At 37.6% G+C, this 72,089-nt stretch overlaps 1 long non-coding RNA gene across 1 annotated transcript; it reads right to left on the bottom strand.

Moving 5' to 3' along the window:
- Positions 1 to 18,046: 18,046 nt before the first annotated feature.
- LOC144315692 (uncharacterized) lies at positions 18,047 to 59,105 on the bottom strand. Its single transcript, XR_013381491.1, has 7 exons — positions 58,718 to 59,105; positions 46,498 to 46,844; positions 46,235 to 46,330; positions 33,270 to 33,556; positions 23,144 to 24,165; positions 22,114 to 22,351; positions 18,047 to 18,293 (listed from the first exon to the last, which is right to left on the bottom strand). It is a non-coding gene; the product is annotated as an uncharacterized LOC144315692 (long non-coding RNA).
- Between the last annotated feature and the right edge of the window lie 12,984 nt (positions 59,106 to 72,089).

Here is a 72,089-nt window from a genome sequence, read left to right as displayed (position 1 = left end):
CATCTTAATGCTCATTCAATCTGAGTTGCTTCCTCTTTTGTTGAACACTGTCCCAGAGAGCTCATCTTCAGAGAGTGTCCCTGTGGGTTAGCCTCTTCTCTTGAAACATTCTGAATCCTGGGGGACTTAATGCCTGTGTACTTTAGCTTTTTTTAAAAAAAAAAATTTAAATTTATTTATGATAGTCACAGAGAGAGAGAGAGAGAGGCAGAGACACAGGCAGAGGGAGAAGCAGGCTCCATGCACTGGGAGCCCACCGTGGGATTCGATCCCGGGTCTCCAGGATCGCGCCCTGGGCCAAAGGCAGGTGCTAAACCGCTGCGCCACCCAGGGATCCCACTTTTTAGCTTTTTAATGGAGGAAGTTATCTGACAAGAGATTGTCCATTTCACCTCTCACACTGTGTTCTACATAAAAAGTGTCTCTTCCTCCATTGTTTGCAGGCTTTCCTCTGAGGATGCTTTCCAAGTAGGTATGTGAAGACTAGTCATTTCTTTATGTTTTTACTGTCTAAGAGCACCTGCAGATATGAGTCATAAAAAGAGTAGACATCCAGATGTTGTTGGAGAAACAAGAGGAGAGATAATTTCTAAAACAACTGAACCATGGCTATGAGTGAATTCTAGAAAAGGCTTAGAATTACTTGCTGGAGGACAGGATACTTCAGCCCTCGATTCCTTCTGGAACACTGAAGACAAATAGAGCAGTTGTCCAAGTAAACCATCAATGGAGTCTACTGCTTGAAAGCACAAATAAAGAGACATTCTGAAATCCAGTGATCTTGGAAGTTCCCAAAATCAAAATGGAGAATTGAGTAGTCTAGGGGGTCCAGGCACTGAGGAATGCCCTGCACCCCCAAGAATACTGGAATGGTAAGATCTAGGGAAATCATGTATAAAAGACTATCTTGGTAGAGAGTCAAAGTTCGGAATTGGTCGGAAAATGTATTTTTCCATGCAGAGACAGGCTCATGGTGATGTTGTTGAAGAGTCTCTTGACTCAGAGAGTTTGTCTTTTGAGGACTTAGAGCTCAAGGCCCAGAGCATGTGCAGAGGAGATAGGACAGCGTCTCAGGGATACTACATCTACCTGGATGACAAAGGAAGCTATGGGGGTGGCAGGAGCATAGGACCTAGGGTTCAAGTCCCATTGAGGAGCCAGGACACAAACTTAGTTCCAAATATAAAAAGCAGGACCCTGAGATACTCCAATCCAGAAGAGGATGCAGGGTTGGGGACCTATCTTGTCAGAGAAAAGATGAAACACTTGTCCTATGATAGGGGACCAAGACATCCATGTTTCTGCCCCTAGAAGAGACTGGCTACCCAAATAAAAAAAAAAGAAAAGAAATTAAGACAAAGATAGGTTGTTTGTTATAGTGGATTTGTATCAAGGGAAAAAGGAAAAGTCAGCAAGTTCCCCTGGAAAAAAAAAATGGATCAGTGTCTGTCTCCTAGCAACTGTATCCAAGACATCCTCCTGCCTTGCCTCCCTGTGAACCTGTGTCTTCTATCAGGCCCACTAGTAGGTGCCAAGGGTTCCATGTCCCCCAAATCACCATCATCACTGTCTTCTGCTCTGTATCATGGAGTGTGTATCTTCCACTGAGCCAGAAAGTCTTCCTTTGTGCATGTAAAATGGTCTCTTTTACCCCCCAAATTATCTTTTAAAATGTATTTGTTTTGTAAAATAGGAGAGCTGTGTCTTCTGTCTGAGGGGCATTTGAGGCCAAGGTTTAGGGTATCTCAGTGGCTTGGACTTAAACAAAAGAGAGTGGTAGCTTCAGCTCCTATGAAGTACCTGCTTTGCCTCTAAAAGATCTTCTTTGGCAAGGGTAGTTTTTTAGGAAGCTTGATTGTCAATCAAGCTGTTACTTTTGTTTCTATTTTCATGCAAAGTGCCACAGTGGCAGAAGTCTAATTTTAAAATCCTTTGTTGGACATTCCATATGGAAAACAACTAATTTCTTTGAGTCTAGAAGACTGTTATGTCTAGGGCTCCTGAGACGGGTCAGAAGCAGTACCATTTTTAAACTATACTAGAAGCATCTCCAGATGTACCAGAGGAATATGCTAGCAGCTTCCTATTCGTATGCCCTCCCCTACATAGTTCTGGCCAATATCAAGTTATTAGCAGGGCTGCTTTCCTTCAAAAGGCTCTGGGGTGGAAATGGGACAGAATCCTTCCTTGCCTCTTCGAGCTTCTAGTGGCTCTGGGTGTTCTTTGGCTTACAGCTGTATCACTCTGATTTTTGCCCTCATCTTTGCATGGTCTTCTCCTCTGCTCTCTCCTCTAGTCTTTAAGCAGTGTATGTCTATATCTATTGGGATGGATCTATCTGGGAGTCTCAGCAGGCATCTGCAGTCATCCAGAACAGAGCAGCACCAGTGAGGACACCATCACAATGATAGAAGGTTTCGAAATTGTCTACTATAGCCCAGTGAGTGATCTCAAATCTTGAGTCATGAAATTCAGAGAATTTATTGCCTATTTGGAAAGAAGTCAGCTTAGGCTAAAAACATGGATAAAACTGATTTATTATTAGCTCGAGTCTTTACTTCTCATTCCAAGAATATACACATAGTCAAGATGTTTGTAGTAAAGCTGGCAAAGACACATCTGTAATAAGTCATCTTCCTCCAGGGTTGTAGTGTTGGTCTACACAAATGAATTTTGTTTCTCTCCTTATATGCTAGAATTGTAGTTCCTGCTTCTTTTTTCAGTCAATGCTTTGTCTTTTCTCTTTCTTCCTGGTAACTACAGTGATACAGTAGTTGGTCAGTAAATATTTGAAGATGGATGGAATGAATAAAGTACAAACCTAACTCTGGCACCTATTATGTGTCCTTCTCTAGTCTCTATTGCTTCCCAGAAGCACTCACCAAAAGGCCTCTGCTGTGTTCAGGGCGTGCAGCTCTGGGCCTGGCCCCTTGATGAGGGGAAGCAATCACCAGTACCTCAAAAGGCAGGTGGCTGCTGAGGTGATGTGCATCTCAGCAAGGCTAGCCTGGCTGTTCTGCTCTAACCATATTTCATGCACTGCAATCTCTGCTAAGCAGTCATGGACCAAAGGGCCCTTGACAACAAGAATAGCAGAAGAAGAACAGGAAGACAGTAGCATTTTGTCATCCTCCTTCTCAGCTAACCCTCATGAAGGTGACTCATTAATGTAAGAAACTACAAAGGAACCAGAACAAGCCAGGCCTGGGCTAGATGGTTGAGGGGCAACTAACTAATTACGTCACTCTCTGGTCCTCTTTCTCTCAACCTTCCTGCACTGACCTGCTGTTGCCTAATATTCTGCAATTGACGGATCAGCCAGTCCTTTATGTCCCTGCATAAGTAGTCCTTTAAGATAAAGCAATGGACCCTAGGAAGTTAGTAACTTATCATTCACATTTTACTATGGATTATATTGTCAGATTTCTTTGAGATGACAACTGGATAGCACAGAAGTAATCCTGGAGAATGAAAGTATGGATCCGTGCCCTTTCCAATCAGGATGAAAATGAATGGAGTAACCACATGGCTTCTGGAGGCACATGAAGGCAGTGGGGGAGGGACCATGGAAGTAACACACAAGGCAAGAGGCAAACCAGATATGTCTTAACAAACTAAATATGCATACTGGAAGGATGGGGGCAGGGTGGGAACTGAAGCAAAAGAAAAACAAGGGCATATGAGAGGACACAGGAAGAGAGGGAATGGGAAGAGCGGGAAAAGGAAGTCAATTACTACACAGAGTGCTGTCATGTGCATCTTATTTGATTTTCAAAGCAGCATTGCCAGGGCTATATTATCTTCCTACTATACAGATGAAGAAGCTAGACTGATAGGAGATTAGGGATTTGCCCAAGGGTGTAGGATAAGTAGGGCAGGGTGAAAGTTCAAATAGGGTTCTCCATACCAGGCACAAGAGATCCTGTTTGCAGGTTGTGCTGTATGTGTGTGTATGGGAGGATTGGAGCATAACATCCTTCTTAAAAAAATGGTTATCTGATTTCTAGATCAATATGTAAATATTTCTCTGGATTAAATGCAAATGTTAATAAATAGCAGGAACACTCTGCTCAGATCATTTGGTCAGACCAGCTTACTTTAGTATAAAGGCCTATATGAAACTAGAGCTGGAAATAAAAGAGAAAGTAAATTTTAATAGAGGAGTGGAGATGGAATGGTCTAGAACAAGATGTGTGGATGAAGACAGGCCTAGGAAGATGGCTTATAGGTATAGCACAGAACTGGGAAAGGAACCATGGCAAAGTGACTTGGTCTGCATAGTATCATCATTTAGATCCATGTTTTTCAAGGTGTGAGTTGTGATTTAAAATATACAAAAAGAAACCTCATAAAATAGAATATAAAATGGTAAATGACACAGGGTAAGGTAAGTATCATGTCATGACATTTCAGTTACAGGTAAGGATACAAGTGTGAATATGTATACTGCATCATGATGTTAGACACATTTTATGGCCAGATTTTAGTGTGTGTGAGATTTTTTGGGGGAACTCATTAAGAATTTATCAATGAGCCCCATTTGCTGACTCAGGAGTTGTCAATGAATTCTAGGGATCTGGATTTTTAATAAGCTTCTTAAGGGCCGCACTTTGAGAAGTGCTGGTTTTAGAGGGAGGAATCTGCTTGACAACTCACTATAACTCAGGCCTAACAGTGGAAATAACCAGAAATATGCGCATCTGGTATTTAGTTTTAAAGAATTTGCTTGTTAACTACTAATACATTGTATTTTGCTAAATACTCTCACAGACATGAGCTTGGCAAAGCTTTTTCAAAGGTACAATGAGGGGCAATTTGAGAGCAACCAGAAGACTCTTTCCAAACCAAAGTATTTCTCCCTATACTACATCTGCTGGCCAAAACACTGACTGTATTTCAGACCACTAGAGTCAAGGATCCAAGTTAGAAGCAAGAGGCCCAAAGTCTAATATAAGATCTGGACAAAATCAAGAGGTTGGGAGCTAAATAATTGCAGAAATTGAATGGGAAGTAAACAACAGAGGCAAAAAAGAATGGAAACACTCCACTATACTTTCTAAAGGAATCATCTATCCATCCTCCCAACTGACCTATGCTAACTCCATTTATCAAGTTTGAATGTTGTTAATAGTTAAGAATACAGACTCTGGACTCATCCATCCCGGGTTCCAATCCAGTCTGTTCCTCACAAGCTCTGAATTTAAATTCCTTAAACTGGGGATCCCTGGGTGGCGCAGCGGTTTGGCGCCTGCCTTTGGCCCAGGGCACGATCCTGGAGACCCGGGATCGAATCCCACGTCGGGCTCCCGGTGCATGGGGCCTGCTTCTCCCTCTGCCTGTGTCTCTGCCTCTCTCTCTCTCTGTGACTATCATAAATAAATAAATAAATAATTAAAAAAAATAAATAAATAAATTCCTTAAACTTTATTTATTGCAAAGAAATGCAAACAGATAGTATTAGCACCTTCTGTGAAGTGATGAGAAGACATGGGAAAATTGTATATACAAAGTGCTTGGAGAATTGCTAGGCACATGGCACGCATTCAGGAAGTGTTGCTATTATGATGAGGGGATATATCATTCATTGTTTTTTTGTGTGATGAGCCCTGGATTGGGGATCCAGTGGGTGGGTCAGCATAACATGCAAGTATTTGGTTTCAGGAGACATTCAGTGCCTCCCTCTTCCTTAGGGTAAGCATCCCAGCTCCTCAGACTGCTTTGCTACCCTTCAGAATCTAGTGATCTTCTTTTTGGGCATCATCTGCTCTATCCACATAGAAAGATTGCGTGTTCCAAAATATACAAGGCAATTTCTGGAGAAATAAACCTTACTCGTTGTGGCAGGTGAAATCCTATTCTGTCTTCAAGGGTTTGCTCAAATGACTTCTTTCACGAGATGTTTTTCCAATTTACCCTCCATTCTTCCCATGGATACCTGTTAATCACCCTCCCCAAAGCATGTCCTTTATTTTCATAGAGCTCTCCAAACTGTTATCTTTTGCTTACCTTTCAGGTTCCTTCTCTATTTTTCCTGTAAAAGATAGAAGCAGCTATCCCTCAGACCAGGACACACATGACACTTGTTTTGTTATCATGACTGCAGTTTTTCTTTTACTTCTGAAGCCTCAGTTTACTTGAATCTGGTAACTTATTCTGTTCCTTCTTATGACGTCCATTCCATTCAGGGATTCTGCAGTCTAAGGTGGTTTACTAATACCTTAGTAACTGCCTAATTTGTCATTTCAAACTTCTGTCTGTATCTGTCCTTCTTTTCTCTTTCTCTCCTCTCAGGCACACTTCTATCATCACAGGGCTTTTGTTTGGGTTTTGTTTGCTTGTTTGTTTTTGTTTTTATCTGAGCTTTTTTGGTACAATCTGATGTGGCTTTTGACAGTGGGGAAAAGAACGAATTATAGTGGTTGTGGTTTATAGAGACAATATTCAATTTTATTCCAGCTCCCCAACAATAATGGCACAGAGGTGATGGCTGAATTTCTTCTTTGTCCACACCAGCCTCATGATTCCTTTACTTCCTCTGCTTGGGATAGCCTCTGTGCTCCTTTCCTTGGGCTTCTAAGAACCAGGCTGGTCTTTTTCAAAAACTTCCAGAGATCTGCAGGGAATTGGTACATGGATAACCTACCCTGTCCTTGTGAGCAGCTGCACCTCAATTTCGTCATGCTGCTTCATCCTCCCATAGGGAAGTAGAGAGGAGGAAAAAGGGGTACTAGTTAATATTTTATTTATATGAAACTCTAAGCATCCCTAAGATAGACAGCATATTCATCTGAATGTAGCTCTAGTTTGACCAAAATACCTTGTAAACTGTTGGAATACAATAATTGTTTATGGAATGAAGGAATGCCCTGAACTTTTATAAGTGGCTCTCTAATACACTATGTTCAGACTCTAAGAGGATCTCAGTCAGCTCTGGGAATTTTGCCAGTAGTGGTTGAAGCCAAAGGTTCATGAAGAAGAGAAGATCCCAGAGTTGGTGGTTTTTTGGAATCATAATGTCAGACTAGAAGCTGGAAGTACTGTGGCCACTGATTAAGGAAAGTAGGGAAAAGATTTCCAGTTTTTCTTGTTTTTAGTTTCCTTTGAAATGAATGGTGACATGGGATAATTCTTAGTGTCTCTTCAACTTTGAATACATTATGAGTATATTGCTCCCTTTTTATTAGTTCTTTGGCTTTAAATGAATCACTAACGACCCACCACCTCAGGTACTCAAATAATGAAGGAGGTGAACTGTGTATTTACATATTCATTCTTCCCTCCATTTATTAAACAACAATATTTTGCATACCTAGTAGGACTTCTGTTTTAAAACCCTGAAAAAGAAAATGCTGGGTAGAGATGATGAATTTTAAGAACTGAAATTGCTAGTTTGGCATTAATACCCCACTTGGGTGGTGCAACTCTTGTCCTTGTGTTTCAAACTAGGCTTTCTGATGAAGGCCGTGTATGCTACTCCTTACTTGTTCCAGGGATTTAGAGACGAGAGGAACTGTTTCAGAGGCAGAGCTTTTACAAGATGAAAGACTGGGTCTAGACTCTAGATTCTGTGCCACAATCCAGTCAAAATTGCTCCACTTTCTGCTGGCAGACCTTTTGTGCTTGGAGTGATCCCAGAAACAACATAGTTGGCAAGTTAGAGAGGGACTGTCAGTAACAAAGATATTAGCTCAAGACCTTCTTGGTATAGCTCTCCTAGGTCAAGGAGTCAATTTCTCCTCCAACAGACACTGGGGTTCTGTGAGAGCTATCTTTCTGGGAACTCCTCCTTTGAGGTCATGAGAAAGTGTGTCCACTTCTTTCAGGCACTGGAAGGCAATCTCCTTCATACTACCTTCTCATAGGACTTTGTTATCGGCAATTTTGGAGTTGGGTACATTGTGATCTGTCTTGATTAAACACTTATTGGGCCCTATTATGTTCCAGGTACGGATTACCATGCTGACAGTTGTAGAAGTAAAGATTACAAAAGGTATCATTTTCAAGAAGTCCACAGCTGGAAATAGAGAAAAATGTAAACAACTATGTTCCAATAGGAGAGATGCTGTAATAAAAGCATCTTTTGAGGGTTATTATTATTTTTTTAGATTTTATTTATTTATGCGTGAGAGACCGAGAGAGAGAGAGGCAGAGACACAGGCAGAGGGTGAAGCAGGCCCCACGCAGGGAGCCAGATGTGGGAATCAATCCCAGGCCTCCAGGATCCCACCTGGGGCTGAAGGCAGAGCTAAACTGTTGAGCCACTGGCGCTGCCTTCTTTTGAGGGTTATAATGAGGCAAAGGGCACTCTTGACAGAAAAGGCGGCAACTGTGAGGATGCATTCTGGATTAAGTGTAAAGGCAGGAGCTAAGCACCTGGGCCAGGTAACCTCAGCATTTGATGTCCAATGTCAGGAACCTGAACCCAGGTCTACGGTTTGCTGTCTGTTAGTCTCATTAGTAATGCTGCCACATATATTTTTCACATTGATAATTCACTACATAAATTAGTTGTAGTTTTATATGCACCATTTTAATGGAATCCTGTGATAATTACTAATTGGGATAAATATCAATAGCTGTATTTTATTTCTACAGAATAAGAGTTGGAAAAATATAGCAGATTAAAATTTCAGGTAATAGTAAAATGCTACTATTATATTAACAGGCTTTAAACAATAATCTTCATTAACTCTTTGATTTTATAAATAAAAGCCTTAAATAGGTCAAGTAACTTTTAAGAAACAGGAATCATGTAAAATGCTCAGAGTTAAACTGTGAACCTAGTGTGTAGAATCCAGGTCACTTGATCCTAAGGTTTGAAAGATTTTCACTAAACAGCCTGCATCTCTAAGCACAGGACTAAACTGCTTCTATTCTAAGGCAGACACTCTTCAAGGACATATGACAGCAGGTGAACAAATTAAATGCTGCCAAGTATCATAGCATAGGTTCTGATTTGGAGGAAAGAAGAGGGTAGAGCCTAGGGAAGGGGGGAGAGCATAGAAACCAGCTCTGGCAATACCTCTGCAGAGCAATGCCTGTTGATATGCCAGCTTTCAAAATCAGCTTTTCTCATCTCCCACCCTGGCCAATAGAATAGCCAGACAGTAAACTACTTAATTTAAATTATGTTCTCATCTCACTGAGTATGGGACACAATTCTCTTGTATTTTCTGATAAGACTGATAATGAAGCGATCAGTCTATAGGATTCCCGAGTGGCAGTGAACCTGCATTTGCATAATGATATTATAGCGTCTGTCGAACCCGCTAGCGGTGATCCATCCATATGCGAGAAATATAGGTCAGCAAAGATGCAGCTGCAATGAGAGAGGCAGGGCTATTCACTTATTAGAGTAAGAAAGGTCTTCTCTATCCTTTAGCTCAGCACGACAGAAATAAATGTAATGGAATGGATCAGGGGATTCTATTGGCTTTTGAACAATCAAAGAAGATGCATCAATTCTGTCTCCTGGTTTAAATTCAGTTCAAAGTCTACTTAACCCTTTCATTACCATTGGCAGCATGTTCCTCCTACACTTCTCTATCTAATTCAGGAAAGGTAACGTGTTCTTTTTTTTTTTTTTTTTAGGTTTTATTTATTTATTCATGAGAGATACAGAGAGAGAAGCAGAGACACAGGCAGAGGGAGAAGCAGACTCCTCACTGAGCAGGGAGCCCGATGCAGGACTCCATCCCAGGACCCTGGGATCAAGACCTGAGCCAAAGACAGATTGTCACCACTGAGCCACCCAGGCATCCCTAATGATATTATAAGAGACCAGGAGTCCTAGTGACCCCATTTGGTTGTATGAGGGGGTGGTAAAGGGGGGCAAGGAAATTAGCCACTGTGGTTGTCCCTTGTGTTCCCTGATCTGTAAGATCTGTGAAATTGCCAGCCCACAACATGATTCAGTTTTGGGTGCTTTTTCCCTATTTATAGTCTTTGTTCCTGTTTGGCACTTCATTTATTTACCAAATTTTGCCTGTGCTCTTCTTTCCACTGTGTCTTCAGATCTTATATGCAAAGTAAAGCTTACTTTCCTTACAAGAACTGTACATTTGCCAGTGGCAAATACCTTACTTTGTTTTTCCCCTGGAAAGCATTTACCACAGCACCCAATAAGGCTGGACACACATGGAAGGCTTTCTAAGGTTTCATTGAATTGATTTGGAGTTCTAGTATCACCATAGAATTAATTTCAAGGAGGCAAAGGAACCTTTTTTTTTTTTTTTAAGATTTTATTTATTTATTCATGAGGGACACACAGATAGAGAGAGAGAGAGGTACAGACACAAGCAGAGGGAGAAGCAGGCTCCATGCAGGGAGCCTGACATGGGACTCGATCCTGGATCTCCAGGATCACACCCTGGACTGAAGGTAGCACTAAACTGCTGAGCCACCCGGGCTGCCCGAGGCAAAGGAACCTTAAGAAATCAGGTTATCTTAGAGCAAGACAATAGTACAGCTACATTTGGGCAAAATGGTAAGATACTTTATCCTTAAGTTTATAACATGATATGCACATTATTTCAACTAAACACAAACTCTTGTTAACAGTTATTTTAACTTGTCCTATCATAACATATTGTTTTTTATCAATTAAATATGTGCTTCATCACTATGCCAAGAAACTATGATTATTCTCTAATGGCCTCAATGGTTACTAACAAATAGAAATTGATTTTATATTTTGGTGTGTATATAGGTGAAGTGAGAGAAAAGATCCTTTATATAAGAAAAGATCTTGTTGTTGGCATGTTCCCTATGTGACTATTGTATTAAATTGAAATGTTAAATTACTCTGAAGGAAAATACACATGAATTGTACACATATAGAATGCACACACACTTGTATACCTACTCCTACATTTCTCACATCAATTAGCCTGGGGTTATCTTGATCGTGAGTACATTTTCGGATAATGGGAAGGGAAAACTTATTGCCTGAGAGTAACTTCAGTGTGATGACTTTATGGCCAGATGATTTTCAGAATGTTGATTAGCACAGGATTGATTTCCAAGGTAAAATGCTACTGGGAGTATTTTACTCCTACACACACACACAAAAAAATCCCCCAAACAACCCAGTTCTTGGCTCAAACTAGCAGGGCCGTTCAGCTTTAGTTAGCTCAACTTGTGGCAAGGGAAGGAACTTGAGGTTTGACCAGATCCCAGGAACTCTGGAAACTGGATTACCCCAAATGAAAGAGTTGGACTAGAATGGAATACAAAGTTTATTTTTCTTCTGGTTTAGGCCTCAGTCTTTGTTCTTGATCTCTGATCTCTGGGCTGCCTTCCATCATCTCCAGGCTCTGCAGCTCTTGCCAGTCTGAATTTTGTCCACAGACTGGAGTCAATAAAGAAAATGCCTAAACCTAAGGACATCCAAAGCCAAAATACAATAAATCACTGCCACCAAAGGAGAAAGAAATTTTATTTCCCTTTTGTTAACTATGACTGAAAATTTTATGTTGCCTGCCCATCATATTGAACAGAGATCATGCCTTGGAGTTAGGCATTTTGGCATGTCCTGCAGCCGTTGTTTCCATGGTGGTGGTCAAAGAATTCCTGCTGCCCTTAATTCACCTTGCTGACCTAGGCCTCAGGTCACTATCTGCTGATACAGAACACTTTATGAGGCATTTGGTCAATGCAATTGTAAATATGATGTTTTTGTTTGGAATGAGAAGCATGCCATCCCTTTCCCCAAACCCCCAAATCTTTAAGAGCAATGTATGTTAGATTATCATGCATACAACAACCATGCAAAACTGTAATAATCATACCCTTAGTCTGATTGCCTTGGTTTATATAACAAATGGGGAGAAAATGGGATTTGAATGCTAGGGAAACCATCTGTTTATCGATTGCCTAAAAGACTTAAGCACTTGCCCCAGAATCTTGGACAGAAATGAAACTTGGAACTTCCTTGTTGTTATCTATTGTGTGTGAGAATTTTTGTAGCAACCAAAATGTCACCATTTTTCCTTGGAACAGCGTTCTTCTGGCATCATTTGGTCTCTTTATTTTCACTGATGATTTTCATTTTGCATTTTGTATCCAACTACTCTTGACAATGTTTCTTAATCCATCAGATAAGAACTTTGTGGGAAATTATTTGGTTTATAGGACTTTCTTTTATATAATATGTTTAGTTTATTTAGCAGTAGTGGAATGTGGGAGAAAAGGATGGAAGCTTGGCTTGTTTTCACTAATCATTGTCTTGGTATTTTGCAAGATTGATGGCTTTCTTTCTTCAAAGACATTGCTGGCCCACTTTCCACAAAGGCAGTTGAAGTCTGACTCAAGGCTTAAAGAAATCTCAGTGACCTCATGACTCATTCCACCTCCTTCTTGATCTTTTTGCGATTATGTTGATGTGGGTCTTGCACACTAACATGGGGCAGGAATTTTGTGACTGTTGTAAATTTAACCCATGCTAACACCATAATTTATTCCCTTATGTTGCAACATTGCCCCTCTTTGGATAGTTTCATTCTCTATTTTCACTTTGATTTCGTATTAGAGTAAAAAGTTTAAAACACTTTTGAAAGTAAACTTCTGGAGCAGAAAATATATGTTATATTTGATACTAAAAAGTATTTGTTATTTATTTTTTGTTATTGATCTTTTTGAGGACTGAGTGGGGAGTGAGAGGAACCTGTTAGATTTAAGCTATCAAGGGTTTGAGCACAACTTACTATGATATTTATGAAAGCATTCAATTAGTTAGTTTATTTACAGTTAGCCAATTTCTAAACCAATTTGCATGTGTAGACACACTATGGTTTTTTGTGGTAGTTTTTATGAAAAAAACCCTGCAAATTAAAGAGTCAGAGATAAGTTCTTTTAAGAACCATTTTCCAAAATACAAACTATTCGTTTATAACACTTATAATAGTTGGATAAGTACAAACTAGAAAATATGGTCTAAAATGTAGGCATGGATAATATCTATAGCATGGGAGACAGGTCAGCCATCTTATCCTTTAGCTGTTGTAGGTCAAGAGGCAAAATCAAAGCTATCATATAGTTATTTATTTAACAAGAGAGAAAACAAATTTCCACACACTTTTGTGGAAATTCAAAATACGAATTTTGATGAAATTCAAAATAATTATAATAACTACTTAGTGCCAAATATATGTATGGTTGTATTTGCTAAAAATGATTTGCCCAAGTCCTAAACCCAGGTACTTATAAATATGCCCTTAGTTAGAAATTAGGTTTTTGCAGGTATAATTAAATTAAGGTCTCAAGATAATACTATCTGGATTTAGAGGTGGGTGAGTGCACCCTAGATTCAATACCTACTTTCCTTATAAGACAAAGGACGCAGAAATTCAGATCTAGAGAAGTTGGAGGCAGAGGGGAGTGATGTAGCCACAAACCAAGGAAGGCCAGGAGCTACCAGAAGCTGGAAGAGGCAAGGAAGGATTATTTTTTAGAAATTTTAGAAAGAGTGTGGCTCTGCAAACACCTTGCTTCTGGACCTCTGGCCTCCCTAACTGTAAGAATATAAATTTCTGTTATTCTCAGTCACCCAGTTTATAATTCTTTATTATAGCAGGCCCTAAAACTGATAATACTAATGAAAAGAATTCATTAGTTATTATTTTCATACGGCAGGGTAATATTTTACAGAGTTGAATTTCAAAGTTAGTGTTCCCTATCATCAGATTATTCACAAATGTTCATTTGTAAAAACTGTTCTTAACTAGCAGTCCTTGCAAAAATAGGCAGCAAGCCAGATTTAGCCCACAGGACTTAACTTACTTGTTATAAAAGATCACTTGCCTAATTTATGATTTGCTTATATTATTTGTCCACATCTAAATCTTTGTCCGTTTGTAAATGCTATTTTTCACCAAATTTTTTTCTCTTATGAGAGTAAAAAATATTTGTTAAAATGGTTGGAAAAGAAAAATCTGTGGCACTTTGGGAACAATTTAGGAATAGGTATTTGTTAGGAAGGAGGAGCATGGATGGCCATGGAGAAAATGAAATTCCTGGAGTCTAGAATATGACAGTGAATATAAAGAAAAACTATCAGCTGAAGTTAGGCCCACATCCCAGACAAATATGGCCCAGAAATTTGGTGTGCAGACCAACCTGCAACTTTACCTTCATATGGTTTTCCTTTCTCTTCCTCAACTTTGGAAGTCCTTGCTGGCTTTTGGGGGAATCTTTCTTATGAAGAAACACCTGAGCTGCAGAAAAGTCTGTCTTCCCAGTGTGTGCAGGGACCACCAGTCACTGACAGCAGCTCACCTTGTGCCATTACATTGTGACTGAGATTACCCTGTCCTGAAAACTGACATGCTTCCTTTTATTGCCAAATTACTTTAATAAATGACCTGTTAATTGCTTTCTGAATACCACAAAAATCTAGTTTTTAGATGGTTTGTAAAATCCACTATTTTCAATATTTTTTAACTGAACATTCCATAGTTCCCCCTCCCCTTTTTAGGTATCTGCTTGTTCCAGTTATTTATCAATTATCCCCAACAAGGTGAAGTGATTGGAGCTATTATAGAACCCAAAACAGGTCACAATGGCCATATATTTGGAACAGGAGAGACAGTTTCTGGGAAGCAGAAATGTAAAGAACACATGAGTTATTCTAGGAAGCCATTATTTAATCTTAGAGCTGGATGCCAGAGAACTCAGAAGTCTAGAAAAATAAAATATTGGGGGCAGAGTGTCAGGGAGATTAATTTTTCAGCTAAGAGCAAATGCAGAAGATTAGACAGACTTGCTAGAATATTGCTTTGATCATGGGATTGGGGCAACAGTTAAATTTGAATCCTTAGTTTAGGGCTCCTGGATTTTCTCTTTTAGGAACTTAAAAAGGGTAGGGAAAAATGTAACTTGTTAGAGAAGACCAGATGACAGGCCAATAACCAAGTATGCACTACTGGCTCTCCGTGCAGTGCAGGAAGGGGTCAATTAGCATCCTTCCATCAATGAAGGCTGAAAGTTCTTTTCCTCTTTGCTAAGGACCCTTATGAGACTCAAGTTTTTAGTTTATTTTCTTATTCATGGAATCTCTCTATATATATAAGTCCATTATCTACGTAGACTTGTACAGTCAATAAAAATACATGCAAAAATATCAAAGGTGAGAAGCTATTCCACATGAAAATTCAGAATAATAATTATAAGGAGAAAATGTGAACTTTTGGGAGAGACATGAACCTGGACCTCACCTACCTGTGTCTAAATCCTAATTCTGGCACCAGAATTATGTCTTTAGGTTCTCTGGACCAAATATGTGAACAAAGATATGGTGCATCCTTATTCACTGTTTGATCCCTTTATACCAGCCTTGCCTCTACTTTACCCCCTTTCTTCTCTAAGATCAGTGGTTAATTAACAAAGGAAAAAAATCTGCCCATTAGAGATGGGTCTAAGGAGAAATGCTTGAACAATGTCAAGGTCAAACCATGGTTGTATCTGGAGACATGGTCAGTTACAAGTTATGACCTCTAGTGTTTCTCTGTCATTTTTATTTATTTATTTTTCTCTGTCACTTTTAAAACACTTTCAAGCTATTTTTGGATTAGTATAAAAAGACATTTAATTTAGATACCTTGTTCATTTTTTTTTTAATTTAAGAGACAGAAATTCAGGATAAGGCAGACTAACCTTTCTTTTTCTTTTTCATTGAAAAAAAAGATTTATTTGTTTATTTATTAGAGAGAGATAAAGAGAGAACATGGAAGGAGAGTGAGAAGCAGACTCCCTTCTGAGCAAGGAGCCTGATGCAGGGCTTGATCTCAGGACCCCAGGATCATGGCCTGAACCAAAGGCAGACACCCAACTGACTGAGCCACTCAGCACTAGAAGCCCAGCAAATCATAAGCAACACTACACCTTGAGATCCTACATTAAAATATATTAAATTATTTTTTCAAAATATTATACGTTTACAGAGCAATTAAATATACTTGTGATTACATGTGAAATTAGTTCTAGACATCTACTTGCTAACTAATCAAATGTTTTTAAGTATGAATGTGCATATAGGGTCTAAAAATCTTTATTTTCCAGATGAAGCAACTGAGACCAAAAACTTTATTTTATTTTTTTAAAGATTTTATTTATTTATTAATGAGAGACACACAGAGAGAGGCAGAGACACAGGCAGAGGGAGAAGCAGGCTCCCCACGGGGAGCCAGATGTGGGAATCGATCCCAGGACCACAGGATCACAACTTGAGCCGAAAGCAGATGCTTAACCACTGAGCCCCCCCCCAGGAGGCCCGAGATGAAAAACTTTAAATGACTTTCCAGATGCAGTTTTGGCCAGTCCAAAAACAGAACTGGAGCTCAGGGATTCTTGACTTCCAGGCATGTGTTTTGTTCTGCAGCTAGTGGTGCCAGAATTAGGATTTAGACACAGGTAGGTGAGGTCCAGATCTCTTGCCTTTAATTACTACCTCTAGTGACCCTCTGAATCCAACCCACTTCTCTCCAGTACCAGGTTTCCTTTCATTTCACTGCAGACTACTTTCTTCTCAATGTGGAGTAGAGTTTCAGCTTGTCTTTATATTAAAAAAAATCATCAAATAAAGCACAAATGTGAATTCTCTACAGATACATAAATTGAATCTGCCATCAAAAATAGAGACAGCTACTTGGAAGGTTGAGGATATGGGACAAAAATCCCAGATTTGCAATGCTCTCTTATTTGAAATTAAATTTTTGGATGGTCTAATGAGCTCTTACACTAGTGCATGGAGGAGTTTCAAAAGTGCATGACACATGTCATTACAACAAATGACTCTGGCTCAGACACTGAACAAGTTCACTGGCTTCAATAAATCCTAATGTTTCTCATCTCTCACCTATATTGGCCACACATCACTGCAGTATTCATGGAAGATAGGTGATTGACATCTCAGAATAAGATGTATTTTTAAGTTGAATAGCTTTTTTTCCCTTTCCCAAAGAATACAGATTAATTTTTCATTAAGTACATATGGAGATATCTTGCAATGATACTTCAGAAAGCCCCATAGACATAGCATAATTTGCTTCCACTCCATCATCAAATGAAAATGAAATGCTAGTGTGGGGACCAAAGAAGATAGACTAAGACAGTTGAATTATTCACTTTTGAAGGCTTCCAGTTCAAATGTTTTGCAAGCTCATTTGCAGCTGGGTTGCAGCAGGCTCCATCCATGTCTGTCTAATGAAACTCATGCTGAAAATCTCAGTTGGAAGTTCAGAGAATCAGGGCCATTCATCAAACCTCGTCATAATTATTTAATAAGCAACATTAAATGTTCAGTCAAGTCTTTAACTCATCAGTTCAGTTATCACAGTTTAGTGCATGCAAACATCATTTACAAGGTTTCCCGCTGAACGATAGAGGATACAAATAAACCCCATAAATTAAACCAGCCCTCAAAATAACCTTCTCCTGCCTGTCTGCCCCCTGCCTCACCTTTTCTATGCTTGAAAGGGCTTTTCAAATGGGCTCCCTTACCAGAAATGTAGTAGGTGGGGAGTTTATTTAGTTGGTGTCAGTCTCTCTCTCTCTCTCTCTCTCTCTCTCTCACACACACACACACACACACACACACACACACACACACTGTTGGGCCAGGGAAGGTTCACATTTTTTCCAAGGCTGCAGATGGCTTGCTCCTCTCAGTATGTCTAGTTCGTACTTGCATGCCCATCTTGAAGAGAAAAGTAAGCATTTTTGTAAATACTTGGCTCTTCTTTCTCTTTCCTATGATAATTAGGACACATAGAATCATCTGCAGAGGCAGGACACGAGAGGGAAGAAAACAAGGAAATTGAGGGGTTGAAGGGTAAGGTTGAAGGGGTTGAAGGGAAGTGAGAAGAGGTATTTAAAGTAGAAATTCTCAACTGAGCTCTCAGGACATATTGATGTGCTGTTATATCCTGTGAGTGTGTCACAGGTAACTTATTTAAAATATGTTAGGTTCAAGATTATTCTTACTGTAACATTCACTCATATTAATTCTATCATGCTTTCTTAGGAAAGAGAATGCTTTTGATCAAACTAGTGGAGGAATTTCATAAAACTGTTTATCTAAGCTTCAAGCCTTGGTATGTTGGGTGTACAGGCACCTTACTCCTCCCGTACATGTTGGTGTGCTCACAGATAATTGTTGCATTAGGAGACTTAGTAAAAGGAAGTTAGATGCTCAAAACTTTGCTTTTGTTCCTTACTCCAGTGGTTCCAGGGGAGTGGCTGTAGCATTTCTTGACTGTCATTTAAATGATCTGGAGTCAGCAAGCTTCTATAGCTTTCTAGGGCGATGAAATAAACAGTGGTTGAGAAGTCATGATCTAGGTTTTCACTCCACTTTTGCTACTTACTAGCTGTGTACTTGTCTACAAGCCTTGTTTTCTTAATTACTATTGGAATGCCAAATTTCTGGTAAAATTCTATTAAATGAATTCTTAAATAAGAAATTGACTTAAAATACAAATGCCCCTCAAATCTTAGTTTTTAGGGTTTAAATTAATGTTTCCAGTATATATAGTAGTAAGAAGTAGAGCTATATATATAATACTAAATATATATACTACATATATACCAATTACATATATGCATGTGTATATATATATATATATATATATATATATATATATATATATAGTTGACTCTTAAACAACATAAGTTTGAGTTCTGTGGGTCCGCTTCCATGCAGATTTGTTTAGATAAATACAGTGCTATAAATGTATTTTTTCTTCCTTGTTTTTCTTGATGACTTTTTCTTTTCTCTAGCTTACTTTGTTTTAAAAATTCATCATATAATGCATGCACAAAATATATATTCACTGTTTATGTTATCAGTAAGTTTAAGGTCAACAATAGGCTATTAGTAGTTAAGTTCCCGGGGAGTCAAAAGTTATATTGCAGATTTTTGACTGTATAGGGGGTGGGCACCCTGAACCGCTACATTATTTACTGGGTCAGCTGTATGTATGTGTGTATATATAGATATGTATGTATGTATATATGCAGAGATAAAGAAAGTAGATATCTCTCTCCGTGGATAGATAGAAAGAATAGAATATATATATATACACACTGTGTGTGTGTGCATACCTTCATGCTAGAGGTAAAAATTAGAAACTTTAAGATTTATACATTGTAATAAATTCTAACAAGAAGGAATGATCAATACTTTAAAACTACACCTGCTATTATCATTGACTTTTGGAGAGCATTCCACCCAAACAATGCCACTGAATATTCATGATTTCTCTATGGACAGTCATAATGCATTGAAATAAATATTGATATCTTGCATGTAATGGGGAGATTGATGGATATGTTATGGTAAAATGTGCTTTCAGAATTGCTATTCAAATCACTTTGAGGCCTTATCAAGCATGCCATATTTTCCTTTGATTTCTGTGCCCCAGTCTCACCAGGTCCCACTGGGTTTCTTTTAACTGTTCCTCAAAATAAGGTCTTTCCACTCATAAGGTCTTGTAAATATATCATTTCCTTCACCTATTGTTTTCTTTCCTGTACCCTCTTTTCGATCCCTTCCAACACATGCCCGTCTGATTACCTTGGAGTTATGTTTCAGGTCTCACATGCACTGACCTCCCTGGACAACTCAAAACCACTCCTTCCTCTAGTTTTCTGCTGTTACAACACTGTATTTTTTTCTCTCGCACACTTACCACGCTTTTAGACATGGATCAGTTTTGCTGTGGCCATTGGTTGGCTACTCAATATGTCTATTATAACTACCATAAGATTACAGAGTAAGTTTTCTTTCACTCAGTGCCATATTCCCAGGGCCTCACCTGGTGCTTTGTCTATTAGAGGAGATCATTGAGTGTTTGGGGAAAAGACGACTTGCTCTTGCTCCCTCGCTGGCTCAACTAGGTTATCCGAAGTTTCAAAATAGTGTAATGCTCAAGGAGACATTTATCATCCAGCTAATTTAGTGCCCATGCATCTATTATGTCCCTGTTCTAGGCCAGCCTATGCGATGTAGTCATTCAGTGAGAGGTGGATCTCTGTGTTAGACATGGAGACCAGTGAGATTTAAATCAGCAGAGAGAATAATCAGGAGGCTTTCAAGGTGGAAGAGAAAGAATACCTCAGAGAGGCAGAAGATTAGAAATCTATCACTATCAAAGTGATAATAATCACTTTGGCATAAATCAAGGGAACTGATGTAAGATGTATGTAGGAACATTTGTAGGAAATGCGTGTAAAAATCATACTGTGGATAATATTCTACACAATCTAAGGTATCTGTAAGCAGCTGATACTGTTGAAATTTTGGTCTACGCCTACTCTAGTTACTTGGAGTTCTTTAGAACAATATTTGTGAAATCTTTCTATCCACAGTCTCACATACTTGAAATGTGACATCTAATTTAACCCCCACACTGGCCCTTTGGTTCTTAAAGATGAGAAATCTGAAACTTAAAGAAGTGAACTAGTTTCACCAAGTTCCCTGTAGTAAAGGGTAGAGCTAGAAGTTAAACTCACACAGTCGGCCTCAGAACCCACACCCTTAGGTGGAACATGGAGCTAGTAGAAATCATTTCCACAGGAGGACCTGATGTCTTATCATTTCACCTTACACTGCAGAGTAGATTATGGCCCCTATATACTACCTGGTACCTAGTCAGAGACTCATGAAAGAGTTCTGGTCATTTCCAGAGGAACTGAAAATTCATTTTAAAAAACTTACATCTAAAAAGAACATAGTGAACGTAGATTTGTGAATTTTTTGTTGTTGTTTCACCAGCAAGGAGAAAATGGGCAGCAGACAACACTGGCTTAGGAGTTACTAACATTTGTCTTAGCCCTGTTGCTATTGTTAATGACGTATGAGATGTTGGGCAAATCACTGCTCTTTGGCCTGCAGTTTCCTCTCCCATAAAAAGGTCAAGTTCAGCTAGAATATCTCTAAGATCCTGTATCACACTCCTTTTGTGCTCCACTACAAATCCTCTTGGTCCTAATTCAAACACCAGCCTCTGCTTCAGGGGCATGTCGGGTTTGCTCAGCTTAAAGTAGGTATAATTCCTTGGGACTCTGCTGAGTACCCCTTCCTTCTTGCCCTGGGACTTCTCTTACATTAGAACATGCTTGCATGACCCTGACTGGCACTCAGGGTACGCAACCTGAAAGTTCCTTTTGCCTTCTGGAAGATGATTCTGAAAGTAATTTTTGAGGCTCCTTCAAAGCTCCTGTAGGTTTGTGACTGAGGGAGTGTCCTTGTGATGGCCAACTCAATGCATCCTTTATTGCCTTTCTCCTCATTGATATTCATTATTATCTGCTTTATTCCCTACATACTATCCTCATGCAAGCCTTCGTCTTAGGCTCTGGTTTGGGGATCACACTAAGAGGCTAAGAGAGGCCCCATCTACAATCAGGCTTACTGACTCCGTGAGCATCTCTTTGGTGAGACTGACATGGCTAGATGAATTCCTAAGAGCCTTGCCAGGTTTTCCAGTCAAACTTTTTGAAAGTTGATAAAATAATTATTGGGTACTTTTTAAGTAGGATTTATATTTTTTAGGAAAATCAGGAAGGATCTGAAATAGTTAAAAAAATTATTATAATAACCACTAGCAACTACATTGTCACTTTGTAAAATGAGTTGGAGACAGGTTCTGAACTGAATTACCCTAATTCCAAGAGTTTGCAATCTTTAGCATACTTTTTAAAAATGTCTAAGTAATTATACATTCATACTATTTTTCTTAAGGATTATTTCCCAGTAAGTGTACATTAGTATAGATTTCAGAAGGAGATCTCCAAAATCTGGTGACAGGTTTGGTAAGGTGGTGATGAAGTTAATGTGCAGAACATTGGAGGGAGATGGGATGGGGGTGGCTAAGGAGAAGGTGGGAAGAAGATAGAAGAGATGTGCTGCTATTCAGGGTTCTGAAATCCCTCAAAAGACAAAAAAAAAATTTTTTTTGGAGGCTTCATTGACTTCATTAAATTACTATTATCTCCAAATACCAGATAAAACGATCTTCATGAATGAGTCCTCAAATACATTTCACAGCAAAGCACAGGAGTGGAAAGAACATTTGCCTTTCATGACATTAAGTTCATGAACTTGTGTTTACTCACCCATAAAATGAAAGTGTTGGATGGCTAAGAGTTCTTCTGACTCTCCAATGAAAGAACCAGATACTAGAAAATAAAATCTGTGAGATCAGATGCCACTATTCTTTTGCTGCTGGTGTTTTCAGATAACACAGATCTTGGTACTTGCACAGCTTTTGGTTACAAGATCAAACCTGATGATCCATTCTTGCAGTTTGTGAGGTTGTCATGAACATCACATGAAACACATATAGAATAATGCCTGACACGTGGAAAACATTTGTAAATTTTAGCTTTACATATCCATTGTTAGAAAAACATAAAGGATTACTATCTAGGGTATTCTTTTATAATGAAGATGGGCAGTAAAGTAGAATTATCCAGTTATCAAAATTATTGGCTTAATAAACAAAGATGCTGCTCCAAGTTGTTTGAAAAATACAACATGTTTTAGTTGACAATAAACTAAACAAGACTTTAGACTATGACATAGAGGGCAAAATAATGACTTCATTACAAATATTTCCCTTCCTGGCACAATATTGACATAGTATTAACTAAAATTCATCAGGGATCTATAGTATAGCCAGGCCTTGTTATAGATATGTTATATGCAATTCCCACAACAACCTTACAGGGTCACTGTTACTGTTATGCTTTAGAGACAGTGACTTGAGACACAGAGAGGCTAAGTAATCTGCCCAAAGCAACACAACTACCAAATGTGGGAGCTTGGATTGAAACCTTGGCAGTCTGATTGCAGGATATGTATACTCAACCAATATCCTATACTAACTCTAAAGTTGGCCAAATGGGATTTATAAGCACCCTCTAGGAAGAAGAACACATTACTACTCAATAACTGATTAAACTTCAAGCCTCTTTTCCAGACCTGGCTTCTCTTATTTTCCAGCCTCACTCAGTGCTCTAAGAAACAAAACTTCCTTTGCCAATCTTGCATGTACCATTCTCAATCTATGTCTTTCCGAGACATCGCCTCAAGTTACCCTTTGTATCTGCTCTGCCTAATCAGATTTCACCTATCTTCCAATACCTGTCACAAGGTTCAAGTCTTTCAAAAGGTTTCCTTTGTTGTTGCCAAAACAGATCTGTCTCCCCACTGAACTACATTTTCAGTTTTCAGTGATCATCTTTTTTTTTTTCTTTTAAAGCATTCTATAGGTTTTGATTTCTAGTAAGGTAAATATCAATCACTGTAACCCATATGAACAAAAAGCTCTTTGCCCCCTCCTCTTCTTCTTTTTTTAAAAGTTCTTAGATCAGAAAGTGAAAAAAACCACTGAGCATTAGCTCTCAGCACATAATGGGCTCATTTCTTGCTATGATCTCACAAATCATTGTTATAGAATTCCAAGCACCTATATCAGTCCCTGGGTAGGCCTGGATTTTGGTCCTTCTAACTATGAAGCTGGTTTTTGGTGACCTGAGAGATTTTGACCAAAGTCAGCTTGTTTTCTCCTTTGCTTTTTGTCTGTTTTGGGGGTCATTTTTTTCTCTATCCCCCCCATAAGTACATTCAGATATTTTAAGTCCTATTATAATATTGGTATTTGTGCCTCCACAAATACCAATATTATAATAGGTGCATGGAGGATGATGCGACCTGTCTGGTAGTTAACGTTCACAGGCATCGTTTGAAGATGTAAAGAACATCACTGAGTCAGTGTATTTACATACTGAGGTCCACAATTACAAAACATACTGAGATAAACATTTGAAAGAATAGTATAGTTTAAAGAGTGTTCTGGTTTCTACTGCTGCACAGCAAAATATTCCCAAAACTCAGTAGCTTAAAACAATAGCTGTCATGATTTTATGGGTTGACTGGGCTCAGCTATGAGACTGTTGTTTAGGATCTTTCATGCAGTTATCATCAAATGATGGTTAGGCCTGAAGTTATCTGAAGGATTGATTAGCTGAGCATCCACGATGGCTTATTCATAGGGCTGTTGGCTGATGTTAGCTGTCAGCTTGGGCTGTCAACTGGACTGTCAACTGGATAGTGTACATGTGGTCTCTTTTGGCAACTTGACCTTCAGTATAATGGCTAGGTTTCTAAAAAGAGAGTCAAAAGTGAGTGTTCCAAGATAATCAGATAGAAGCCACAACACTTCTTATAATCTACCATTGGAATTCTCAGAGTGTCACTTTTTCTGCATTCTATTGGTCAAGGCAAGTTACTAAGGACAGTATAGGTTTAAATGGATAAAGATTAGGCTTCTTTTGATAGAAATAGGAATATGCATTTATGTAGAAGAAAGGGATTGGTGGTGGCCATCTTAGACCATCACAGAAAGTTTTAAAAAACATCCATTACTGAAAAGCTTGTTATTTATTAAGAGGTATTTCTTGATCACTTATTATGTTCCAGGAGTTGTAATAGCAGAATTGCAGCAAACAAAATAAGGTTTGACTTCAATACACTCTATGGTTAATTTTATGTGTCAACTTGATTGGCCACAGGGTGCTCAGATTAAACATTATTTCTAGCTGTGTCTGTTTCTAGATGACATTAGCATTTGAATCAGTAGATTCAGTGAAACAGATTGCCCTTCTCAATGTGAGTGGGTATCATCCAATCTATTGCAGACATGGGTAGAACAAAAGGCAAAGGGAAAAAGGAACTTATTTATTTTTTTCTTGCCTGATTACTGAAACTAGGATATTAACCTTATCCTGCCTTTGGAGCTCCTGGTTCTCACAGTTTCAAATCAGGACTGGAATCTATTTATAACATCAGCTTCCCTGGTTCTCAGTTCTTCAGACGAACTGAATTACACCATAGGCTTTCATGGATTTCCAGCTTCCTTACAGCAGATCAGGGTACCTTTCAGCCTCTATAATTGTATGAGCCAGTTCCTTACAATATTAATCTCTCTTTCCATCGTATTGGTTTTGCTTCTCTAAACCCAAATATTATCTATCTCCATCTCTATCTCTAGTGTGTGTGTGCGTGTGTGTGTGTGTGTGTGTGTATGTGTATGAGAGAGTGAGAGAGTAATGAGTGCTATGAAAACAAAATAGGAAAAAGTTAGAGTAATAGGAGTACTCATTTAGAGAGAATCATCAAGAAGACCTCTCCTGAGAGTTAAAATTAAATGGAGCCTTGATTGAAGTGAGGGAGTGAGCTGTGGTATTATCTGGAAAAGTATACTTTAGGTAGAGAGGTGGAGATGTGCTTCATGGAATATCAGGGAAGCCAGCATGTCAAGAGTGGAAAGAGGGAGGGAGAAAGAGGTTGGAAATAAGTTTAGAGAGTTCGGCAGGAGTCAGATAATTTAGTACCTTGTAATCCATGGGGGCAGACATATTTAATTTTTATTTAATTATATTTTTTATTTAAATTCAATTAGCTAACATATAGCACATCATTAGTTTCAGATGTAGTTTTCAATAATTTATCGGTTGCATATAATACCCAGTGCTCATCACATCATGTGCCCTCCTTAATGCTCATCACTCAGTTACCCTATTCCCCCCACCCATCTCCCCTTCAGCAACCCTCAGTTCGTCTCCCCAAGTTAAGAGTCTCATGGTGTGTCATACTCCTTGACTTCTTCCCATTCAGTTTTCCCTCCATTCAGTTATAATCCTCTGCACTGTTTCTTATATTCTGCATATGAATAAAACCATATGATAACAGTCTCTCTCTGATTGATTTACTTTACTCAGCATAATACACTCTAGTTGCATCCATATCGATATAAATGGTAGATATTCATCCTTTCTGATGGCTAAGTAGTAGTCTATTGTGTATATATAGACCACATTTTATTTATCCATTCATCTGTCAAAGGACATCTTAGTTCCTTCCAGAGTTTGGGTATTGTGGACATTGTTGTTGCTATGAACATTGGGGTGTAGGTGCTCCTTTGTTTCACTACACCTGTATCTTTGGGGTAAATACCCAGTAGTGCATTGTGGGGTCATAGATTAACTCTATTTTTAACTTCTTGAGGAACCTCCACACTGTTTTCCAGAGTGGCTGTATCAGCTTGCATTCTCACCAACAGTGCAGGAGGGTTCCCCTTTCTCCACATCCTCGCCAACACTTGTTATTTCCTGAATTGAAATTGAATTGAATTGAATTGAATTGAATGTTAGTCATTCTAACTTGTGTAAAGTGGTATCTCATTGTAGTTTTGATTTGTATTACCCTGATGACAAGTGATGTGGAGCATTTTTTCATGTGGCTGTTGGCCATTTGTAGGTCTTCTTTGGAGAAATGTCTGTTCATATTTTCTGCCCATTTCTTGACTGGATTATTTTGGGGTTTTTTTTGGTGTTGAGTTTTTATTTCATTCTATTTTTAAAAAATATATTATTTATTTATTCATGAGAGAGAGAGGAGAGAGAGAGAGAGAGAGAGAGGCAGAGACACAGGCGGAGGGAGAAGCAGGCTCCATGCAGGGAGCCCAATGTGGGACTCTATCCTGGGTCTCCATGATCATGTCCTGGGCCAAAGGGGGCTCCAAACCACTGGGCTAACAGGGCTGCCCTTATTTCATTCTAATTATGATGAGAAACCACTGGAAAATAGAAGATCCATTATTAGATTTATGCTTTATATGGTTCAATATAGGTATTAAAAAACTAGAGACTAGGTAATGAGGCTGGGGGAGAAATCAAGAACAAGAATGGGAGCAAATAGACCAGTTAGAGGACCTATAGTGGTCCATGGATGAGTTGATGGTGGCTTGGACAAGGATACTAGTAATACAAAACTTAAGTTCAATAATATTTTGAAGTTAGAGCCAACAGGATTTGTTGATAGAACGTAAACCAAAGATGAACCCAAGATTTGACTCTGAGTGAAAGAGTGAATGATGAAGTTTTATAAGACTAAGAATTACTGGGATGCCTGGGTGGCTCAGTGGTTGAGCATCTGCCTTGGGCTCAGGGCTTGAACTTGGAGTCCCAGGATCGAGTCCCACATTGGGCTCCCTGCAAGAAGTCTGATTCTCCCTCTACCTATGTCTCTGCCTCTTTCTCTGTGTCTCTAATGAATAAATAAATAAAATATTTTTTTAAAAAAATACTGAGAATTACTAAGAGAAAAACAGATGTGAAAGGTTGTAAATCAATTGATTTTGTAAATTTACAATGAAATGCAGTAATCTTAAGTGTATGTTTACTGGGATTTGGTAATTGTATGCATCTATATAATCTAAACTCTTATCAAAACATTGACCATTGCTTTAGAAAATTTCCTATCCTTCTTCCCAGTATACAAATCACACCTCCAGAAACAACCACACTATTTTTTTACCCACTGTAAACTCCTTTTGCCTATTTTAGAACTTCATATTGGAATTATATGATTAAACTGAGGAGAAGGTGAATGGTTTTTGAAATGACATGTTTATTATCTTTATTAAATATCCATGTAAAGATGCCATATAGTCAGGATCAACTAAAGATGGCCAGTAAGGTACTTTGTTGACAAGGTAGTAAATAAAGTATATGGGATAAATGCAGATGAGGAGTCCTACTGGAAGTAAGTTTTGATCATAGTTTTCAGAAAGGTGGCATTTTTTAATTAGATTTTTTGGGAACTGACAGTAGGGTGGTAAGACAGTTTAATTTGTCAGGAATCCATTTTAGGGGTAGCAAAAAATTGGGTAGTCTGGGGGAAAATTGGCAGGGCTGTGGGGGGAAAGGCTGAGGAGACTGAATTAAAACTATTAGACAATGTCAGTAGAACCACAGAATACTGTTTGGGGAACTTATTCTTGCAAGCTTCTATTCTAGCATTGATTTGATGATTTCAGGATAATGGTGGAGAACCAAGTTGAATACACGAAACTTTATTCTTCAACACAGCTTTGTAAAACCATGGTGAGAGGCTGAAGTTTGACACCTCCTTTGTAAAGTGTAAGAAATCACAATTTTTAATCACTTATTTTAGATGAGACAGTGAATAACTGCCTCAGAAGAAGAGATGATTGTTACTTGTTGAGAATGTGAGTGGTCTATTTGACCCACTCAAATTGACTGGAGCTCTAACATTAAGACAGAGGAAGGGTTTCCCACCCCCACCCCCATCCTACCATTCAGAGGAAATTGGAGATGGATCCTAATCCCGAAACTGACATTACAGTTGTCTCTATCTTTTTCTCTTAAAATATAAAACATGAAAGAAGTCCATTTAAGAATACATAACTTATTAGACAGATGTCTATAGGGAGTAATGGTTTGATAGGGACTAGAAAACTCGTAGGCCCAAAATATCTCCTCCTCCTTGAAATCTGTTGTGTTTTACTTTGGACTAGGAAGGCTCTGAGGTTTCTGAGAGTGTCTGCTATCCCTGTAAATATCCTTCAGAGGGAGAAGGTGTTAAGCTTTCATCTGCTGGGGGATAAATTTCATATCTGAGGGCAAAGTTTTGTGGGAAGAGGACAAAGAAGGGAGGTGGGATGTTCAGATGGGGGAAGAACCTTGAATTAAAGGCTATTTGTAAGGGGTAGCCCGGCAAAATACTGGAGAAAACCCCCACTTTCCAAAAATTTGTATTATGCCACTCTACTTTTATGAAAGACCTCCATTAGTACCTGTTTCTGCTAACTGAAAGGAATAAGAAGAAAATTTCGGCTTTTATGAAAAAAAGAGGAACAGCAAAAATAGCGTTCGGTGTTTATTCTGCAGCAAGCCAGTACAGAGGGCAGTACACACTCCGAGCAGCAAGGTTGGCTCTGCCAAGCTTCTTCCATGGGAAGAACATTCAGCATCTCAGCATTAGCTGCCAGAGCTTTGAACTGTGAGTATCCGCGTTTATCTCAATTTATTTTGTGCACCCATTAGCAAGAGGTGTCCCAAGGTATCGGAAAAGCCCAAGAGGTTACTTTTTGGTCCTGAGAATGCTCAAAAGTTTTTTCCATGTAAATTGATGGCAAGTGCCTGTTCACTTTACACCATTTCAGCCTAAGAGAGGTTTCATAAGAACAGTCTACTTTTGGATAGTGCTGAAAGCCTGTACTGACTTCAGCATTCACCAATGTTTGCATCTATCTGTCCATATCATAGACCTGGGGTCCCCTTCCAAAGCCATTCACTGTTTTCCTCTCCTCCTCCCCTTTAATGTGCTGTAGGCTGTACCTCGTAGCCATTATCTGAAGCACTTATGCATACTCATCCATCAGGAAGCATCCCTTTCTCTCTTTTGCCCTCTCTCTGTCCTTTTGGCTCGCCTTCTTTCTGCTCCATTTAGAAATGTTGACAAGGCATTGTTCGCTGCTGACTAGTTTGGTTTTTAAGTTTAGTTATTAAGCGGCTCTTTTGTTGTTATTGTTGTTTTCCGCAGCACTGGATCTTAATAGCTGCTGAACTGCAAATAATGAAAAAAGCAAACAACTGGAAAAAGAAAATGTTGAGAAGTAATATTTCCCAAATAATGACACCTGAGCTGGCAGAGCAGGAGGCATTTCAGTAGCTTGGATTGAAGAGGAGAGAACTGTTAAAATCTTTGAGGCTGGAATTCCATTAGTGGCAATGGGGAATTAGGGAGTTTATGTGTCTGCTATTTTTAGTGGAGAAAACTAAGGGATTCTAATAGCACCGGCTTGCTGCATGTTTGAGGCATTCATTGGGCTTAGTAGAGAGAAGTGTTTAAGTGAAGAATGGGATTGGAAAAAAGAGGGGCAAGGTGTGTGGTGTGGAGTGTGAGGGTGTTTGGGATCACTGGAGAAGTGACCATGAGCATACTTATTGAGGTAGGAATATCTCACCTCTTACACATTTCTCCACTTGATATGGTTAAAGACAAATATGGAGAATTAAATTTTCCTTAATTAAATTAAGAACCACATTTCCAGTTTTCTCACTCAAAACTTTGTTTTCATGATCAATAGCTTTGGTATTTTATAAGGCCTATCTCGTATCAAGGAGGAAGGCCCAGGGATCCCTGGGTGGCTCAGTGGTTGAGCACCTGCCTTCGGCCCAGGGCGTGATCCAGGGGTCCCGGGATCAAGTCCCACATCGGGCTCCCTGCATGGAGCCTGCTTCTCCCTCTGCTTGTGTCTCTGCCTCTCTCTCTCTCTCTCTCATGAATAAATTATATATATATATAGATAGATAGATAGATATATAGATATATTTTTTTTTAAAAGGAGGAAGGCCCATAATTCAAACTTTTGGCCAGGGTAGAGTAACTAAGGCTAGCAAGAGGAAGCAGTATACAAACGTGATTACTACGCTAATTGTTCCTCTTCAGCTGTGGAACATGACCAGCATTCTTTCTCCTGGCATGGAATGGGTGATAGGTCGTCTAACTATACCAAGTAGTCCTTTTAGGTATAGCATGGCTCCAAATTTGGGGGAAAAAAGAATTATTCCAAATCGAATTGGGTAAGCTTAGCCATGCTGTCCAAGCTACGGACAATTAGGAGGTATTCTTTTAGAATTAGAGTTGTTGTAAGACAAGTCCATGGTCACCCTGGTAGCATCAGCTATAAATAGATCTGATTCCCCTAATTTAACTTTGGAAAAAGAAAAAAAAAAAAAGAAAACATTTGAAGGCTCTGGAATTGAGTGGCTTTGCCTTAATGCTGCTTCCAGGTGTCCACAGGAACCAGAGTCAGAGACCTACAAAACTACACTAATCCTTACCTCTGTGAGACTCAGGGCTGCTGTAGGATTTATTTGCACAGGAACCTATCCCAGCCTGACTAATTAAACCCAGTATTACCTAAGAACATCTGGCTGAAATGAAGAACCTTGGGACAGCAGGAGATGCAGATTCTGGGAGATAGATTTTGATGGGGTGTAACAGTGGAAAGCAGAAATATGAGCCAGTTATTGAGCACTTTTATGTGCCAGACACCATGCTAGGTGCTTTATGTACATTTTCTCATTAAATTCTTATAATCATTATATGATATAGGCATTATGACTCTCATTTTCATGTTAAGTAAAGTGGCATTTGGAGATGCTGAACAACTTGTCTACTTAGAACACAGTTGCTAAATAGCATACCAGGACTCAAACCCATGTCTGTCTGAACTGAAAGGCCATATTATCAACCACAGAATTTAATTTTCCATCAAACACAAGAATAACCTCAAATTTTGTTTTAGTTATTCACCCCAGATCAACAATTTGGGAAATATTTTGCGCTATAAAATTGCATGCTGCCTTGCATGACTTAATGCTGAACATTTATGCAATTTTAGCCCGTTATATTCCAATTCATCTATTGTAATCTTTCCTGGAGGAAAGAGAGGGGGTGGCTGGTGAGGGGGGGAATCCCTCATTTACCATTAATTTGTGTAAAAAAATTCCATTTGAAATGTCTAACAAATTGAATTAAATTGAGAAAGGTCATAAGAGTTTATCAGTTGAAGTCATCAAGACAGCAGTAAAGAAAGTAGTTAGAAGGCTGATTTTATATTAGCTGGCAAGCCAGCCAGGTCACTCTATTAAAATTCCAAGAAAGCCTGCATTGCAGTGCTGCTCAACGTGACAATTAAATGTAAGATGTAATTTCTTCCACTACCCATTACATTGATGGCTAAGGTAGCCACTCAAAATGAAAGCTATAGGAATGATTAACGCAGTATAGTGTGGGATGTGTGTGGTAAGGCCATGTGGTTTGTTTCATTACAACATATTAGTCCCTGCTATTTTCTTCCCTTTGGTGGCCAGTTTTAACTTTGAGCTGCAGTCTCAGTCCTAATACATTTATTCAACTTTGTTTATCATTGATGCATAAATAGCAGTTATGCAGGGTTCCCCTATTTCCTAACATGATATGTCATCCAGTCATTCACATATCAAGAGCATAGTGCATAGGGTTATTTTACTTGGCAGTTTAAAGTTATGTATGTATTTGTTTTTATCTTAAGCAAGCGCATAAGCAATCTCATTGAAAGCTCTTCATGGGAATGGTTCACTGGCTTGACTTGGAGTCAAGGAGCCTTGCATCCATTTTCAACTATGTGGCCCACTGGCTGTAGCACCTAGAGGCAGTCACATTCCCCCACAGTCCACCTGGGACTGAGTTTGCTGTCTTTAAGAAAGGTTGTTTCTCTGACTAATCCCAAAAGGCTCTTACAAATGAGCAACCAATGGTCCTTGAGTCCAAAAGGTGAAAATATAATCAAAGAAAGCCATTCAATCCCAGGTAATAGGATTGGTATAGAAGTAAAACTGGCACTTTTCTGAATGATGAAACAATTAAATTCAAATTTATAAAATTGGACACAATAATGGGAGAAATTGTATTGTTTTAAAGAAAACAAAAATATATTTATGAACTTATCTTTCTGCTAATAATAAGCAGGAGGGAATTATTTCCTACACATTTTATGGGTGAAAGGTTATTATCTCAGCTACACCAAGAGCTATTAAAATCAATGCTAAAAGCATTATCATCTCAACTGAAGAAGACACATAAATATAGGTATTGGGTGAAAAAAATCAATAATATATTTCTTAATAAATTTTCAGAATTTAGAATTTTAAAATATATCATACTTTTTTAAAGAGTACATCTGATTATTGTTCAGTAGCTCCATCCATCTTAAAGAAGAAACCAGTACATTCAAAATCCTCAGATTATACTTTTAAATCCCCTCTTTTCTTTGCCAGAAATATCGACTATTTTCAATTTTACATGAATTATTTTCTTGAATCTGTTACTTTTGCTACATATATATACACATGGCTTAATATATAGATTTGCCTGTGCTTAAATTTCATGTTAATAGAAACATAATGTATGTGTATTTCAGTCACTTCCTTCTTTTACCCAAAGAATTCTTTTGTTGGATGTAAATATTTAGTTATTTTTATTTCTATATACTATTCCAGAATTAAAAACGTGTCTCATTTTATTTATTCATTCTACTGCTAATAGGTGTATTTAGTTTGATTTCAGGTTTTGCTATCACAAATAATGCTCCTAGAAGCGTTCTCATAGAATTATCCTGGAGCACATGAACAAGAATTTTTCTTGTTCTACTATATCTACTTCTATATTTACTTACCTGGGTTAAAATAGGATGATCACTTAGTGTATTGTTCAACCTGAAACACTTTGGAAAAGGGGATAACATAAAAGATTAAGAAAACAAGGGTAAGCTGGACACATACACATGTATGGCTACCCACATCATAGTATATGAATACATTCAATTATGGTGGCTAATTTCAAATTGTTTTACCTCCTTTTAAAAATTGTTTTCCTGCTCGATATAAAAATAATTGAAAGAGGAATATTTTGGATTATTTTCTGTTTGTTTGTTTGGTTAGTTTTTGACTTGCTTTGCTTTGTTTTTGTGGGCAAGCATTTCATTTTCTTAATTCTTCAGTGAATGTATCATCCTTCAGGAATTTTAGCTTTATGCAGAGATTTATTATTCAAACTTCCTTGAGATGCAGGCTTTTTCTCTTATTCCAAACTCAGGCAGATTCTGCTCCAATTTGCTCACACCAGTAATCACTCTCTGATCTGTTTGAAATACAGAGACTTCTGTACTCAATAATTCAGAATACATTTGAAATCTGTCTTAAAATATGACAATATAAATAGGCCATAAGGCAAATCTCAACAAAAGTTAATGGGTTAAAATCACAAAGAATATGTTATTCCACTGATGACAGTGGAATTAAGCTAGTGGAAAAATGCTTTATAAAAATAATGATTTCAGTTAGAAAATATTTGCAAACTGAATGATAAAATACAACAGATCCTATGGGTTATCACTAAAGCTGTGACTCGAGGGAAATTCATAGCCTTACACGTATATATTAAGAAAAAAGAATACACGAAAATCAATGAGCTAAACATTCATATGAAGAACAATTGAATCTAAACAAAGAATAAGAGGGGCACCTGGATGGCTCAGTGGTTGAGCATCTGCCTTTGGCTCAAGTCATGACCCCAGGGTCCTGGGATGGAGTCTCATATCCAACTCCTTGCAGGGAGCCTGCTTCTCCCTCTGCCTATGTCTCTGCCTCTCTCTTGGTGTCTCTCATGAATAAATAAATAAATAATCTTTAAAAAATAGAAATAATAAAAATTAACAAAGAAATTAATATAGAAAATATATTGGAGATATTTTTAAAGACTCAAAAATTGGTTTATATAAAAGGTTAAATTATAAATTTCTGGGAGAGACAAAAAAGATAAAGTGCAAAAATCAATATTATGGAAATGGTAACATTATTTAGTTCTACAGCTTTAGGATGAAGATATAAAAACATTACAAACAAATTTATGACAATAAATCAAAAAATGTAAATGAGATAAGAATATTTCTAAGGAGAAAAAAAGTATACATATTACATAAGAGGAAAATCGAAATCTAAACAGAATTTTATTTATTTATTTATTTTTAAAACAGAATTTTAAAGAAACATTATCCATAAAGAAATCTCTAATATCAGATCAGATTACCAGTGAATTATTCCAAATATTTAAGAAATTAATAATTCCAATGTTACATAAAAATTTTCATATAAAATGAGGAAATCTCTCCCTCACTCTCCCTCCTTCTCCCTTTTTTCCCTTCCTTTCCCTCCCTTTTTTTTTTCTGTTTCTCCCCTCTTCCCTCTCTCCTTCTCTTATTCTTTTCATGAGACCAGGATAACCTGCAAAGTTCTATCAAAAGAAATTTAAAAGAACAGTATCCTCATGAACATAGATTTAAAATCCTAAATAAAACATCAGTGATAAAATCTAATTTATATACAAAAATGCACCACAAACAAGCTGTGTTTAATTTTGGAAATTCAAATTGGGTTAATATAAGAAAAATATATCAGCATATTACACCTTTATAGATTAAAGGCGGGGATGGGGGTGGTTATGGGACACATGGTCATCTCAATGGGTGCAACAAAGATATTTGAAAAAAAGAAAAGATTATCATGCCAGATATGGCAGGAATATTGGATCACCAGACTGGGAATTTAAAACAACTATGGTTAATATGCTAAGGGCTCTAACAGACAGTATGCAAGAACAGATGAATAATATAACCAGAGAGATGGAAATTCTAAGACAGGATTAAAAATGCAAGAGATAAAAACCACTGTAGTATACATAAGAATGCTTTTGATGAGCTCATTAATGGACTGGACATGGTTGAGGAAATAATCTCTGAACTTGAGAATATGTCAGTAGAAACTTCCTAAACAGAAAAAAGAGGAATAAATACTGTAAAAGAAAAAGTAGGAAGAAGAAAGAGGGTAAGGAAGGAGTAGGAGAGGAAGGAAGAGGAGGAAGAAGAAGAGGATATCCAAGAACTATGGGACAACTACAAAATATCTAACATACAGATGTGTAATGGGAAACCAGAAAAAGAAAGAATGAGAGGAACAGAAAAGATATCAGAAGCAATAATGTATAAGAATTTCCCCATATTAATGTCAGACACCAAACACAGATGCAGGAAGCTCGGAGAACACCAAGCAGAATAAATTAGAAAACAAACAATAACAAAAACAAAGAAATTACACTTGTGAAGATAAATTTCAACGTACAGAAAATCAAAGATAATATAGAAGTAGAGAGAATACTTCTTAAATCATTCCATGGGGCCAGTATCATCTTAGTAACAAAACCAGACAATGACATTACAAGGAAATTACAGACCAATATCTCTCATGAACATAGATACAAAAATGCTCAAGAAAATATTAGCAAATCAATCTAACAATGTATAAAGAGAATTATACACCTGACCAAGTAGGATTTATTCCAAGTATAAGAGGCAGGTTCAATCTAATCCATCACATCAACAGGTTAAAGAAAAATCACATAATCATATCAATGGATGCATACAAAACATTTCACAATATCAACATCCATTCATGATAGAAACTCTCAACAAACTAGGAATAGAGGAGCCTTCCTGAACTTGATGAAGAACATCTACAAAAAGTTGTAGTTAATGTCATACTTAAGGGTGAGAAACTATATTTTTTCCTACCAAAATCAGGAATAAGACAAAGGTGTTTCCTCTCACTACTGTTTTTCAATGAGATACTGAAAGTCCTACCTAATGTAATAAGACAGAAAATGGAAATAAAAGTTATACTGATTTGGAAGGAAGAAATAAAAACTGTCTTTGTTTGTAAATGACATGATTGTCTATTTGGAAAACCTGAAAGAATCAACCCAAAATTCCTGTAAATAATTAGTAATTACAGCAGATTTTCAGGATATAAGTTTAATACAGGAAAGTCACTTTCCTATATACCAGAACTAAACAAGTAGAATTTGAAATTAAAACACAGTACCATTTACATTAGCACTCAAAAAGTAATATTGTTAGATATAAATCTAACAAATGTGCACAAGATATATGTGAGGAAAACTATAAAACTGTGGTGAAAGAAATCAAAGAACTAAATAAATGGAGAAATATTCCATGTCCATGGATAGAAAGATTCAATAGTGATAAGATGTTAGTTGGTCCCAACCTGATCTATAGATTCAGTGAAATTCCAATAAAATTCCAGTGAGTTATTTTGTGGATATCAATAAATTGATTCTAAGGTTCACAGAGGCAGACCCAGAATAGCTAACACAATGATGAAGGAGAATAAAGTCATAGGACTGATGCTTTATGACTTATTATAAATTACAATAAGTATGAGAGTATGATATTGATAAAAAAAATAGAAAACAGATTAATGGAACAGAATAGGAGGTCCAGAAATAGGTTACATAAATATAATTAACTGATTATTGAAAAAAGAGAAAAAAACAGAGATAGTCCTCTCAGCAAATGGTGCTAGAGCAATTTAATATCTACATGCAAAAAAAGTGAATCTAGACACATAGAAACAGACCTTGTCTCCTTCACTCACACACACACCTTGGAATGGACTGTAGATCGAACTGTAAGCCATGAAAAGATGGAGGAACTTTAAATACATATTACTAAGTGAAAGACGCCAATCTCTAAGGCTAAACACTGTAATTCCAAATATATGACACTCTAGAAAAGACAAAACTGTTAACTATAGTAAAAAGATCAGTGGTTTCCAGAAGTCTGGGAGACGAGAGTGGGTGGTTAGAACAGAAAGGATTTTTAGGACAGTGAAACTACTCTGTATAATAGTATAATAGTGGATACATGTCATTATATATCTGTCACAATATCAAGATTGAACTCTAATATAAACTATAAATCTTAGGTAGCAGTGATGTGCCAATGTAGGTGCATTGAACATGGTAACTTGGACCACTCTCCAATGGACCACTCTCATGTGGAATTATTATTTTTTTTTTATTGGTGTTCAATTTACTAACATACAGAATAACACCCAGTGCCCGTCACCCATTCACTCCCACCCCCCGCCCTCCTCCCCTTCTACCACCCCTAGTTCGTTTCCCAGAGTTAGCAGTCTTTACGTTCTGTCTCCCTTTCTGATATTTCCCACACATTTCTTCTCCCTTCCCTTATTTTCCCTTTCACTATTATTTATATTCCCCAAATGAATGAGAACATATAATGTTTGTCCTTCTCCGACTGACTTACTTCACTCAGCATAATACCCTCCAGTTCCATCCATGTTGAAGCAAATGGTGGGTATTTGTCATTTCTAATAGCTGAGTAATATTCCATTGTATACATAAACCACATCTTCTTTATCCATTCATCTTTCGTTGGACACCGAGGCTCCTTCCACAGTTTGGCTATCGTGGCCATTGCTGCTAGAAACATCGGGGTGCAGGTGTCCCGGCGTTTCATTGCATCTGTATCTTTGGGGTAAATCCCCAACAGTGCAATTGCTGGGTCGTAGGGCAGGTCTATTTTTAACTGTTTGAGGAACCTCCACACAGTTTTCCAGAGTGGCTGCACCAGTTCACAGTCCGACCAACAGTGTAAGAGGGTTCCCTTTTCTCCGCATCCTCTCCAACATTTGTTGTTTCCTGCCTTGTTAATTTTCTCCATTCTCATTGGTGTGAGGTGGTATCTCATTGTAGTTTTCATTTGTATTTCCCTGATGGCAAGTGATGCAGAGCATTTTCTCATATGCATGTTGGCCATGTCTATGTCTTCCTCTGTGAGATTTCTCTTCATGTCTTTTGCCCATTTCATGATTGGATTGTTTGTTTCTTTGGTGTTGAGTTTAATAAGTTCTTTATAGATCTTGGAAACTAGCCCTTTATCTGATATGTCATTTGCAAATATCTTCTCCCATTCTGTAGGTTGTCTTTGAGTTTTGTTGACTGTATCCTTTGCTGTGCAAAAGCTTCTTATCTTGATGAAGTCCCAATAGTTCATTTTTGCTTTTGTTTCTTTTGCCTTCGTGGATGTATCTTGCAAGAAGTTACTATGGCCGAGTTCAAAAAGGGTGTTGCCTGTGTTCTTCTCTAGGATTTTGATGGAATCTTGTCTCACATTTAGATCTTTCATCCATTTTGAGTTTATCTTTGTGTATGGTGCAAGAGAGTGGTCTAGTTTCATTCTTCTGCATGTGGATGTCCAATTTTCCCAGCACCATTTATTGAAGAGACTGTCTTTCTTCCAATGGATAGTCTTTCCTCCTTTATCGAATATTAGTTGCCCATAAAGTTCAGGGTCCACTTCTGGATTCTCTATTCTGTTCCACTGATCTATGTGTCTGTTTTTGTGCCAGTACCACACTGTCTTGATGACCACAGCTTTGTAGTACAACCTGAAATCTGGCATTGTGATGCCCCCAGATATGCTTTTCTTTTTTAAAATTCCCCTGGCTATTCGGGGTCTTTTCTGATTCCACACAAATCTTAAAATAATTTGTTCTAACTCTCTGAAGAAAGTCCATGGTATTTTGATAGGGATTGCATTAAACGTGTATATTGCCCTGGGTAACATTGACATTTTCACAATATTAATTCTGCCAATCCATGAGCATGGAATATTTTTCCATCTCTTTGTGTCTTCCTCAATTTCTTTCAGAAGTGTTCTATAGTTTTGAGGGTATAGATCCTTTACATCTTTGGTGAGGTTTATTCCTAGGTATCTTATGCTTTTGGGTGCAATTGTAAATGGGATTGACTCCTTAATTTCTCTTTCTTCAGTCTCATTGTTAGTGTATAGAAATGCCACTGACTTCTGGGCATTGATTTTGTATCCTGCCACGCTACCGAATTGCTGTATGAGTTCTAGCAATCTTGGGGTGGAGACTTTTGGGTTTTCTATGTAGAGTATCATGTCATCGGCGAAGAGGGAGAGTTTGACTTCTTCTTTGCCAATTTGAATGCCTTTAATGTCTTTTTGTTGTCTGATTGCTGAGGCTAGGACTTCCAGTACTATGTTGAACAGCAGTGGTGAGAGTGGACATCCCTGTCTTGTTCCTGATCTTAGGGGAAAGGCTCCTAGTGCTTCCCCATTGAGAATGATATTTGCTGTGGGCTTTTCGTAGATGGCTTTTAAGATGTCGAGGAATGTTCCCTCTATCCCTACACTCTGAAGAGTTTTGATCAGGAATGGATGCTGTATTTTGTCAAATGCTTTCTCTGCATCCAATGAGAGGATCATATGGTTCTTGGTTTTTCTCTTGCTGATATGATGAATCACATTGATTGTTTTACGGGTGTTGAACCAGCCTTGTGTCCCAGGGATAAATCCTACTTGGTCATGGTGAATAATTTTCTTAATGTACTGTTGGATCCTATTGGCCAGTATCTTGTTGAGAATTTTTGCATCCATGTTCATCAGGGATATTGGTCTGTAATTCTCCTTTTTGGCGGGGTCTTTGTCTGGCTTTGGAATTAAGGTGATACTGGCTTCATAGAACGAATTTGGAAGTACTCCATCTCTTTCTATCTTTCCAAACAGCTTTAGGAGAATAGGTATGATTTCTTCTTTAAACGTTTGATAAAATTCCCCTGGGAAGCCATCTGGCCCTGGACTCTTGTGTCTTGGGAGGTTTTTGATGACTGCTTCAATTTCCTCCCTGGTTATTGGTCTCTTCAGGTTTTCTATTTCTTCCTGTTCCAGTTTTGGTAGTTTGTGGCTTTCCAGGAATGCGTCCATTTCTTCCAGATTGCCTAATTTATTGGCGTATAGCTGTTCATAATATGTTTTTAAAATCGTTTGTATTTCCTTGGTGTTGGTAGTGATCTCTCCTTTCTCATTCATGATTTTATTAATTTGAGTCTTCTCTCTCTTCTTTTTAATAAGGCTGGCTAATGGTTTATCTATCTTGTTAATTCTTTCAAAGAACCAACTCCTGGTTTTGTTGATCTGTTCCACAGTTCTTCTGGTCTCGATTTCGTTGAGTTCTGCTCGAATCTTTATTAACTCCCTTCTTCTCTTGGGTGTAGGATCTATTTGCTGTTTTTTCTCTAGCTCCTTTATGTGTAAGGTTAGCTTTTGTATTTGAGTTCTTTCCTGTTTTTGAATGGATGCTTGTATTGCGATGTATTTCCCCCTTAGGACTGCTTTTGCTGCATCCCAAAGATTTTGAACGGTTGTATCTTCATTCTCATTAGTTTCCATGAATCTTTTTAATTCTTCCTTAATTTCCTGGTTGACCCTTTTATCTTTTAGCAGGATGGTCCTTAACCTCCACGTGTTTGAGGTCCTTCCAAACTTCTTGTTGTGATTTAGTTCTAATTTCAAGGCATTATGGTCTGAGAATATGCAGGGGACAATCCCAATCTTTTGGTATCGGTTCAGACCCGATTTGTGACCCAATATGTGGTCTATTCTGGAGAAAGTTCCATGTGCGCTTGAGAAGAATGTGTATTCAGTTGAGTTTGGATGTAAAGTTCTGTAGATATCTGTGAAATCCATCTGGTCCAGTGTATCATTTAAAGCTCTCGTTTCTTTGGAGATGTTTTGCTTAGAAGACCTATCGAGTATAGAAAGAGCTAGATTGAAGTCACCAAGTATAAGTGTATTATTATCTAAGTATTTCTTCACTTTGGTTAATAATTGATTTATATATTTGGCAGCTCCCACATTCGGAGCATATATATTGAGGATTGTTAAGTCCTCTTGTTGAATAGATCCTTTAAGTATGATATAGTATCCCTCTTCATCTCTCACTACAGTCTTTGGGGTAAATTTTAGTTTATCTGATATAAGGATGGCTACCCCTGCTTTCTTTTGAGGACCATTCGAATGGTAAATGGTTCTCCAACCTTTTATTTTCAGGCTGTAGGTGTCCTTCTGTCTAAAATGAGTCTCTTGTAGACAGCAAATAGATGGGTCCTGCTTTTTTATCCAGTCTGAAACCCTGCGCCTTTTGATGGGGTCATTAAGCCCGTTCACATTCAGAGTTACTATTGAGAGATATGAGTTTAGTGTCATCATGATATCTATTCAGTCTTTGTTTTTGTGGACTATTCCACTGAACTTCTTCTTAAAGGGGAATTTTAAGAGTCCCCCTTAAAATTTCTTGCAGAGCTGGTTTGGAGGTCACATATTCTTTTAGTTGCTGCCTGTCTTGGAAGCTCTTTATCTCTCCTTCCATTTTGAATGAGAGCCTTGCTGGATAAAGTATTCTTGGTTGCATGTTCTTCTCCTTTAGGACCCTGAATATATCCTGCCAGCCCTTTCTGGCCTGCCAGGTCTCTGTGGAGAGGTCTGCTGTTACCCTAATACTCCTCCCCATAAAAGTCAGGGATTTCTTGTCTCTTGCTGCTTTAAGGATCTTCTCCTTATCTTTGGAATTTGCAAGCTTCACAATTAAATGTCGAGGTGTTGAACGGTTTTTATTGATTTTAGGGGGGGATCTCTCTATTTCCTGGATCTGAATGCCTGTTTCCCTTCCCAGATTAGGAAAGTTTTCAGCTAGAATTTGTTCAAATACATATTCTGGCCCTCTGTCCCTTTCGGCGCCCTCGGGAACCCCAATTAAACGTAGGTTTTTCTTCCTCAGGCTGTCGTTTATTTCCCTTAATCTATCTTCATGGTCTTTTAATTGTTTGTCTCTTTTTTCCTCAGTTTCCCTCTTTGCTATCAACTTGTCTTCTAGGTCACTCACTCGTTCTTCCACCTCGTTAACCCTCGTCGTTAGGACTTCTAGTTTGGATTACATCTCATTCAATTGATTTTTAATTTCTGCCTGATTAGCTCTAAATTCTGCAGTCATGAAGTCTCTTGAGTCTTTATGCTTTTTTCTAGAGCCACCAGTAGCTGTATAATAGTGCTTCTGAATTGGCTTTCTGACATTGAATTGTAATCCAGATTTTGTAACTCTGTGGGAGAGAGGACTGTTTCTGATTCTTTCTTTTGAGGTGAGGTTTTCCTTCTAGTCATTTTGCTCAGTGCAGAGTGGCCAAAAGCAAGTTGTAATGGGAAAAAGAGAAAAAGAGAGGAGAGAAAGAAGGAAAGAAAAGAGAAAGAGAAAAAAAAGGGAAGAGAAAAAAAAAACGAAAGAAAAAGAAAAAAAAAGAAGAAAAAGACAAAGAAAAAGAAAGGAGAAAAAAAAGGGGGGGTGGGGGAAGGAAACAAATCAAAAAGCAAAACAAACAAAAAAAACCCCCAAAAAAAAAAAAAAAAAAAGAACCACCGGGGAGTATCTTCTGATTCTGTGTTCTTTAAGTCCCTTGGCTTCTCCTGGAAGTTGTCAGTCTAGCTGGTGTTCTGGGGGAGGGGCCTGTTGTGCTGATTTTCAGGTGTTAGCAGTTGGGGGAGCTGCTGTGCCCCTGCCTGGTGCAGGGCTCAGTGGGGGTTGTTTACCCCGTGAGGCCGCAGGAGGAACAGCCCCAGTGGCGGGGCAGCTCTGGAAACCTGGATTCAGCTCCGGCAGGAACTCCGTCTGCAGGGCCTGGAGGCTCCGGGGCGGGGCCGCTGATCTGCTCAGCTGGGGCAGGAGCGTCCTCGCTGTCCTGGGCCCTCCCGGCCTCTGCCTGTCCCGGGGGAGGCGGGATCCTGGGCTGTGTCCCGGCGCCCTGTGCTCCGGAGCCTGCGCTGGTGGATTCGCGCTCCCGCCCCGCAGCCCCCTCCGCGGAGCCGCCGCCCGAGCCCCTCCGAGCTGCTCCGGGTCCCGCCGTGCGCGCTGCAGCCCTTAGGGAGCTCGGCGCACTCTCCCGGGGCGCAGGTGTCTGTTACTGTCCCAGGGAACCCGAGGGCCTCCTCGCCCTCCTGGGTCCTGCTCCACCTCCCTGCGCGCCCCTTTCCGCCCGGGAAGGTCGGTGCAGCTCCTGCTCCTCCGGGACGGGACGGGGCTCTCCTGTCCTGGGGACACTCGCCCCGGCCTCAGCCCGGCTCCTCGCGGGCCCCTCCCCCTTGGAGGCCTTTGTTTCTTTATTTCTTTTTCCCCGTCTTCCTACCTTGATAGATGCGCGAACTCTTCTCACTGTAGCATTCCAGCTGGTCTCTCTTTAAATCTCAGGCCGAATTCATAGATTTTCAGGATAATTTGAAGGTTTTCTAGGTAGTTTGGTGGAGACAGGTGATTTGGAGACCCTGCTCTTCCGCCATCTTGCTCCTCCCCCCTCATGTGGAATTTTGATACTGAGGGAGGCCAAGCATAATATGTAGGGGCAGGAGATAAATGGAAAATTTCTGTACCTTTCTCTTAATTTTACGATGAATCTAAAACTGCTTTAAATATAAAAGCTATTAAAAATCATATGAACAAGAAGACAAGGAGAGTTAAGACAATGTTGAAGAAGAAAAAAATACCACATATTAAAACTTATTATAAACCTTCAATATTTAAGACTAGAGTTACTGTAAGAATAGTAATTAATGTAGTAGACAGAATAAAAAGCCAGAAACAGCCCATAAATAAATAGACTTGAAAATAACTCCTACAACAAAAATGGCACTACAAAAGAGTTGGAAAGGCTTTCCTCCTCATAAATTGCATTGGTTTAACTAAATATCTGCAGGAAAAAAAGACTTGAAATTACTGCATGCTAACAGGAAATAAATCTAAGGGTTATATATCTCAAGGTGAAAGTTAAACAAACCTTTTATAATAGGTGAGAATATCTTCATGAACTTGGGATAGGTAAAGATTTCTCAAACCACAGCCCACTCTAATTATAAGTGAAGAGACTGCTAGAGTCAACTAGATTAAAATTGGGAATTTCTGATCATAGACAATTTTAAGAAACTTAAAAAGATGAGGTGCCTGGCTGGCTCAATCAGAGGAGCTTGGCACTCTTGATCTTGGGGTTGGAGTTCAAGCCCCATGTTGGGTGCAGAGATTACTTAAATAAATACAAACTTAAAGTCAGAAAAGCAAGAAAAGTTATTCAGCAACACATATGCATATATACAAAATATAGAAAGAACTCCCCATCATTAAGAGAAATACAATTCAGAAAAATAATAGGCAGGAGAATCAGCTATTTCACAAGAGAGGGTATCTAAATGATTAATAAACATGTAACTCAGTGCTCATTGGTCAACAGAGAAATGCAAATTAAAGCTACAATGAGGCATCACTACAAGCCTTGTTAAAACAGCTGGTGGGAGGGTAAACTGATACATTCACTTTGAACAAACATTGACTCAGATTTTTTTACTAAATCTGAGTATATATACACTATGACCAGGTAATCACCTCTTCATATATACCCAACAGAAAATGTGCAGCAATAGACAAGTACAAGAATATTCATAGTAGCACAATGCTTAATAGCATCAAACTGGAAACATCCCTGTTTTTTTTTCTTTAAAATTTTTATTTATTTATTCATGAGAGACACAGAGAGAGAGACAGAGACAAAGGCAGAGGGAGAAGCAGGCTCCCTGCGGGGAGCCCAATGTGGGATTCAATCCCAGGACCCCAGGATCACGACCTGAGCCAAAGGCAGACGCTCCAACCACTAAGCCACCCAGGTGCCCCTCATCCCTGTTTTATAGGGATAAAAAAATCTGGTATATTTACAGTTGATTCTTAGACAGCAATTCTTTTAAAGACTTTATTTATTCATGAGAGATACACAGAGAGAGAGGCAGAGACATAGGCAGAGAGAAAAGCAGGCTCCATGCAGGGAGCCCAATGTGGGACTCGATCCAGGGACTCCAGGAACACGCTCTTAGCTGAAGGCAGATGCTTAACTGCTGAGCCACCCTGCCGTCCCCCTAGACAGCTATTAAAATGAACAGATAATGTGTGTAAAAAAAAGATGAATCTCACATTTATATAGAATTCTGAAAACAGGCTAAAGTGGTACAGGCTATTAGAAAATAGGAGATTTCTTTACTCTGGTGAGATGGGAAATGTGTGATTAGAAAAGACCAGGACGCGAGACCTGGATGTCAATAATGTTTCTTAAAAAAAAAAAAAAAAAAAAATGTTTCTTGATCTGGCAGTATTTTCACTTTGTGATAATTCATTTAGCCATTCATATGTGAATTGCACATTTCTCTCTTTGCATGTTATACTTCAAGTAAAAGGTTCTTTGTTACTAGCTCAGTTATTATTGCTCAGCTGATCAATTACCATATGCCCTATTATAGGATCATCATCAACAACATTACTAAAATATTGGTAACCTGGGCAGTATCAATGCTTCATTTGCAAAATACAGAATTACTAATCAGATTTCTGTCCTTGTGTGGTACGGTCAAGGCAAAATCATAACATGATTTTTAAAAAAAATTCCACCTAATTCTTATCACTTTCAAATTCCTACTGTTGCATAAGTTTAAATGATATAGCCCAGTGCTACATCTCTGACAGGTTCTTTTATCATTCTTCACCTTGTTCACTCTTCTCCAGCAACACAGGACTCCCAGTTCCTCAGTGTTCCTGGGTTTTTCTTCCATCTGGAAAGCACTTCACTCAGATACTCAGATGCCTGGTTCTTTCACTTTATTCAGATTTCTGCTGCAATATGACCCCAGAGCAGTCTTTAGGCTATCCTATCCAAAGTAGCCCTCTTTGTTTCTGTTCCCATAGCCTACTTTATTTTTCTTGTAACACTTATAGCTACATGAAATTTCATTATATATTTATTTGCTATTGTTTATAATCCCCCTTGGTGTAAACTCCACAGGCACAGGAACTTTGTTCTGTTCACTGCTACATCTTTAGCACTCAGAACACTTTCCAATTCACAGTTGGTACTGGATTATTTAAATGCCTGAATAAATGAATGCTTTATTTGCAATAAAGGTCAATGAAACACCAAAGAGACAAATTACTTTGTTGATTGGTGGCAATTTATTTGAACTAACAATGCCAGACTCTGGACAACTTGGTGTTAACCTACCTTTGGTTTCTTTAAGCAGTCTTAAACCTCAAAGCTCAGACTTGACCATCCTCTTCCTTTATCCTGCTGTGCATATGCTATTGAATTGCACAGTCCCTGGCGGGAAAACATTAAACAAACAGAACCCAGGGTTGCTATGCTGTTAAAGCCAGAAGTACATCATTCATTATGTGAATAAAATACATAGAGAATAAAATAGCCACAGAGTAATGGGAGTTTTATTCTCTCTCTATTCCATTTCACTCCCTCTCTATTTTACTTACGTTATGAAATGATGCTCCCGCCGCTGGCTGATAAATGTTGATTAATCTGATGGAGAGTTGGATTTGTTAGCGGGCAAAAGCAATGTAAATAAATCGAGCAGGTGAACTGGAGTTCACAGTGTCATTTCTGAGATTAAAGAGCCTGTCTAGCCCTCCAAGCTCACTTATTACAATCAGGATGCGTGCTCTTGTTGTAAACAGACCGAGTAAGCCCCTTCAAGCAGCTCAACAGTCTTCCTTTTGTGTGGTCTACTGCCTGTCCCTTCAGCAAGTTTCATCTCTTGGGAATTGCCTGTACTGTCGGTTTTTGTTTCTCCTCTCGGGGCCAGAGTTTGGGGGGAAGGAGGCTAGAGAAAATAGATAGGTCAGTTTTTCTTTTTCAAAAAACACCCAGACAGCCAGTCAATAATTGCATTTATAATATGCAAGAACTTATAATATGCAAGGCTCTGAGCTAAATGCTTACAAAATAATAACAATAAAGAGAACAATGAAAGCAGCAGTAGCATTTAACACCTATATGGCAGCTTACTGTTTATAAAGCACGTTAGTTTATTTACTGGTTGATGCTTAAGGTAATCTTAAAAATAGGCATTATTGTTATATCTAGGTCAGCCAGGTGTCAGCCATGTCTCCCTTCATTTGAAACGCATTTATATACTTACATAATTGACTGATCCCCTCCACTTCAGGTTCTACAGGTGGTTCTACCTTGCCCAAAATTGGTTGCAAGTCAGGGGAAAGTTTATGATTTTCTTTTCCTTTCTGGCTCTACTGAAAAAAATCACTCTCCCTTCCCCCACCACAGCTTTGTCCTGTGATTTTCCTTCCCTTCCACATTGGCTAAGATATGGAATTCAGACCTGTTTCTTCAATTGTCTTTCTGATAATAAGCCACACTCTTGAACAGAGCTCTGATACGTATTCATGCAAACCTTCGAAGGCTTGGCACCTACTTCCCTTGAAGTTTCCCCTTGTAGCTTCCAAGAGAGTAGTGTGGATTTTTTGTTTGTTTAGTTTTTGTTGCCTATTCTTTTGATGTCTCATCCAAGAAATTGTGCCAAGACTAATGTCAAGGATCTTTTGGCTATGTTTTCTTCTAGGACTTTTATGGTTTTAGGTCTTATATTTAATCTTTGATCCATTTCAAGTTAGTTTTTGTGAGAGGTGTAAGCTGGGGGTCCAGTTTCATTCTCTTGCATGTGGATATCCAAGTTTCCCAACACTATTTACTGATGAGACTGTCTTTTCCCCATTGCGTGTTCCTGGCACACTTGAAAAAGTTAGTTGACCATATATGCATAGGTTTATATCTGAGCTCTCTATTCTACAATAAATAAATGGAGCTACATTAAACCAAAGAGCTTCTTCACAGAAAAGAAAACAATATGTCGAAAAGATGACCTACAAAATGGGAGAAAATATTTGCGAAACATACATCTGATAATCTGATCCAAAATACATAAAGAACTCATAAAACTCAATAGCCAAAACAAACAAACAAACAAACAAGCTCCACCTAACCTCATTAAAAATGGACAAAGGACCTGAAAGACATTTTTCCAAAGAAGACATGCAAATGGTCAATAGGTGTATTAGAAGGTTTTCAATATCACTAATCATCAGGGAAATGCAAATCAAGACCACAATGAGACATCACCTCACACCTATCAGGATGGTTGTTGTCAAAAATACAAGAGTAACAGGTGTTTGGCAAGAATGTGGATGTGGAGACCGTTGAGAATATAACACGGAGCAGCCATTATGGAGAGTGGTTCCTCAGAGCAGTTCCTCAAAAAATTAAAAATTGAACTACCATATGATCCAGTAATCCCACTCTAGGGTATATATACAAAGGAATTTAAATCAATATCCACAAGAAAGATCTTCACACTCATGTTTGTTACAGCATTATTCACAATAGCCAAGATATGTAAATGATGTAAGTGTCCTTCAATGGATGAATGGATAAAGAACATGTGAAATATGTGGACAGATATAATGGAATATTGTTTAGCAATAAAAAAGATGGAAACCCTGCCATGTGAGACAATGGGGATGAATCTTGAAGGCATTAATAGTGACAGAAATAAGAAAGAGAATGCCAAGTACTATATGGTATCATTTATGTATACTCTAAACAAAATACGAAAAATCCCCCAAAACCTGATTTTGCAGAAACAGAATAGAATGGTCTCTGCCAGGGGTTAGGGAAAGAGGGAAATGGGAAGATGTAGGTCAAAGAGCACACATTTTCAGTTATAAAAGGAATAACTTGAGGCTCTAATGTACAGCATGGTGACTAGAGTTAATAATATATACAGTATTGTATACTTGAAAGTTGTTGGGGGAAAATTAAGCATTCTCTCCTCACAGTTACCTATTTGAACTAAGTGGGATAATAGCTGTGTTCATTAGCTCGATCTTGGTAGTCATTCTATAATGTATATGTGTATCAAATCATCATGTTTGTATAATTTAAATATATACAGTTATATTTATCAAGTATTCCTCATGTTCACAAAAATACTAATGGTTGCTTTGCATTATAATATATATTATATAGTCCCAGTCTCAACTGTTGCTCAGAATTTGACTTACTTCCAGAATTTGCCTCCTGTCCTAAAAATTATGGCCATTATACCATCATTATATATTGATAACAATATGAGGATATAGACAGAAGTTCTGAAACATTTTTTCCTGCTTCTTGGGCCAGATGACATTGCCAGGAAGCATGCTCCACTGCTTTCTTCATTTATAAACTTAGAATGCAGCTGAAATATGTTGGTGAGGAAGGTGGTGCTGGTGTCCAGACTCTTGAGTAACTTTTGGCTCCACTGGCCCCCGTGTGAACCAGGCTCCCCTTTACAGTTATAAAGATTGTGTTCGCACAAAATCTCCCAAGCCAAGGATGCAAATGGGACTAGAAATGTGCCTGAAGTCTAATCACTGAGACATAAACCTTGATATAAGACTGGGTCAACAAAGAGGAAAGTGTGCCTTTTAGAAATTGGATGAGGGGGTACTTTTTGAATTTAAACTAGGCACTATACCTACCAGCTGTTGTCCTGAGGGTGGCCTTTGACAAGTGACATAATCACTCTGTGCCTGTTTCCTCGGTGTAAGGACTAAATGAATTAATGTATGTGAGATACTTAAAACTAATATTGAAACACCATTTTTTGGTTGGCTGATTCAACAGCTCTCTTTCAGCTCCTGCTGTGCCCTAGCTGCCTTATGGCTAGCAGTAGCCTGTCAAGTTTTTCTCAGGGTATTATAAGGCAAAGTCATTGGGTTCTTGGGCATACTCTTTAAAATGGAAAGGCTTGACTGCCATGATCCTCCCTTTGTCCTTCCCCTTCTTCCTGCCTGGGATGGGGATGTGATGCTGGAGGTGCTGCATATATCCTATAGTCCAGTGGATGAAAACTACATGCTAGGCTGGGAGCTGGGAAAATAGAAGATCTCCTTCTATTTAAAGGTATGATTAAGACACAAAAGCATCCTTGGGAGGTCTGATCCTTGGGATTTCAGTGAAACAAATATACTTATGCCTTCCATGGTTCAGACACATTAGTGGGGTTTTCTGTTTCTTACAGCTAAATATATTCATGACAGGTACACCTATACTACTAATTATTATTACTATTATTATTTTCTGTGAGAAAAAGGGAAACACCATCCTGTGTAAGCAACCTCCAGAGGCCGAGGTAGGTAATTTCCCTTTGGTTATATCTACTTTACAGGTGAAGAGACTAGGCAAATTAAATAGCCCATATTTCACAGCTTGTAACCAATAAAGAGAGAATTCATATCCATACACCTGCCAGCAGATTTGTTGCTTTTCTGTTATTATATGCTGTTGCCAAGTTTCCATCATGTGGTTGCCCTTTAAAAATATCATCTAATTGTCCTAAATTTAAACCATTATGGTTTATGTCAGCTATGCTATTGAGAAACAGTTGAACCTTGAAGGTATCATGTAACATGTAAGTACGTATCCTCATTATGTAGCATCTGCATATTCAATCCAGGATCATTTTAATGCTTTACATAACAGTATAAAATTATTGAACAGCACAGGGCCAAACTCTTGGCCTTAAGACACATGATTAAATCATACCATAGTTAAATTGTATTTCACATTCAGAGATTTCCCCTGCACCACCAGATAGCAATGGATTATTCATCACTTGTTAACTACTGTTATTAGAGTAATAATAGCAAATGTTTTCTTTCTGCACTTTCAATGGGCCATGCACTTTTTAAGTGTTTATATGTACCATTTAATTGAATCTTCACAGAAAATCATGAAATGAACCCTATCATTTTTTTTTCATTTGAGAAAACAGAGAGATGGAGACAATAGATATATTTCTCCAGGTAAGTAGTAGATTAGGTTATAATGCAGGCATGTTCTGAATAGTTCTCAATGTTTATAGAGGGGAGCATATTATGCTGGAAGAGAGCACATGGTACTTCATCCCTTTCTGAATGACTTCTTTTAGCAGGGAGGCCTCCTGAGATGATATTAATATACTTAGGTCCTAGGTGATCCTTGAGTGGCTCAGTGTTTTAGTACCTGCCTTTGCCCAGGGCATGATCCTGGAGTCCTGGGATTGAGTACCGCATTGGGCTTCCTGCATGGAGCCTGCTTCTCCCTCTGCCTGTGTCTCTGCCTCTCTCTCTCTCTCTCTCATTATCTGTGTGTGTGTGTGTGTCTCTCAATAAATAAACAAATTCTTTAAAAAATAAATACTTAGGTCCTGAGGCTGAGCCAAGAGTTTCTTTTTGACATGTAGGGTGTATAGTACCAAAGTTCTGATATCAGATATTGGGAGGCCTTGGAGAGGGCATGTGCAAAACTTACCTTGGAGAAAAAGAAGCTCTACATAAGCAGCCCTGAGCATCAGCAGCATATGCAGGAAGCTTCTGGGGATCTGATTCACAAACTCCTGCCATCACATATGCACATCCCTGGTCTCTGCCTTCTTCCCATTGATATGGGTGTCCTTTCATGTTTCTAACAAGGGCATCAACCCAGCATCTCTTTTCTCTCTCTTTTTAGCAGCTTTATTGAATAATAATTCATACCACACAGTTCACCTATTTAAAATGTATAATTCAGTGTTTCTTATTATGTTTACAAATATGTACAGCCATCATCACATCAATTTTAGAACATCCAGTTTAGAACATCGCTACAAAAATAAACTCTGTACCCTATAACTATTATCTACCCTGCCTTCTCATTCAAAGCAATCACTAATCTACTTTCTGTCTCTATTTTTCTATTCTGGACATTTCATATAAATGGACTCCTATGATAAGTGGTCTTATTTTGGTATTAGGGTATTACTAGCCTCAGAATGATTTGGGAAGTGTTCTTTCTACTTTTTGGAAGAATTTATGTAGAACTGGTATTAATTATTTATATGTTACAATTCACCAGCAAAGCAATTTGAACCTGAACTTTTCTTAGTGGGTAGTTTTGAGATTACTAATCAAATTATTTTATTTGGTATATGTCATGATGGTTCATCTTATGTGTCAGTTTTCCTGGGCTTATGGGATGCCCAGCTATTTGGTCAATTTTATTTTGAGTATTTCTGTGAAGGTGTTATTGAATGACATTTAAGTTGGCAAACTGAGTAAAATGTACTGTCTTTTCTAATGAGTTGAGTGGGCTCCATTCAATCATTTGAAAGTCTGAACAGAACTTAGGCTGACCCTTCACTGAATAAGAAAGAATTCTTCCTGCCTGACAGACTTTGAACTTGAACATTGTTTTTTGCTTTCTTGCCATAAACCTAAACTGAAACATGAACTCCTTCTAGGGTCTAGCCTTGGAACTGGAACTATGCCAAATGCTCACTTAGACTGGAACAAAACCATTAGCTTTGCTGACTCTCCAGCTTGCTGACTCACTCTTCAGATCTTGGGACTTGTCAGCCTCCACAACAATGGGAGCCAATTTCTTATTATAAATCTATTTCTCCTCATATAGATATAATCTAATCAGAATATATGTATGTATATATACATATACACATGCACATATATTTCTCAGTTGCATGTAGAATATATCTGATATATTCTCAGTTGCACATAGGATATACTTTGTAAGGTAAGTCAACTCAGAACAAATCTGTCTTTTTATCTATAAATGTCTTTCTTTCACCTTCATATTTGAAAGATAGTTTTGGTGGATATAGGTTTTATGTTTTTGTTGTAGTTTGTGGTGGTGGTGTGTAGCACTTTGAATATCTTATCCCACTGCCTTCTAGTGTTGTTTTTTTTTTCCCAAAAGTTTTATTTTTTTATTTTAGAAAGAGTGAGAATGAGAAGGGGGAAGGGCAGAGGGTGAGGAACAGAATCTCAAGCAGACTCCCTCACTAAGCGTGGAGTCCATTACCCAGCTCAATCTTACAACCCTGAGATCATGACCTGAGCTGAAACCAAGAGTCAACATTCAACCAATTGAGCCACCTAGGTACCCCTGGTATTTTTTGTTTTTGAACAAGATGTCAGCTGCTAATCCTACTGGAGCTCCCTTGTGAATGATAAGTCCTTTTTATCTTACTGCTTTCAAGATTTTCTCCTTGCCTTTGGCTTTCAGGAATTTTGTGATGATGGGTCTGTTTCTGTATGTCCTACTTGGTATTTTATCCTACTTGGAATTTATTGAGCTTACCAGATAAGGTGTTTACCTTAAAATTTGATTTGAGAATTTTTAACTATTATTTCATTGAATGCTTATTTTGCCTCTTCTCTCTCCCTCCTTCTAATACTCCCGATATGTGTATTTTGTTGTGTTTCTAGATGTTCAACATTTCTCTGAGATGTTTCATTTTTCTTTACTCTTTTCCTCTCCATTATTTGGATTAACTAGTCTATCTTCAAGTTTGCTTATTCTTTTTTATGCTGGTTCAGATGTGTTGTTATGACCCTCTAGTGAAATTTTCATTTAGTTTATATGCTTTTCACTTCTAGAATTGCCACTTGGTTCTTTTTTTTTTTTTTTTTTTTTTTTGCCACTTGGTTCTTACAGTTTCTGTCTCTTTACTGATATTCTGAATTTGCTATGACATTGTTTTCATATCTTCATTTTTTTAAAACTGTGGTTTTCTTTAGGTTTTTTAATTATATTTATAATGGCTACTTTGAAGTTTGTGGATTTTTTTTTCCTCCCATTGAATCACTCTCACAGTTTCTATTGCTTCCTTTTTGCATTGGATGGGCTATACATTCCACTTTTTTTTTTTTTTTATATTTTCTAATGTTTGGTTGGGAACTGAACATTTTAGATAATACATTGCAGCATCAGTGGGTACTGGACTTTCCATCTAGGACTTGCTACTTGCTTATTTATTTGTTTAATGACTGGTAAATATCTTCTTTATCTTAGTTATTTTTCTCTCCCACTAGAATACATACCATCTGAGAACTAAGATTTCTGTCTTATTCTTTATTGCTACAGATGCAGTACCTAAAACAATGGTTGGCATGTTGTAGATACCACAATGAGACTGAATACCATGGAAGCTATAACATGTCAATCCTAGAAAATGGACCCACTTCTCATAACTGGGATTTGGAGGTCCCTATAGCTCATTTTTAATTGGAGTATGCCTTAACTACTAGGAATGCTCCTCTTTTTTTTCTCCTCCTCTTTGCTTCTTCCCCCTCCTTACTTTATTTCATTTGTTTTTTTTTTCTCTGCTGTACATGCTATTTTTTCTTAACATTAATTTTTAGACTTTTATCCAGAAAAAAATTTCTTCCCACTCTGTGGGAAGACCCTGACCCTGTTGAGTCACATATTAAAAAATCTGAGAAGACTTTTCATGGTTTCTCCTTCAATCTTTTAAGAAAATCTCCACCCTTTGCACAGAACACTAGGGAAAACATCATTTAGTATTATATTTTCATCCTTTTTTATATTTTATCTATTTTTTACATTTCTCTGGATAAATAAATGAAACCCCTACCTGGGATTATATATTCTTTAAAGATTCTTATCTAGATCTTCAGGTTCCCAGGACTCCTGGTTTCTTCTGATGGATGGCATAATTTTCAAGAGACATCAGGAATGGCAGATTAGGTATATTAATGAAACTTGGCAAGCTTTTTGTCACATTTCATGTTCATTTTGTAGAAAAAAAATTTTAATTACCTAAGTCAGTAGAAATATACTGGAGTTTATGATGCTATATTTAATTTTATTTTAGTCAGATTAATTTCCTCTTTAGAACTATCACAATAGGACAGGGAGAGAGTTTAATGTTTTGACAGACAGAAAGAAAGAAGGGTAAGTTTTGAGTAAGCAGCCTTATTAGGGGGCTGAGAGGAGGATGCTGGCAGGGTGGAATCCCTGCAGTTTGGGCCTTGAGCTTGTGCAGACAAATAGGCTATTGAGTCATACAGTACATCAACTGAGATGGAAGGGAAGAAGAACTAATAAAGAAACTGCATGGTTTCAACAAGAGCCATCACTGGTCTGTGCATTCTCTTACAAACACACTTTTCCACAAAACCCAAAGGGGCCATTACATAGGGTTAAATCAATTATAATCTTTTATTTGTCATGCAGTTTACACACGCATGCAGTGATTGGGTTGACTGTGCCAATGGCATCTTCACAAATGGTGAAATAATAGGCAGTGAAATAATAAGCTGTAAGCTCTCTCTTTGTCACATTTGTAGCATTGTTTATCACATCTGTGTTTTTTTTTAGCAGTGTGATGATCAATTATTCATGACAGATTGATAGGAATTTCATAGTAATCTCGCTCAGAGATGAAATCACCCTGTCCATTGAGGTGCCCATAGACTCTGCATCACTAGAGTAATAAGTCACTGTTAAGCACCCACCCGCTCTGGGCATTTCTCTTCATCTTATTTGTCCAGACTTTTAAAAATTACTGCAGAAGAATTCTGTAATAGTCACTAAGGCAGATTACACAGTAGTCACCTTGCCATACTTAATAAGTGACCCCACTGCTAGATTCCAGAAAATAAATATAAAGTAATGGATATTTAGAGGAGAGAGAGAGAAACAAACTGGAAGTGCTCAGAATTATTGTTATTTTTTTAAAGGGTGTAAATGTCATTTAATTGCCCTGTTCTCAATTGGTTGGTCAGGGATGAGATGGGGATAGGGGAGAGGTCAGAATTCCATCTCTAAAGAGGCAGGGACTAGCTCAAATTCATAGTTGATGGATGTCTAATGTGCCAGTGGAAATAAAGCTGATTTAAGGGAAGACAATGAGGTCTGGTAGAGTTCAGGGTAATTCTTCAGGGATCAGGAGAATCATCCTCACTGCTAAATTAAATTGAGGTCAGAAACAACCCTGGTGATAAGGGTAAGGAGCAACACCTTATTCTGCAGGAATAAGCTTGAAGCATTTTTAAATTTCTGGTTTGTCCTTATGGTTCCCTTATTCATTTGGTATAAAATCTGCCATCTCCAAACTGACCATGGTAACTATTTAAGCCTTTATTCCCTAACACTTTTTTTTTTTTAAATCTCAGGTTTGACATTGTAGTTGTCTTTAAGCAAATCTTTTTTTTGTAATAAACACCAAAACTTGAGGCTAAATTTCTTCTTATTTTTTCCTAATATGCTATGGCTGCATTTCTAGAATTTCTGGTACATGAGCTCTTCAGTGCTTTGGGGAAGGGCTGGCCTTGGGTAATTGTAAAGTTGACAGAGCTGTTTTGGATATTGACTCTTTTGTTTTCATATTTCAACCTTGTTCATACTGTGTATTGGGGGAACCTAGAGCCATTCTATTCCACAATCAAAACTTGTTCTCAGATATTTTTGTTTCTATTAAGGTCTAATAACACAATTGTCCAATTTCCAAGTTATAAGGCATCATAAGGCCCATTATTTCATGATGGTCATATTAATAACAACATAGTTTCTTTTCTCCCCTGGCAGATTTTTCATTTAAATACCTAACTGATAAAACTCTCACAAGGGAATTTTTAGTTCATAAAAGTGGGGGGAGGGTTACTTTTTATGTGGGGTCTCCTGAGGCCTTTTCAACAATACCACACAGACAGTTACCTGATAACAAGTAGGATTGATGAGGGAATAAAACCTCTTGGCCTCAAATGAAAACAAAACAAAACAAAACAAAAAAACAAAAACAAAAAAAAACAAAAACCATCAGATTATCTGTTTCTGCATTTTGTTTTTTACTAATTGAAAGTCATCCCTCCAGGAATTCTTTCTCTGAGCTTTAGGAGAAATTTCCAGACTGTTTCCTGTCCTGCAACATCTCATAAACTCAGTGATGTACCTTAGAGTGTGTTTTCCCAGGAATGCAAAAAGGTTGTATCTGGCATTTCGATTTCAGTCCAGTTTGCAATGACCTCTTTGAGTGATGTGTTGGAATAGAGTATCATGGTATAGCAGGAAAGGAGGTGAGTAGAGAAAAAAGAGAGCAAATTTTGATTCTTTTATAACTTAGTCACAGGATGGTTTTGGCCTCAGAGTGAAAGTGTGAATAATTAAATTAAGTTTCTTATAACATCAGATGACTTGAAGACTTAATGGCTTCTTGATTCACTGTGGAAGTCTGTCACCACTTAATAAAATAAAGAGGTTTGAACACTATAGTGGAAAATAAAGATATTTTAAAGAACATGGATTAAGGTTGATAGTTGATTCACATAATCTCATCTAGTCCAAGGCAACTAACATTGTAATAACAATAATATTCTTTGAATAAATAGCATGAGGTGATATGTTCTATATTGATGATTTGATACTGCCCCTGCAGAGTTCTAAGGAAGCTGAAAGAATTTGAAATAGTATTTTATTTTCTGCCTGTATTATTGAATAATACTGTCTTTGAAAGCTCACAGTCACAAATAATTGGCAAATTATGAAAGTGCTGTCACTGTGGGTGTACTAATAAATGTGTATGTGTGTGTGTGTGTGTGTGTGTATAACAACTTTACACCTCATATTATAAACGCCTGGGCTGGGAATCTGGGTGGCTCAGTGGTTGAGCATCTGCCTTCAGCTCAGGGCGTGATCCTGGGATCTAGTCCCACATCGGGCTCCCTGTGGGGAGACTGCTTCTCCCTCTGCCTGTGTCTCTGCCTCTTCTCTGTATCTCTCATGAATAAATTAATAAAATCTTTAAAAACTCCACAATTCCTGGGCTATTTAGATTCTGAGGATAAAACTGAAGTTAGATTAGTGATCATAAATGTCTAAAAATTAAATGAGAAAGGGTTTTAATTGCATTGTGGTAATTTTAAATCTGAACCTATGTGTATTTCCCTTGTATAAAAATCATTTTCTACTATATTTAGGTATTTTAATAATTTTTTGAAATATAATTGAAGAGTATGATAAACTCTCTTTTATAGATTGACTTTTCAAACCATGTGGCTAAGATACCAGTGATCATTTGGAGATCATATTTGACTTGCAAATCGAAATATACAAAATGATAATTAAAATATTCCATTAGAATTTTTTACAAAACAGTAAAATCTACCAAAAAGATCTGTCAATTAAAATATATAATTAATTTTATCTTTTAGATCTATAACACAATTATTAAACATCTACTTAAGTAAATTAAAATACTGCATTAAAGGAAGAACGAAGGGGAGTGAAGTTGCAGAAGGAATAAGTTCAAGTAACTATAAAGGGAAATAAGTTGAAATGAAGGATCAAGCTACTAAGGAAGATTATCTTCCTTGGTGTCTGTAGAGAAAGTTTTAAGAAAAAAAATTACCAATGTCATTCTGGAGACATATACAGATATTCAAATTTTTTTTTCCAGCTTAAGAATTCCATAATCTCAGAATTAAAAAAAAATTATTCTGAAAAATGCATTTGAGAATAACATAATGATCTTACATAGTAACTGAATTTATAGTATGTACTATTTCATCAGAATTGAGTATCATAATCCTACTGAGTTTTATAAACAGGGATTAATTTGTGTATTTTTACAAGTGAGCATTTTAACCATGTGAGTGGCAGAACCAAAGTAGACCTTCCATAGCAGATATACCAGGGCAATTTTCAATGTCCTACCTTGGTCCAGTCACATTATGATGTGTATGATCCCAGCCTGGTGAAAGCAATGGTGACAATTCCATACTGGCTTAATTTAGATATCCCTGAACTTCACAAAATAGTTAACTCTTCTACAAAGTGGATCAGACTCTATTTCCAACATACCTGAAATCTTTTAGGATGTTTCTGCCAAAATCAAAACAATATTTAAGAATCTTCCATCAGGTTTGTGTGAAATATCAAAGCATTGATATGATTCTATTTCTGTCATCATCATGGGCCAGAAAACAACTACTCATTTTCTTCACCTCTCCCTTCGTGCCTGCTGACTGAGCAGTGAGAACTAAGTGTGAAAAAGCCATAAACTGCAGAGGGAGGTTGCTTCCACACACCTCATTAGGCCTTTAACACATTTGACTTTGTCTTTCCCCGGCACAGTGAATATTATAATTGGAAGCATTTGGGTACTTCGTATTTTTCTTCAAAGGTGTAATTGGGTAACCAAGGAGTTGTCACTTTCTGGACATTGCCAGCCTGGCCATCTGCCTTTGGAGCTTCAGTTTACTGGTCATTTCTTTAAGAGGTTTTGACTCATGGAATGTTCCATGTTTAAAGGGCTCACTGGTTTTTTGTTTAATCTCTCTTATTTTACAGATGAAAAAATTAAGGCTAGGAAGATTAAATGTCTTACATATGAACACACAATTACTGGATTTTTATCTCAAGGTGCCTGGCTCTAGGTTTACTTATCTTTACACAGTACCTACCTTTAATATATCCATAATCCTTTTTTTTTCCTAACTAGACACCTTCATGAGCCTAACAGTTAAATTATTCCATTTAACATTTATGTATAATGTATACCTTTTAGATATGGAATGCAATACAAGAAAGAAAACCAAACTGTTAAAGGAAAGCTCCTGGCTGTGGCTTCAGGAAATCGGTCCTTGTCCTGCACCATAGTTTTATAACTATTATGGGTAAGAGAAAATGGGGTAAAATAATTGGAGAGTACAAGAAAATTTTAGTTTAGACATCATCCCCTTGAATGTTTCTCTTCTATATGACTGTGTTGGAGCAATGGAAAGAAACCTATACTCAGACCAAGAAGTGTAATGTGCTCAACTTGCCACATGGCTAACTGAAAAAAGACATTCAGCCTCATTGGTTCTTGGTTATTATTATGTAGCATCTCATCAAATTTCAGTGTGTTCATAGCTTAGACAACAACAGGCAAATAGTCAAGTGTTGTGAACTTTGTGTGAATTTCCTGGTTGCTTTTTATTTTTATTCATGTAGGACTCTATAAGAAGACTTAAACTTTAGTAAAATGGAGTTAGAGGCTTGTCTTTGAAGGTCTGCATCTCTAGTTTCTGAATCATGCCTTTGATACCATTATCCTCTCATCCTCTTCTTATACATTCATCACTCATAATTTATCTCATTTCTCCACCTAAACCTATACTCTTCTAAGTGTTATCCTTCCTTCCTCATGATAGTTAATAGAGAGCTATTAGAAGCTCCTTATTGCAAAACTCCAGATGAAAAGAAGTGCTGACTTTCACTAGTATTGGCTAGATTGGACTCAGAAGTAAGAGTAAAGGTTGAAGGTAGTATTCATTGTATTCTCTCCCTCAATATTCAAGTTCATACCCAGTATAAAAAGAGAGAGTCTTGGCAGAAAATAGAGATGGGCTTCTCCCTTTTTATGCTGAGAAGGTTTTTTTTTTTTTTTTTTTAACCTGTGAGAGAGCTACCTGAACTCAAGCTTGTTCTCACCTCTCTCCCTTCCTTAGCTTTGCATCACCAGCATTTCCAAAACTTCAGAAACACAGAGCTTCTACACTTGTAGGAGCCCCACCTACGAAATCAAGTTATGTTGAAGTGAATATTCTGCTATGAGAGTTTTCAAGGGTAACTGGGAAACATTATTTCTTGAACACCAGTTTTGTTTTCAACAACCTCTAAGCTCTCTATAGCTCTCCTCCTACATTCTAATGCATTCTATATTCTCTTGCCACATCAAACTTCTTAAAGTGGAGGTTTTTTTCATCACTTCATTTCACTGATATCTTCAGTTATACTCTATTGCCAAATCTGGAGTTCAAGTCTCTCTGTAACTTTTCTGTCCAGACTTATCTCCCACAACTGTATTCTGTTTAAGCATGAGTCACACTAGGACACTAATTTTATTTAATAAATGGCCTATTTCCTCTTCTTGGTTTTTGCTCATGTTTTTCCTTTCAATCTGAAATTCCCTGTCATCATTTTCATATATTGAGAAGTTATTTTATCTCTATGAACCTCATTTTTTATTAATCTGTAAATAAGAGTAATAATACTTTCAAACTAATAAGATTCTTGGTATAAGAAGGGGCTTAGACTTAGTCTTCTTACAACAAGGAGGTTATGTGCTGCCTTAAATGTGGAATGTTGCTTCTTCCCTGGGATGTAAACGGGAATGAGGACAGCAACAAGGTTGGTTCAAATTCTGGTCTAGTCATTCCCCCTGGCTCACTCTGAGACCAACCTGGACCCATGATTGGGTCCTTCCTTAGATTCCTCTGAGAGGGGGAAATGTGGAGGCCGAGAAAATTAAGGCCATTCCACCTTAAGTTCAATGTTGTACAGCCATCTCAGGCCCCTGTGAATAAGAGCTGAACCTTACCTTACTTCAGTTACAAGAAAAAAACAGCTTAATGCCCTTAAAAGCCCCGTATCAGAATGTAAACAGAACGATAAATTCCTCCACCCCTTCTGGAGGTCCCCTAGACCAGCCCATAAAACCCAGCTGGAGCCCCCCTCGGGATCTGAGTCCCTGCTCCACTGTGTCCGGTACACTTGGACCCAAGCTCGAGATTGCTAATAAACCCTCGTATACTTGCAAAAAAAAAAAAAAAAAAAAAAAAAGGTTCTTGGTATATACAACACTAAGGAGAGCTTGGCATCCACCGAGTGCTTTTTTAGTGTCATTATCATTATCAAAATATTGTCCACATTTATGTTTTTTAATTGAAGTATAATTGACATATAATATCCTATTATTTTCGGTTGTACATCATAGTGATTCAATATTTATATATATGATGGAATGCTCACCATGATAAGTCTAGTTACCATCTGTCACCAAACAAAATTATTACAGTATTATTGACTATCTTTCCTTTGCTATACTTTTCACTTCCATAATCTATTTGTTTTTCCATGACTTATTTTATAACTGGAAGTTTCTTAATTCCTTTCACCTATTTCACCCATACTCCCATAATTCTTCCTTCTGATAACCACAAGTTCTCTTATTTATGAGTCTGTTACTATTTTTTGTTTGTCCATTTGATTTGTATTTCAGATTCCTATACATAAGGGAAATCATATGGTGTTGGTCTTTCTCTGTCTAATTTATTTCACTTAGCATAATACCCTATAGGTCCATCCATGTTGTCACAAATAGCAAGATTTAATTTTTTATAGCTTAATAATATTTTATGGTATATATGCACCACATCTTTCATCCATTCATCTGTTGATACACATTAGATTGCTTCCATACTTGGCTGCTGTAAATAATGATGCAACGAACACAGAAGTTCATATATCTCTTTGAGTTGTTGTTCAGATAAATACCTAGAAGTAAAATTGATAGATCATATGGTAGCTCTATTTTTAATATTTTGAGGAAACTCCATACTGTTTTTCATGGTGGTTGAACCAATTTACATTATCACCAAATGTATATGAGGATTCCCTCTTCTCTTTATCAACACTTGTTATTTTTTGTCTTTTTGAGAATAGTCCATGAGGTGACATCTCACTGTGGTTTTGATTTGCATTTCCCTGTTGATTGTAATGTTGAACATCTTTTAATGTCAGAGTTAGCTATTGTCTATCTTGTTTAAGAAACATCTATTCAATGCTCATTTTTATTTTTAATCATTTTTAAAAATTTCAGTTGTGTAAATTCATTATGTAACCCCTTATCAGGTGATTATTTGAAAATATCTTCTCCCATTCAGTAGATTGCCTTTTCATTTTGTACATGGTTTCCTTTGCCATGCAAAAGCTTTTTATTTATTTTATTTTTATTTTTTAAGATTTTATTTTTAAATAATCTCTATACCCAACATGGGGCTTAAACTTACAACCCTAAAATTGAGAGTTTCATGCTCTACTGACTAAACCAGGCACCACCAAAACTTTTTAATTTGACATAATCCCATTTGTTTGTTTTGACTTTTGTTGCCCTTGCAACTAAGAAACTGGTCCCAAAAAATATTGTTAGGACTGATGTCAAAGATTTTACTGCCTATGTTTTCTTCCAGGCGTTACATGTTTTCAGTTTATACATTTCCAGTCTTCACTCCATTTCAAATGTATTTTTGTATCCACTATAATATAGTGGGGCAGTTTTATGCTTTTGCATGTAGCTACCCAGTTTTCCCAGCACTATGTATTAAAGAGACTTCCTGATTGAATATTCTTGCCTCCTTTGTTGAATTGATTGATTTGCCATACATAGTGTTATTTTTGAACTCTTTATTATATTCCACTGATCTCTATATATATTCTTTTGTCCAGTATTGTACTGTTTGGGATTATTATGGTTTTGTAATATAGTTTGAAATCAGTAAATGCGATACCTCCATCTTTGTTCCCTTTCTCAAGATTGCTATGGCTCTTTAGGGTCTCTGTGGTTTCATATAAATTTCAGGATTATTTATTCTACTTCCATGAAAATGCCTTTAGTATTTTGATGGTGATTGCATTGAATCTGTAGATTCTTTTGGTACTATGGACACATTAACAATATTATTTCTTCTAATCCATGAGCATGGTTTCTCTTTTCATTTATTTTTGTCTTCAGTTTCTTTCATTAATGTTTTATAGTTTTCAGGGTACAGGTCTTCAATCTCGTGTTAAATTTATTTGTAGGTATATTATGGTGTTTGGTGCAATTGTAAATGGGATTGTTTTCTTAATTTCTCTTTGTGATACCTAGTTATTAGTATATAGAAACACAACCAATTTCTGTATGCTAATTTTGTATCCTGCAGCTTTATTGAATTCATTTATTCTAATAGTTTTTTGGTGGAGTTTTTGGGGTTTTCTATATGTAGTATCATGTCATCTGCAAATAGTGACAGTTCTATTTCTTCCCAATTTGGATGACTTTTTTATTTTATTTTTTTTACTAATTGCTCTGGCTAGAATTTCTAATACAATGTTACATAAAAGTAGTGAGAATGAGCATCTTTGTCATGTTCCTGATCTGAGGGTAAAAGCTTTCATCTTTTCATCATTAAGTACAATGTTATCTGTGGCTTTGTCATATATGGTCAACATATATGTCATATATGTTGAGGCACATTCTTTATATACACACTTTGTTGAGAGTTTTTAATATAAATGGATGAATTTTGTCAAATGCTTTACATCTATTGAGATGATCATATGATTTTTATTCTTTGTTTTGTTAATGTGGTGTATATATCGCATTGATTGACTTGTGGATATTGAACCATCCTTGCAGCCCCAGAATAAATCCCATTTAATTGTGATATATGATACTTTTAATGTGTTGTTGTGTTAATTTTGCTAATATTTTCTTGAGAATTTTTGCATTTACATTCATCAAGGATATTGACTGGTAAATTTCATGTGTGTCAGTGTCCTTGACTGATTATGGTATCAGGATAATGCTGGCCTCATAAAGTGAATTTGAAGCTTTCCCTCCACCTCAATATTTTGGAAAGGTTTGAGAAAGATAGGCATTAATTCTTTGAAAGTGAAGCTATATGGTCCTGGACTTTTGTAGGGAGTTTTTCTATTATTGATTTAATTTCATCACTAGTAATCAGTCACATTTTCTACTTCATCCTGATTCAGTTTTAGAAAAATGTTAGTTTCCAAGAATTTATCTTGTTGCCATATAATTTTTTATAGTAGTCTGTTAAGATTATTTTTATTTCTGTGGTATCAGTTGTGGCTTTCCTCTTTCATTTCTGATTTTGTTTGGGGGCTCTTTCTCTTTTTTTCTTGCTAAGTCTGGCTAAGATTTATGGCTTTTGATTACCTTTTGAAAGAACCATATTTTAGTCTCATTGATCTTATCTATTGTTTTTTAGCCTCTATTTCATTTATTTCTACTCTGACTTTTATTATTTTACTTTCTTTTACTAACTCTGTACTTCGTTTGTTCTTCTTTTTCTAGTTCCTTTAGGTGTGAAGTTAGATGGCTTATTTTAATTTTTTCCTGTTCCTGAGGTAGGCTTGTATTACTAAGAACAACTTGCCTCTTAGAACTGCGTTTGGTATGTCCTGTTTGATTTGGGAATATTGTTTTTTTCTTTCCATTTGTCTTAAGGTATTTATTTCCTCATTGACCAATTGTTTAGTAGCATGATGCTTACTCCCTATGTGTTTATATGTGTTTCCAATTTGCTTTCTTTTTTTGATATTTTATTTATTTATTCATGAGAGACACAGAGAGAGAGAGGCAGACATAGGCAGAGGGAGAAGCAGGCTTCCCAGGAGCCTGATGTGGGACTTGATCCCAGGCTCCGGGATCACACCCTGAGTTGAAGGCAGATGCTCAACCACTGAGTCACCCAGGTGTCCCTGTTTCCAATTTTCTTCTTGTAATTGATCTAGTTTCATATCATTGTGGTTAGAAATAATACTTGATATGATTTGTCTTCTCAAATTTATTTTTTAATTATTTTTAAATCTTTTTTTGTCTTCTCAAATTTATTGACATATATATTATTGTGATATATATCATTCTATTTTAAGGTGAGAATTGCTTAAGTTCTAATGCATTCTAAAAGTACTACATTCCCCACCCTCCATGTCTTATGTTTTTGATGTTATATTTTATATATTTTCATTTTGCGTATTCCTTTACTACTTATTTTAGTTTCAGTTGATTTATTATTTTTTCCACTTAACCTTTATACCAGCTTCTTAAGTGGTGAACTATACCTTTAATATATATTTGCCTTCAGCATGAGATTTTTTCCATTAATTTGTTTTCTTATTTCTAGTTATGATATTTTATTTTCTACCTAAAGAAGATTCTTCAACATATCTTATAAGGTCAATTTAGTTGTTATGAACTCCTTAAGTTTTTGCTTATCTGGGAAAATCTTTATCTTTCCTTCATTTCTGAATGATAACTTTGGCAGGTAGATAATTCTTGCTTTATCTATATATATATACTTTTCTTTTTTTCAATTTCTGCCCTTCAAGTATATCCTACCATTCTCTTCTGGCCTGAAGTCAGCAGATAGTCTTTTGGGATTTGCCTTGTTATGTTGAAATTCTTTTTATCTTTAACTTCTATTTTATTTACAATATGTCTTGGTGTGGTCTTTTGGACTTGTTTGAGACTTACTGTGCATCTGGACCTCAATGTCTGTTTACTTCTTCAGGTTAGGTAAGTTTTCAGCCATTATTTATTTAAGTAAGTTATTGTCCACATTCTCTTTTTCTTTTCCTTCTGGGAACCTTTTACTGCAAATGATGGTATGCTTAATGGGTGCCCTTTAAATACACTCATATTTTAATATATATTTATATATATATATATTTTGCTCTTCTGATTCAGTGATTTTCACTATTCCATCTTCCAGATAGTTGATCCATTCTTCAATATCACATATTCTGCTGTTGATTCCCTCTAATGAATTTTTTCATTTCATTTATTGTATTCTTCAGCTTTGATTTGTTCTTTCTTATATTTTCTAGCTCTTGTTGAAATTCTGTGTTCCTTTTTTCTTTTACTGAGTTTGGTGAGCATCTTATGACCATTACTTTGAACTCTTTATCAGGTAAATTACTTACCTCTATTTCATTGGGTTATTGTTGCTTGTTGTTTTGCTTTGTTTTATTTTCCTGGGGTTGTTACCTTGCCCTTACATTTGGAATTTATTTCTCTGTCTCCTCATTTTATCTAAATTTCTGTGTTTGTCTCCACTATTGGGTGGAATAGCTACCTTTATGAGTCTTGAAGGATGTTTTTTTGTAGTAGTATGCTCTGTGTAGCCTGTGTGTGCCTGATGGCTTTTACAGGAGCTGAGTTGGTAGGGGCATGCTGCAGCAAGGCCATCTTGATGGGGTGGCTGGAGCTGTTTGGCAGCTCCTGGGTGTGCCATGCTGGAGCTGCCTTGGTTTGGTGGCTGGAGTGGGTGTGGACCTGGGGGGAATCCAAATGTGCCTTGGCAGGAAAGATGGATTGGTCATGGGTCTGTGTGGGAGTGTCTTGTGGTGTGTTCCACCAGGGCCATCTTAGAAGGACACCTGGCCTGGATCAGGAGTAGCTTGGGAGCCTAGAGAGTACTGCACCAGTGCTACCTTGGCATGATGGCTGGAGCTAGAGTGGGCACAGTCCTGGGGGTTCCTCGAGTGTGCCACACTGGGACTGCCTTGGCAGAATGGCTGAGTTGAACACAGGCCTGGAGGTGTTCTGGTGCACACCATACCAGGGTTGCCTTGGTGGGAATCCTGGAGCTGGTGTAGGTCAGTCAGGGTCTCAGGGGATACTGGGTTGACCCTAGCAGGCTGGCTAGAGCAATTGAACCCTGCTCCTATTTGTGTGAACAAGAAGGAGGGATAACATAGCAAATGGTACTCACTGGCTCCTCTGAACCTGGAGAGAGTTCCTATAATTCCTCCACCCATTTGGTGGATACTCTAGGATTAGTAAATAGATTCCCTTTACTTATGCTGTAGTTTCCCTTTAAAGTACTTTTTTCCCACTGTGCTTCTGAGTAGATAAGTCTGTCCATGGGCCCTTCAATGATATACCTCCCTACTATAGGTTGCCAATGTCAGGGATGGGGTTTCTTTCATAACTGTGTCTTCATCTATCCTACCATTCTTTACATGCTCCCTCTATAATTTGTTCAGGCCCCATCTCTTCTTCAGGAAGAATTGTTCAATATGGAAGTATAGATTCAATGTGTCCATGGGAGGATATGAGTTCAGGGTCATCTTACAACACCATCTTGGATCCAATGTCCCACATTTAAATTATATTATCTCATAGAAGACTCAGCCTTCCAGGAATCTTTTCTAATGTATTTCATAACCCTTCATCCCCTACATAATGCTTATCTTCTACACATATTTTAAAACAGAATGAATCTTGATCTTGTTTCTTTTATACCCTACCTTGAATTGTGTTATGTGTTGACTTCTTCAAGTCAGTACTATTGTCTTACTTCTACCTGTTTGTCAGAATCTACACAAGTTGTTTAATCACTATTCTCTTAAGAAGTCACAAAGTCATGTTCTGTGATTTGTATACCTTCTGTCAGTAGTCCACTCAAATTTTCTTCTCTCTATATCTAAAATGTTACTCTTCTAAGTAGTCTGAAGAACTGTTCCTAGTTCAGTGGAATCATTCCTTCTTGGGTTTTCAGTTCTCTGGGGTATCTTTTCTTGCTTATCATAGACTTGTTTATCATGCTTGCTCATAGTGTTTACCTCATTTTAGAACCATAACTGACATTATACATTTCTCAAGTCTTTCAGTTCATGTCAATTCCCACTGTGCCCCTAGTTCCCAGAGCTGCAGTTTCTTTTTGGCTCAATTCTTAATGTAGTAGACATAAAATAGCTATTGAGTTGAAGCAATAATAATTATAGTAGCATATATTTATTGAAGACATATATCTGTTAGGCATAGCTAACTCATTTAATCCTTACAACAACATTGTGCTATAAGTATAAAGAGCTCCTCTCTTCATGGAAGTAGATTCTATGACTCAGAGAAATTAAATAGATTGCTAAGGTCATATAGCTAGTGATAGTTGAATTCTCACTGTCTGTCTGCCTCCAAAAACCGTGCTCTCTATGGCTCTGCTCTCCTGCCTGTAAAAAAAAAAAAAGATACTTGGGAGAATTTTAAAATTATATTTCAAATATGTGAGTTCCAAATGTTTCTGACATAATGCACAATTTCAGGGAAAACATGTTTTTATTGATGTTAAAAGAAACCCACGCTTACATTTGTGATGAATTCTAAAACTGTTAGCTTTTTGGTATAGTCTATATTTGGGGTCTGAAGGACTTGTCAGTGTCTCTTTAATAATATCACTGTTTTTTTTTTTTTCAGACTGAATCTCATTGTCTCTAATCACTGGTTTTACTTGTATGTGTAGCTTCCAGTCTTCAATTTTCCTAAATGTCATGTAGATATAAATGTAAGACTCAATTGCTCAGCTCGAAGTTTTGCGACTTGATGGACAGTTAGGCGGGGGAGGAAGAGAATGCCTTGATGTTGGGTTTTGCCCTAATTTTGTGAGTATTTTGTTCAAATAAGAACTCAAGTATATTTTTGCTCTTGTTTGTTTCACATATAAATATCTTCAGGGAAACTGGAAATGAAAAGAAAAACACTGAACCCCATGATTTCAAGGCAGAGACAAATTATCTCAAGGTAAAGAGCCTGGCAAAGTTGCATATAATGACTGAATTAACAGCTTTTTTTGTAGATTTATATCAATGTTGACTAGAAGAACTTTGTGTTTTTAATACAAAAAAAGCTCAAATTAGAAAAGTACTTTGGCATTTTCTAAAAACTCTCCATGAGACATGGCCTTATGCCTAGATGATGTAGGTGCAATTGCACCTAGACAGGGCAATTACAGAATCACTGTGGACCTTGTCCAGGCAAAACATGTTTTTCCCTACTCTGTCACAGTGATGAAAGTCCAATTTTAGAGACCAAACCTTTGGTTTAAAGAATTAGCCTCCTAGGTTCTTTACTACTGTAGAGCAAATCCTGAAGGAGGAGTAACATATAAAATTTTTGTATTCATTATTGTCTTAATGGAAATTAGCTTCTCAATCGTCTTTTTTTTAAAATAAATTTATTTTTTATTGGTGTTCAATTTGTCAACATACAGAATAACACCCAGTGGTCATCTCGTCAAGTGCTCTTTCAGTGCCCGCCACCCAGTCACCCCCACCCCCCACCCACCTCCCCTCCCACCACCTCTAGTTCGTTTCCCAGAGTTAGGAGTCTTTCATGTTCTGTCTCCCTTTCTGATATTCTTGATAACTAAATGAATGTTAGAGGTGGGAAGGAGGGATGATGACTGCTTCTCTCAGGTATTAGAATATATGCTTAAATATAGGGACAAGGAGAAGTCAAACAGCTTGAGCACCCTTCCTGGGCTGAATTAAAGAGATAAGAACTTCTGGGGACATGGTAAGTTTAAAGTCATAGGAATGCTCACTAATAAGAGAAAAGCATACATCTTTTTCATCTTTTTTGTCTCCAGTTCCACCAAGTTAGCACTTTATATTATCATCTATGCCCAAGGAGGACAAGTTGGTTGACTGACCTGTTATCCAGGGTCTCTGCACTGGTCTAGGTCTTCCTAGTTCCTGACTCCTGGAGGAAAAAAAAATAAAGGCACAATAGCTTGGAAAATATCAGAGCTTTTTGTAAGTTACGCAGTTGTTCTTCTCCCTCTTATATACTCTGGCCAGCTAAGGACCTAACTAATTGGTTGGAGGACATAGAGGTATTCAGAAGAACAGTAGAGTCTTTATAATGAGTGTCATCATTTACTCTCTTCTATAATTATTGCCTGGATGGTAATTAAAAGTGAATTATAATTGCAGGGAATGATTTCAAAATTGCCCTCGTTATTTTTTTCAGTGGATAAAGATTTGCACAAAGTGCATACTTCCTATATTTGTAGCTCAGTTTCCTTATTTGTAAAATAATTTGTTGACTAGATGGTCTCAGCAGTTCTGCTTAAAGCAGTATCTATAATTTATATTCGAAATGTGTGGATTCCTAAGTCTGATTACTCTGGTCTCAGGCAACCTTGAAGAACCAAGACTTACGAGTACTCAAGGGAGCCAAGATTTCAAGTAACTTCCTTTAATGTACTCTTTCAACTTGATTTTTGCAGTTTTGGAAAAAATTAAAAGCACCAATAAAAAGGAAAGTTAAAATATGCATACAAGTTTCTAATTGTCGGAATTAATAGAAGGAATGCTGTGATTTCAGTAGTAACATGAGGCTGGGACCCAGAAGATCATAGCATGAAAAGAAAAGAAAAAAAGAAAGAATGAAACTGTTATCTATTATACCTGTGGAGCATTATTCACAACCTCACAGAGTTACTTTAGAGCCATAATAGGCAACTTCTAAATTCACAGACTGCATTTCAGTCTGGAAGATCATGTAGCCCAACAAATTATTCTTTGAATCAGGAAATTGATCTCCAAATATAGAAGGTGCTTTGGTCATGGTCATGCCACAGAATCCAGATATCTCAATTTCTAGTTTTGAAGTGTGGCCATGAATTCACAAATTGCTTAAAGAATCCTTTGGTATATGATAAAATTACCAGTTGGGACAGATCTAGTTTACTATGGTCTAGAGGGGTTAAATAGGAAAGGATGAGCTATGTAAATTTTAGGGGTCAACAGCAGAGACATTGAGGCCCCCCACCAAGAGTTGTACCTCTCTGCACCCAGATGTGCCAAACTCTTGGCTGAGATGGAATCTCTGAGTGAGTCATTCATTCCATTATATTAAAGCTAAGAAAAGAATAAGGAGTCTTCATGAGCTTCTAAATCTGGAACTCTTGGCTGTTACTTCTGCTCTGAAATACATTAAATAACCACAGGAAAGCCACTTTTCCCTCTGATACCCAGTTTCTTCATTTGTGTATTAGGGATGATATTCCCTTCCCTGTCTACCACACAGTGTTGACACCAAGGTGAAATGCAACAGTGGATGTGACAGTGTATTAGATGTGTTTTAAAACACATCAGCAGGGGCAGCCCAGGTGGCTCAGTGGTTTAGTGCCACCTTTGGTCCAGGGGGTGATCCTGGAGACCCGGGATCGAGTCCCAGGTCGGGCTCCCTGCATGGAGCCTGCTTCTCCCTCTGCCTGTGTCTCTGCCTTTCTCTCTCTGTATCTCTAATAAATAAATAAAAAATAAAATCTTAAAACACATCAGCAAATAAGAACAGTTATTATTTTTACCATTATTCCTCATCAAGTCCTACTCTAACCTGAATCAGATTGTCCCTTCTTGATCCAGTGTCTGTAAAGGATACTCAGAGGACCTGCATTAATTCTTTACCTGCACTGCTACTTCTTCAGGGGTGTCCAGTTGTCTCTATGTTATAAGGGATCTTGGCTCTACCTTAGATTTTGCAAGAAGAGATGCATGCCCTGGGGAAAACCAATATCAATTTTTAGACCATTCAGTGAATACCTCAGCTGCAGACAGAAAACGGTCTAAGGTTTTCATTCCATATGATGGTATCCAACATTCAATGTCTGATCAATGAAGGAGCATAAAAGGCTTGGTTATTTCGGCCAAACAGGGGACCATTATAGTGCCATTAGAGTTCCACAACTCTCCAGGGGCTAGCCAACGCTATCAGTGGTAAGAATCCTAATTCTTTCCTCTGTTCTTCCACAAGTGATGGTACTATAGGAGTTTTCTAAAAATATCCTACATGTAACTTTCAGTACCAGCTTCCCAGAATATACATCTTAAA

The sequence above is a fragment of the Canis aureus genome, chromosome 6 (genome assembly GCF_053574225.1).
Source record: "Canis aureus isolate CA01 chromosome 6, VMU_Caureus_v.1.0, whole genome shotgun sequence".
Classification (NCBI taxonomy): Eukaryota; Metazoa; Chordata; class Mammalia; order Carnivora; family Canidae; genus Canis; species Canis aureus.
Note: the sequence above shows the minus strand (reverse complement) of the source record. Positions and strands in the feature narration are given on the sequence as shown.